General features: G+C 40.5%; 3 protein-coding genes and 1 long non-coding RNA gene across 4 annotated transcripts; 2 read left to right on the top strand and 2 right to left on the bottom strand.

Moving 5' to 3' along the window:
* The first annotated feature begins 8,481 nt into the window (after positions 1–8,481).
* LOC311095142 (uncharacterized protein) lies at positions 8,482–10,573 on the top strand. The gene is made up of 6 exons (XM_084133506.1): positions 8,482–8,680; positions 9,014–9,319; positions 9,417–9,746; positions 9,868–9,909; positions 10,107–10,166; positions 10,250–10,573. Exons 1-6 carry the CDS (start codon positions 8,620–8,622, stop codon positions 10,333–10,335), a joined length of 885 nt encoding a protein of 294 aa, XP_083989632.1. The 5' UTR covers positions 8,482–8,619; the 3' UTR covers positions 10,336–10,573.
* Positions 10,574–25,182: 14,609 nt separating this feature from the next.
* LOC311065910 (uncharacterized protein) lies at positions 25,183–27,679 on the top strand. The gene is made up of 4 exons (XM_084086759.1): positions 25,183–26,478; positions 26,570–26,644; positions 26,786–26,854; positions 26,982–27,679. The coding sequence occupies exons 1-4, from the start codon at positions 26,431–26,433 to the stop codon at positions 27,093–27,095; spliced, it is 306 nt and encodes a 101-aa protein (XP_083942885.1). The 5' UTR covers positions 25,183–26,430; the 3' UTR covers positions 27,096–27,679.
* Positions 27,680–36,321: 8,642 nt separating this feature from the next.
* On the bottom strand, positions 36,322–42,662 carry LOC311098210 (uncharacterized protein). The gene is made up of 3 exons (XM_084138303.1): positions 42,552–42,662; positions 39,253–39,396; positions 36,322–38,238 (listed from the first exon to the last, which is right to left on the bottom strand). Exons 1-3 carry the CDS (start codon positions 42,562–42,564, stop codon positions 37,634–37,636), a joined length of 762 nt encoding a protein of 253 aa, XP_083994429.1. The 5' UTR covers positions 42,565–42,662; the 3' UTR covers positions 36,322–37,633.
* Positions 42,663–46,840: 4,178 nt separating this feature from the next.
* LOC311068006 lies at positions 46,841–48,338 on the bottom strand. Its single transcript, XR_014603326.1, has 2 exons — positions 48,226–48,338; positions 46,841–47,642 (listed from the first exon to the last, which is right to left on the bottom strand). It is a non-coding gene; the product is annotated as an uncharacterized lncRNA (long non-coding RNA).
* Positions 48,339–68,372: the final 20,034 nt, after the last annotated feature.

Here is a 68,372-nt window from a genome sequence, read left to right as displayed (position 1 = left end):
AGCAATGAGTCCTCCAACAGAAATCAATGGGATTTTACTTCCGATCCTACCACAGCTAAAACATTTAATTAATTTTGACTTTGCTGCTTCTACGTTGTCACTCGTTGATCGCAACAACGTTTAGATATTTATCATGCCATGCCAAAGCTTCTCAGAACTTATAACACCTCCCATGATTCAATGAGAACTTCTAATTAGGAGATACGGCCACTTCCGGTTAAGAATTAGAGTGTCAATATCTCATGACCCACATATAACAGAGACATCAGAGTAGACTCGCTGGAAAGGTGAGAACCAAGGAGGTTTCCAAAGAGTCTACTCTGATGTCTCTGTTATGTGTTGGTCATGAGATATTGACACTCTAACTCTATATTCTATAATTCTAATTCGGCCAGATATCAATATCTTCAAACCACCCAAACCACTCAAAGCCAGGACCAGACCCCTCCAAAACCACTAAAACCTAACCTAAACCACCCAAAACCACTCAAAACCAGGACCAGACCCCTCCGAAACCACTAAAACCTAACCCAAACCACTCAAAGCCAGGACCAGACCCCTCCAAAACCACTAAAACCTAACCCAAACCACCCAAAACCACTCAAAACCAGGACCAGACCCCTCCGAAACCACTAAAACATAACCCAAACCACCCAAAACCAGGACCAGACCCCTCAAAACCACTAAAACCTAACCCAAACCACCCAAAACCAGGACCAGACCCCTCCAAAACCAATAAAACCTAACCCAAACCACTCAAAACCAGGACCAGACCCCTCCGAAACCACTAAAACCTAACCCAAACCACTCAAAACCAGGACCAGACCCCTCAAAACCACTAAAACCTAACCCAAACCACCCAAAACCAGGACCAGACCCCTCCAAAACCACTCAAACCTAGAATTTCAGGGTCCTAAAACATTCCGTCTCCTTACGGAATGTTGCATTTGGATGGCTATAACAGGGTCATTTAGAAAATGAACTCAAAAGCCTTTAAATCCTAAATAAAAAAAACTCAGAACTTCACAAAAATTGGTGAGCATATGTGAAATAACATTGTAAACAAGCATGTACAATTTTATGGAGATCAGACCATAGGTGGCGCTATAACTGTTAAAAAGCTTTGAAAACCATATATTTCCTATGTTAAATTGGCTGGAAATGGTCTTTTCCATGTATGATGTCAGTGGTTAAATGGTTGCCAAATAAAACTTAATGTCTTTTTATGCATGTGTGCTTAAAGGCCTTAAATGCTTGAACCCCGATAAATGCTGCTTGCAGCTTTAATTTAAAATTGGAATTTCTCTGAAATTAAAAATCTTTGGGAACTTTTGGGATACTGGAAGTACACAACTGCAGGAAATATCACACTTTGCAAGTGATTTTTGGTTATTTAAAAAAAAAAAAACTTACATATTGTAGCTTTAAACACCTTACATTTTGATTCCCTTACGATGGGTCCTGTCTCGACTCTTTGACTCGTTCAGAATCGCCTTTGACCGCTTCAGAGTGGCTGGCTACGGGCATGCACAAACATGTCCTTAAAACAACCCTTAACGTTTGTTTTCAAAACTGTGCAACTCACCGAGTGGTTAGTGGTGTTCGTTGATGATTAAAAACAAATATATCGGCGAAATGTATGATTTCAATCCGTGTTATTTGCTATAGTGGAACTATTTTTTCAGATACCTCACAACCACGTATAATCTTCCGCTCGATATTTGAGTCTGAAGCGTCTTTTCCATTTCCGGTAGCGCAGTAATATCAACGAGCAATGAGTCCTCCAACAGAAATCAATGGGATTTTACTTCCGATCCTACCACAACTAAAACATTTAATTAATTTTGACTTTGCTGCTTCTACGTTGTCACTCGTTGATCGCAACAACGTTTAGATATTTATCATGCCATGCCAAAGCTTCTCAGAACTTATAACACCTCCCATGATTCAATGAGAACTTCTAATTAGGAGATACGGCCACTTCCGGTTAAGAATTAGAGTGTCAATATCTCATGACCCACATATAACAGAGACATCAGAGTAGACTCGCTGGAAAGGTGAGAACCAAGGAGGTTTACCTCAAGGGCATCCAAGATGTAGGTGTCTTTTTTTCCGCAGTAATTGTAATTTCAATTTTGATATTTTTAGGTCAAACCGTTCTTGTCTGTCAGTCATATAATGCAGGTCTATGGTCACTGTCTCAAAGAGCATGCACAGAGTCCAAATTAAACAATTCCCCATCGTAAGTACACATTGATGGCCTAAGACACGAAACGAGCGGTTTGTGTGAGAAAACGAACATTTATTGCAATTTCTTAGCACGCAACTCAGGGGTAGGATTATTAAGAAGCTGCCTATCAATCTCGATGATGTAATTAACCAGGTCTTGTAACTTTTGTTTTCTTTGTTTGTACTTATAACCAGCGTATGAAATAATATAACCTCGAATTACCACTTTGAATGTTTTCCACAATAATGAAGGAGAAACAGAATCTGATTTATTAGTCTCAATAAACGTATCAATATTAGTACTTATATACTTACAAAATTCTTTATCAGATAATAATCCTGAGTCAAACCTCCACTGATTTGCCCTACCTCTAATATTAGAAAAATTCAGGTTTAGAGAGTGTGGTGTATGATCGAAAATGACTATAGCCGAATATTCGAATAGCTGAATATTCAGAGGAACGGACTAATGGCAAAAGAGCTTTATCTAGGAAAAAATAGTCAATACGCGAGTAAGATTGGTGAACACTAGAAAAAAAAGAAAATTCCTTTTTTGACGGGTTCAGAACACGCCATGGGTCAGCACAACCAGTCTGAGTCATGAATGCTGACACTGCTTTGGCCATAGCTGATTGTTCTAAGGTTTTAGGATTTGACCGATCATACCTTGGGTCCATCACACAATTGAAATCACCTCCCAAAATAAGGTAATGCGAATTTAAGTTTGGAATAGAAGAGAAAAGTGAAGAGAAAAAAGTGGGATTATCCCAGTTTGGGGCATAAATATTTACAAACACAACTGACATATGAAAGAGAATGCCAACGACTATAACATAACGACCCTCACGATCCGCAATAATCTGTGATGGAGAGAAATTAACTCGTTTATGCATAACAATAGCTGTACCTCTGGCTCTGCTGTTAAAATTAGAATGAAACACCTGGCCTATCCAGGGTTTTCTTAATCTAACATGGTCTTTGACTCGCAGGTGTGTTTCCTGGAGAAAAATGATATCAGAATTCAAATTCTTAAGATGAGAAAACACTCGAGAACGTTTAATTGGCCCTCCCAAACCTCGAATATTCCAGCTAACTATGTTAACAGAGATACCTCTACTACTCAGCCCCGTATTTAGTCCAGCCATTTCACTGAAGCATGTGAGACAAAATCAGTGAAAAGGATTGGAGAGAAAAAAAACAAAACAAAAAAACCCCACACAATTAAGTTATAATTTCCCTCCATATGAACGAAAACAACCCCAAAACAGATAAAACAACAAAAACAAAAGAATACATCCTAAACTCGTCATAGAAACCCACACGAGTTGCAGGAACAAACTACTGTAGCACAACCGGAAAACCATGCAGTGATGACCGCTCCGAAACTGAATAATACAAAAAAAAAAAATAATAATAATAGTAATAATAATAATAATAATAATAATAGTAACAGAAATAATAAAAAGATACTACAAACTAACAAAAATGACTTGTCAGGGAGACAAAAAACATCAGTCCTTGGAAATAAGAGAGAGCATGAACTTATGTAGCCTAATCCACGTAGTTCACGCAACTGAAGAAGACATACCGTACTCAGTTTATGAAATAGTCTATTCACTGGCGATTAATAGAAGGGCAGCACAATTGAACATTATCCATCTTGAATGTGTTCCTGGAAGTAGCGCTCAGCAGCCTCCGGAGTGTCAAAGACATGCTCACCGTTATGAGTGATGCGCAGGCGGGCTGGGTAGATCATGCCGAAGCGTATTCCTTTTTTGTACAAACTTGACTTGACTTTGTTGAAGGCTGCGCGCTTCCTGGCGACATCCACGCTGAAGTCTTCGTAGAACTTTATGGTGTGACCTTGATACGAGGTCTCCCTGTGTTCCTTAGCCCATCGCAGCGCAGCATCTTTGTCCAAAAACCTGTGAAATTTAACTATGAACGGCCGCGGTCTATCGCCTTGACGGGGTTTGGGCGCCAGACTCCGATGAGCGCGATCAATTACAGGGGGGGCTGACAGGACGTCTTTCATAGTTTCAAAGAAAAAGTCAGTCATGAATTCTCTTGGATTTCTGCCTTCAATCCCCTCTGGAAAGCCCACCACCCGTAGATTCTGTCGTTTCGATCGGGACACCAAATCCTCCACAGCAGAACCAAACGCTGCATTTAAATCAGCCGCCGCCGTTAGATTGGCCTTCAGCGAAGTGACTTCGCTCTCCAGGTCAGTGATCCTGCCGCTGTGGTCAGTAAGAGCCGTCTCCATCTCGGAAATAGTGGCAGTGTGAGATGCCAAAGTGCTGTGAATGCTTTCCAACGATGTTTGTAATGGAGATAAGGAAGAGTTCAGCAAAGCTGTGAATTCCTCTGTCAAACTTCGCCTCGACTTCTCAAGCTCGGACACGAGCACCGCTGCTGTTAATGGAACAGGCGCCGCCGCCATTTCGGATGCCTCGTGATCTTTGCCAGAGGATTCTTGGTTTTTAGCACTGCCAGTGCAAGGTTTAGTATTTTTGCCCATTTCTGTATTAGCTCCGCTCCCCGATCACCAAAGATACTTTATCACGCGCAAATGATAAGAAAAGGAAGCTGTAATAAACACTACTTAAGAAAAAAATTCGGAGCACAGACACCGTGCGACCTCTCACTACATCGTGAAACCGGAAGTCAACACCATATATTCTAAGTAACTCTTCTGTGTCACAATAACAATTAAACAGATTTAAACAAAATCTTTGGTGTGTTGGTCTCTTGACTATTCTACCACATCTGGTTTTCCCAACACTGTTGCTGTTATCTGAATGTTGTGTGCGTGTGTGTGTCTCTGGTACTGTCTGTGAATGTCCCTCATCTCGATGGATCTTCTGATTAGACTCTCATGTTTTGTGTGTCTGCTCTCTGTGGTTCTCCAGGCACAGTCCTGAGATGTTTCCAATTTCTCCTTACTGTCACAAAACCACACACAGGAAAGGTGAGATCCAATCGCAGTATTTATTAGGGAAATCCGTACTCACAATCCAGTCCAGGCAAGGGTCAAAATCCAATAAGGCAATCCAGAACAAGAAACAAACAAGAACAGGCAAAAACCGACTATCAGAAGTGATGTGACAATAACAAGGACTCCGTGACAAACACTGAAACAACCAGGGTATATATACACACAGATACTAACAAGGTGACAGGAAATGATACAATGAGTGACAGAACAGGATGATGGGAAATGTAGTAAGAGTGAATGACACCGTAGGGAAAGAGGACCTCTAGTGGTGACCCAGGAAAACACAAACCAGACACTGTGACATAACCCCCCCTCTACGGAGCGGCTACCAGACGCACCAAGACACAATTACACAACAAAACAAGAGTCCAGGAGGGAGGTGGAATGGTGGAGGATCAGGGGGAGGGATGGGGGGCCAGGTCCATGAAGGGGAACAGGAACAGAGGTAGACGGCTTAGCCGGTGGCCAGGGGAAAACAGACTCTCCCTCGGTCGGCCAGGGCGGAGACTCTGCGGAGACTCTCCCTCGGGCGGCCAGGGTGGAGACTCTCCCTTGGGCGGCCAGGGTGGAGACTCTCCCTTGGGCGGCCAGGGCGGAGACTCTCCCTCGGGCGGCCAGGGCGGAGACTCTCCCTTGGGCGGCCAGGGCGGAGACTCTCACTCGGGCGGCCAGGGCGGAGACACTCCCTCGGGCGGCCAGGGCGGAGACTCTCCCTCGGGTGGCCAGGGCAGAGACTCTCCCTCGGGCGGCCAGGGCGGAGACACTTCCTCGGGCGGCCAGGGCGGAGACTCTCCCTCGGGCGGCCAGGGCGGAGACTCTTCCTCGGGCGGCCAGGGCGGCCAAAACTCAATCTTGCCTAGGGAAACCAAAGGGCTAGAGCCGGCCCTGCTTGTTTAGTTTTGCATTTTACTCACTCGTGAAGTCTCATCAAGCACCGCTGTCACTTTGAGCAGTGTGAACTCAGCATCAGCATCTGAGGTCGTGCCATCATCACATTAACATCCACCTTATGAATTCGTCTTTCCTCATCTGATCCTTATTATTCATGAATTCACCCTAGACTCAAATGATCTCCAAACTCTCAGTGCTCCGCTAATCTCTTTAACACAGCCACGTATTGGGCGATACTTTCACCCTCAGCTTGATTTCGTCTGTGCGATCGGAGTCTCTGCGATCTCAGTTGGCTTGGGGGTAAAATGTGTTTGCAGTGTGCTCACAATTTTGTGTCGCTAATTTATATTATGTCTGCATCAATATGCTAATATAGTACTGATTATATATATTTTCTCGTAGGATTAAACACAACACACAGTGAGTATAGTATAGGGAAAACAACTTGTTCTTCGTTTTATTACTTTGTCAGCATCAGCCAAACAACATGCGACCTGGAGCGCCCTCCAGTGGCAACAGACTGAATTAACCCAAAAACATCCCAGCTACAGCTAGATAGATGGTATTTGTGTAGTTAGATGATGGAGGGGAGTGTGTAGGAGTGTTTTAAAGAGCTGTGCCGTGTAATAACGTGAAGAAGAGCTTTTCTCTGAGGATAATCCGACTCGGCTGATTCACACTCTTTCATGTGTGTGTGTGTGTGTGTGTGTGTGTGTTGTAGTTCTGAGTTTTAAAGTTTATATGAACATGATAACTCGGTCTACGCTGGACTGGGGAAGAGCTGATTTTTCCACTTTATAAACTGATTTCTATTTGATCACGATTTCTATTGTGGAGATAACCCCTAGAGGGCAGTGCAGTGCCGGAGTTTCACTTGTGTAACACCGTTCGTGCTATTAAGTTGATTAAAAACATTGGAGACATTTTACAGCATTTTGACCACATTACCCTTTTCCGTCTGTGTCTGTATTTCTAATTTCCATGATAAATACAACGCTTCCTATGCATTAATTTCCCCCAAAATGTATATCAGTAAATGTTCTCTCTAATAGAGTTTTTTTTTTATTGTTAAATATATTTTAACAATTATAATTGTCAAATTTTCCAGATGGCATTCAAAATTTGAGGGACGCAAGAGGACGACTCATTGAGCTTTACTGTTTTTATCAAGCGGGAAGGAAGTTGACTGGAAGTTGAAGCCGGCCGCGTGCCACCATCTTGTAGCAGAACTTCACTTGCGTTAGCATCCCATTAAATCCCATTCATTTTGGCGTCACTTTGACAGCGAATAACTTTACATCTGAGGCGTTTGAAGACTCCATTTGTCCATTATTTATTTCTAAAGAAACACGACAATGTATAAAATGCTCCATTACCTTGTAGCTTATGTTATGGCCCCGTAGAAGCAGTTTTTGTAAAAGTAGGCTAACGATTGCGTCATAACCACGCGACTCTCTGTCGCACAGTAGAGAGATTACCGTATAGACAGGAGGAGAAGCTCCCGGGCAATCGGGGAGACATGGAGGCAAAATGACAATATAATTCCTGCTCCAAGCTCATGGACAGCTCCTACTCACACTCTCCGTCTCTGCAAGATTCGGAAGGGAATGATTCAGATTTCTCTTGGCACAGCTACTAGAAGACAGACGGGTTGCTCACGTGGTCCGTGTAACACTTTGCTCGGTTTGAGTCTGCGCGTCAGGAAAGGAAGTGCTAAGAAAACGCTAAAAATGGGCTTCACTTGTCTCAATTGAGTTCCAATGGGGTCGCTGTGTCCATTTCTTTTACTGTCTATGGTTTTTATTTACCTCTGTTTGCAGAGGTGTCGGCAGAAGTGATCAAAACAAATATACATTAATATAAAAAATATTATATAAAACTAACATTTAACATCTCATTCACCATCACCACATTATTAACTATAATCAACTAAATCAAATGCCTTGCGGCAGACTAGACACGACAATGGCGTATTGCTGCCCTCCTCAGTTCATTTGAAGTATTACAGTTTTTCTCAATTGTTTACACACAAATACTGGTACTTGAGACACGTTGAACACATGTAGCTCATCTATCTCTGTTTCCTGTTATGTGTGTTTCTTTTTTTTCTGTTTCATTCAACCAATAACTGATTTGATTGGTCACTTCCAGTTTTAAATGATTGTTGTCCAACTATTTTAGCTTTAATAAAAAAACATTTTTTTGAACGGGAACTCGCGCCTCTTGCCCTTTCTAAGTGGAACTTACTCGTGTGTCTTTATTTAGTTAAAGATAGTGTTTCCTCGTTATTTCGAGCTGGTGTAGTCGCTAAGAATCGAGCCACTTGCTACATGAGCAATAATGAAAATACATTTGCACTGAAATCCACTCAGCAACACTTCTCAGAGTTTCATCTCAGGCTGTCAGATGAGAGGAAGTTAATAACCACAGGAGGAGCTGATGATGTTTAAAGGAGGAGCTGTAACTATATATAATGCTGAGGAAGACTGACGAAACAGAAAATGGCTGATAAGTGTGATCTGTGTCTGCTGGGACTGATCATTCTCTCTTCACTTCTCACAGGTAAAGAAATCTGTATTTTCTCTAAAGACATTTAGTGGAATTAGTCTGGAAAGAGTTCATTTGAACATGCTCAGTTTATTCTTGCACACATTCACGTTGTGATCTCAGAGTTGTGTATTGATACACACAGATCATACTGTATTATTCCTGATACTGGACATAGTGTCACTCAAACATCTGATGATGAAGAATTATCTTCATATTAAGAGTGTGTCAGTGATTTGAACAGCTCTCTGATAAAGACTAATAGTTTATTCTGGAGAGTGTGTGGTTTGCATTAAATGAGAAATAAAAGACTGTAATTGAATCTTCTGCTTTTTAATTGTGTTTCAGGAACCAGTGGAGTGGATCATGTGTTCATCAGTTCTGGTGAAAATGTCTCTCTGTCCTGTAATAAAGCTCTTTCTGACTGCAAATCAACTACATGGACCTACAATAACATACATTCAGCAGTTGAACTTATTACAGGAGGGATAAAGAATAAAGACACAGAGAGACATGAGAGACTGAGTCTGGAGTCTGACTGCTCTCTGAACATCAAGAACGTCACAGGAGAAGATTATGGAGCATACAGATGCAGACAATATGTGAATGGAGAACAAGGACCTGTTGCTGATGTTTATCTGCATGTTCTTTATGGTAAGTTTATGATTATGTGGTCAATTTAAAAAGGGCAGATTCTCCCTTTAAACTCAGATGATGATTGAAGAGTCTGTGATTTGTGTCTTGTGTTCAGTTTCAGTGTCTTCATCATCATCATCATCATCTTCATCATCCTCAAAGACTGAGATCAGTCCAGGCCGCTCTGTGACTCTCTGCTGTCAGTTGTATTCAGTCTCCTGTGATTATTGGGTCAGTTCTGGGGGAGTTGAGCTGTTGTGGGTGAATCAGGCTGGTGTTGATCTGAAGACAGACTCCAGATATCAGATATTATCATCATCAGATCGCTGTATCATCACTCTGACTACAACACTCCTGAATGAAGATGACAACAGAGAGTGGAGATGTCAGCTTACTCGCAGAAATCAACTCGAGACCTCAGTCAGATACACTGTCAAGCATTCAGGTGAGAAAACAAATGAGTCTCATGAATCAGTGTTAAAAGTCATCCTGTGTTTTAACTAGTTAAAATATAATGATGCTTTTGTACAGTATGAATCATCTGAACAAACATTCGTCCTTTACAGCTCCAGCTGATTCAACGACAGCAGTGAGTCCTTCTACACGAGGTACATGATGCTTTTACGCCACTGATGATGTTATTCACAGCTTCGTCTAACATAATTCTATAGAAAATATGAATGTTACCATATAGATATTTTACCTCACTGAAATATGTAAGAGTTGATTGAAATCACATTCCGGTCGTCATCTGTGCCGATGGCTTTTGTCTTTGTCTATAATTGTCCCCAATCATCCTTTTCAGCTCAAGCTAATACAACAACACCAGACACAGACTCTTATCATTCAAATACAAACACAAAAGGTACATAATCACAGTGTTTTGTCTGTCTATAATTGTCCCAATCTGCCCTGTCCGTCTCTGACTCTGCTCGATCTCTTCTTCAGTCACAGTGATGTCTGGCGCTGCAGTCGCTGTTCTCCTTCTTGCTCTTCTCTGGCTGATCTGCAGAAAAAGAGCTGGTGAGTTATGAGGGAAACGCCTTTTCTCAGAATTTTGAAGCCTTTAACTCAAAACCGTATAGTGCCACTGCACACCGATAACAGTGCAGCGATCTGAGGTTTGTCAGTGGGAACTGCATGAATCTATGGCGAAGAGGCGTGTCTGCGGCAGCCAATCGCGGCTCAGAGCCTGCAGAAGGGGGCGGGGCATCTGCCTATTAAAGCAGCTCATATCCGGCATAGGGATCAGTAGGCATGTCGCGATAATTAAATAACCGTCTGATCACGATTATTTGATCTAACCGCGATTGTTTCAGGCAACCGTGATTATTGCACACTTTTATAGGCCTACGGCACAAGGGGGAGTCATGGACCGAAAGAAACAGACAAGCACTAATTAAGTTTTCCTGCAATATATTCAAAGTCATCTGAAGCCATTCCATAGCTTAATGTTTGGGAGAAGTATATTTACATCATTTAATTAAAGTTTGGAAAACTCGTCTTCCCTCCCCTGCATCTGTAGAAAAGGGGCTATGGATTTGCATAAAATGAATTTAAATGTCTGGAGTTTGCTGTTTTTAAATGACTCGCTACCGTGTGACTGTTAGATCACACACATCACAAGGACTATGAATTGGCATCAAACGCACAATAACTGGAATTTAAAACTGAATAACCAAATGATCAATAAATTGTTGGACAGATATACACTGTACAAAGCGCTCTCCTTCAGCGCTTCCTGCCTCTAGTTTGGGCCTATCGACTCCAAGGTCGACCTCAAGCCAAGGCATGGCTATGTGCCAAAGTTATTACGCCGTCCGCTTTTCCCGATTCGGAAGACGGCGTCAACTTCTCTTACTCTGCCCTGTTCGGGCTTTAGGAGTATATATACAGCGCTCTGTCCATTTCAGCGAGTCAGAGCAGCTCTTTGTACGCTTTGGTGGGTTTTTGGTCATGAATCAGAGAGTATCCCCTGGATAGTGGACACTATCACGTTGGCTTATGCTTCGGTGGGCCTTCAATGCCCCATAGCAGTCAGGGCTGGAGAGAGTAAAGCAGAACGTTATAATCCATGTGTAGAAACTCTTCCAGAAGACATTGTCTTTGACACTCCACCAGAGGCGTCTTCATGGCCGTGGTCCAGTGGTGTGTCTATTGGCCACATCTGTGCCGCAGCCGGCTGGTCGTCGACCTCCACCTTCACCAGGTTTTACAAATTGAAGATCACTTCGCCGCAGGCACAGATCCTCCCTGTCTAGCTGGAGTTCACCTCAGAGGGAGCTCAACCCACTATGATCTCTCCGGAGGCGCCGACCTCAGTCCGAGCCCCTAATGCTCTGCATAACTTGTCCTTCCCTAGCCCTAACCCCCCTCAAAACATTCCTACCAGACCAAATACAACACCATGTCTTAGTCCGGTCGGACAACATGGCGGTAGTGTCCTAAATAAACCACCAAAGTGAACTCAAGTCGTGGCCTCAGTACAGACTAGCCCGGCACCTTCTTCAACCTGCGCTCTCTGAGAGACTGAACCAGGGAGAAGACATGCTGTCCCTGGACAACGTGTTCCCAGGGGAATGGTCCCTCCATCCCCATAGCATTAATCTGGAGCATCTTTGGCAGGGCAGAGGTCAAACTCTTCGCCTCTGAAGGCAACTCTCACTGCCCAATATTCTTAACAAAGGACACGGATGCGCAGGTCCACGAATGGCCCAGCGTAACTTGCATAACTTGCCCTTCCCTAGCCCTACCGCCCGGGACCCTTACCCAAGCATCCCAGGCTAGGGCCACAGAACATGTCGTTCTGCTCATATAGCACGGTGTGATTGAATTGGTTCCCCATAGAGTCTAGCAAAGACGCAATACGAGTAAACATTCTGAAAGGGAACGACTCGGTTACTTACGTAACCTCAGTTCCCTGAGATAACGGGAACGAGTATTGCGTAGACAGCCGTGCTATGTCACTACACGACTGGCGTTTGTCTAATTAAATATGATTCCTTTGCCCCGCCCCTGCCCCGATTGGCTCGCACAGACACGCTGCTTCGCCATAGGTTCATGCAGTTCCCACTGGCCAGCCAATAGATGCGCTCAGATCGCTGCACTGAGAAAAGGAGATTCCCCCTTAGCATCTAGCAGAGATGCAATACTCGTTCCCGTTATCTCAGGGAGCTGAGGTTACATAACCGAGACGTTTTTATCTCTCACTTTAATGATTGAACAAAATCTTATTGCTAAGATTCTGTGTTTTGCACATGTGTGTTTGATCATAAATACTCATATTTCATGAGGCACTTGTTTTCAGATAATAAAAGAGGGACTGGCGACTCTGCGGTGAGTTCAGTAATGCAGTGATTTAGATTTGATTAATGTCTTTAAAGCTCAATAAAGTGTCACTCATGCAGTTTAACTGTTTGTTCTGAAGGTCAAAGATGAGGATGAACATACAGGGACGGATGATACGATCAACATGTCCATTCCTCCCGCGGCAAGAGCCGATGTGAGTCCACTAAATCACCAAACATTACGTTCAATAATATGATTTACTAAAGGCTTTTGTGTTATTCTACATATCATAGTGAGAGATATGTCTGATGTGTGTGTTAAACTTGACTCTCTGCTCGTTTGCATTGATGTTTAGGAGCAGACAGATGATGTGACTTATTCTGAGGTCACTTATTTCAATACAAAGCCAGTAAAATCACTCAATGTGAGTAGATACCAGCACATGAGTTTGACTCTCAGATAAATGAAGCTCATGCTCTGATATTAATAATAATAATCGCTGGGGTTCAAACATTGATGGACAGAATCTGTTTCTTCAGGATCATGATGATACAGTGACTTATGCTGCCATCAGAGGAAGAGGAGATCAACCGCAGGAAGAACTTTACGCCTCTGTGAACAAGAACAAGACCTTCACAAATCAACATGAATGATCCAGATCATGAGCTCCTCATATCAGGAGCAGACAGGAAGATTTCATCTCTCTGGGGTTTGGAGGAATTATATGTGTGTGTGTGTGTGTGTGTGTGTGTGTGTGAACGAGCAGATATTTGTTGAATGTCCTGTGAATATGAAAGAGGTTTATTGTGAATCATCATCTGGTCAGAGCACAGAATCTCATCTATATGATCACAGCTACAGTAAAGTTAGAGACTGAAGCCCTGATGTGTTTTCACACAGGCCAGACTCAATCTAGCGTCTCACAAGCCTCTTCCATGAGTCGATAGTCTGTTTATCCGCTGGATTTCTGTCTGAAAACCTTCATCTTCATGCAGAAGCTCATGCTGAAATTATCCTCTTGCTTCAGCTTGTATATCAGCTGTTTCTTCTACAGAGAGACGTCCGTCTGAGAATTACATCAGTGTCTGCTCGCATTATATTGCTATAAAATATTCTAAATCCTAGTTTGGTTTGGTAGAACTGCTGCTTTGAAACGCTATCTATCGCTCAATGAAGGGATTCCCCCGAGGGGAAGTGCTTAGGGAAGTTCGCAAGTGCGTGTCTACTCTAAAAGTGGACTGGAACGCAGCCAATCTATCTATCGCAAGATGACTTGACATGTGCTTTCTTCAGTTGCAGCGCGTTGAGCTCTCTCGGCCACCGTAGACTTGACTAATTAAAGCTGACTCCACACATCTCAGGCGATTTCAGTTTTATATAATGTGTGTGTAACAACAAACATGGATGAGATGCAGGGCCGCGGGAAGTGCTGCAGCACCCCCTGTTTTCACAGAATTGTATGTTTGTTCATTAAAATGTTTAGCATTTAGTCATTTATTTGAAATAAACACTTTAAGTGGGCTATTTAAAAATTGTTATTTATATGTTAAATTGTGTTTTTAAAACATAAGCGCAGAGTGTTACGTATTAGCCTATTGTGTGTGTGTCGAAAGAATAAAATGATACGACCGGCATAATAACTGGGGTAGTTTTTAAATAACAAACGTGAATCCAATGTGTAGCCTAGGCCTACTCGCAACTTTATTAGCAGCGTCCTCGTACATCGCGCCTAAAGACAACTGAGAAAGCCTGAACACAAATAAAATGCCCCCCAAAAGAAAAAAATCTCCATGTTTTCGGTGCTGACGCGTTCATGTAACATGTAAGGGTGGCGCTGCCAATAAAGCATCTAAAAGCTGTCACAAAGAACAGGCAAAATTAATGATTATGAACATGTAAAATATAGCAGGAGACATTTTAATTGTTTACTAATAAACCAGTTATTTTTTATGTCAGTGTCGGCTAGACAGATGAAGTTGACGATGCTGACTCGCGATCTTCACAGCACATTTCATACGAATTTGCAGTCTGTTTTATTTCGTTTTGAATAGTTCTGCTTAAAAGTAGACATTTCAAGCTATCTATATGTCTCAGGTCTGTGAGGCAATAGGCTACCTTATACGCTGAGTTTCGGTTCATTTATGACAGTCGCATCATTTTATCATCTCATCAGGGCGCGGGGAGGGGACGGGGGGGTAGGGGCATCACCACTTTTGAATAAGAAATAATATCAAGACTATAAAACTTGTCAAAACTCCGCGAATCACAACAAGCGTATCAGTGAGAACACTCGTTCAAATAGCGCACACACTCAAACCTGACTGCACATCACATTTTTGACTATATTGATTCTGCTTTTATTCGTAATGTAATGGACCGGTCAACGGGACATAAATTAATCCTTAAAGGATTGGACTTTATGGGACATTTGCACAAAAAGAATAAATAACTTACCGTAGCCTATTTTATAAGTCGCTCCGGAGTCGCATATCAGTCAAAAAATGCGCCACGAGGAAGAAAAAACATATAGCATAAGTCGCACTGGACTAAGTCGCATTTATTTAGAAATTTATTTCACAAAAAAAAAAAAGAAAGTTACAGACGGGACAGTTCTCCGTTACGGACGTGAGCGCTCTGAAAGCGGCACTAAAATAATGCTTTAAAACTTTGCAGAGACCTCAAACAGAAAGCACAAAGCCTGTCTATAAATTTAATTTCGTTTTGTATTAATTGTATCTTAATTTTAATCAATGTTTCATCAACCAATTGTCTGGGTTTAATAAATAAGGAGTAAATATAGGCTATTAGAAAATAGATAATCAGGACACGGAGGCGCTGGCGAACCTGGAGCTCGTCTCATGTTAGCGAGTTGATTCATTTATTATTACACTGCAAAAAAGTGTCTTGTTTTTTTTTATTTAATTTTTTTTACTTCCAGTCAAAATGTCTAAAAATTCTTAAATCAAGATGCATCTATAGCTAAAGTTCAGCTCGCTCATTTCGCCTGGTTCTGGTTCTATACACGCGGAGTGATACAAACGGTGAACAGTCCCAGAGCTGATACTGCTGAAACATTCCAACACACTCGAGGACCATGCAAATATATTTATACTTACAAATTGTGTTAATATATTTTTATACTTATACATTTAGCATATAACATATTTATACTATCCACCTGATTCCTGACGATCTGCGCTTTGAATTATGGTTGTCACTGTCGCTTCTGGTTTGGGGAATTTGTTCTCCCGATTTAATTTACTATAGCCTATATAGGCTACCATTAATAATTCACTGGATTTTTTCTCCTCAAATCCTCACGTCTGTTTCCAGGTTTAAAATACAATTGATCATCTGTCAAAATGAAGGAAACCACTTTGAAATCACGCAATGCTAAAGTTAATGAACATTTTTGATTAAGACAACGTATGCATACCTGTCAACCCTCCCGTTTTTCCCGGGATTCTCCCGTATTTTACCTTGCTATCCCGCTATCATCCTGTTTAAATATTTTCCAGGTTTTCTCACGTATTTTTAATCTTTCTATAAAAAAATGAAAAATAAAATCCCACTGGGTTATTTAAACCCAGTTATATAAACCAGTAAGCAGAAGCCCCGCCCTCAGCTGACTTTATTGGTTAAGGTCACACTGACGGGTTTAGGGATCAGTGCTTGTAGGACCATGAGAGAGATGGCATTTGGAGACTGTGTGTAATGTATTATGTATGTAATACAGAGATTGTGTAGGCTATTTATTAGGGGTGTAACGATACACCAATGCCACGGTTCAGTTCATATCACGGTTTTGGAGGCACGGTTCGGTTCGGTTCTGTTTGCTGTGGGGGCAGGGTTCATGGCAGGGCACCAGCAATAATAACACTAGATTCACTTTTAACTTAATAAAAACAACAACAACAACAATAATCTAACTTATTAACTTTAACTTTATTAACTTAACTTTATACGGTGGCTTCACGTTTTCTTTAGAGCAGTTAGCACACCTGAGTTAACTAAAATGAAATAAATGCCTCCACTGACTAGTCAGAAATAAACTGCACACCTGAGTAGGGTTGCCAACTTCAGAAAAGGAAAATGCGGGACAATCGTGGTTCTTTATAGGAAAACGAGGGACACTCAAAATATTTGTACTGTATCGCACAATGTACATAATTTCAGTGTCTGCAAACTGTAGTTAAGTATATGTTTAAAAGGTTATCAGACAAACACATTTGTATTGCTTAACCTATTTATGTACAATTTAATTCTAAAAATAATTTTAATGTCATACAAACAAAATGTCACATTACAAACAAACCACCATTCAAAATAACAGCATTTATCTGAAATAGAAAGCTTTTTTAACATTATACATAGGCCTACAGTTCAAAAGTTTGAGGTTAGTAAGAGAATTTTTTTTGGGAAAGAAATTAAAGAAAGTAATTGCCTACTTTTATTCAGCAAGGATGCATTAGGCTAATCAAAAGTGACAGTAAATTATAGTGTTACACAAGCTTTCTATTTCAAATAAATCTATTATGATCTTTACATTCCTCAAAGAATCCTGGGGGAAAAAACAAAACAGTTTTAAACATTAATAATAATCAGAAATGTTTTTTGAGCATATTATTCCCTCAGGTAGATTTCATGTTTTCTTGCGTGGCTGGATGTTGGACTCATGAACAATAATCACGTTGTTTGCATTCGCCAAAATTGATTTGCCGAAATCAAAACGTGGACAGTGAGAATTACCGTTAGCGCGAGACGAGTCCGGCTTGAAGCGGAAGCGACCAGACGGCAGAGGATTATGTTCGCAAATCAAACAATGATTTGTCTCAAAACGATGATTAAAAAAAGCGGTGATATGTCATCATATTGGATGATGACGGTGTCGGTGATCATTCTCAAGTGTCGTGATCAGCACTGCTGCTGTTGTATCAGTCAGTGGTTGTGACCGGAGGGTCTTCAATCTCAATATGCCGCGGAGTTGCCATCCTGAAGTGCGTATGTAAACTCCCGAGCGTGATCGATCACCCAAATCACGTGACATGCATTTTATTTAGTAAATAATATTTAGTAAAACTACAGCTCTTATTAGTTGTTAAAAGTGTACTCATTAATAACTATTTAATCAAATGTCAAGGAAGAAAAAAATAGTTTTGTGACAAAGTGATGTGAGAGTTGGGCCGGGGCAGCAGGGGGCGGGGCGCGTTCGGTTCGACATGAGAGTATCGCGGTTCGAACCGTGGCTGTTGTATCGCGGTCACCCCTACTATTTATTTATGTTAATATCTGCGCAATTAATGTGTATTTAGCCTGCCTCTGTCATCCAGCACCCCTATATACATATTGTAATAAACCTAAATCAGGGGCTAATGTTGTGGCTAGAGAAATCTACTCTATAAAGCAAGCAGCACCACGGGATTAGAAACAATAATCTTTATTTAACATAATTCATTCAGTTACCAAACATTTCAGAGACTGGGTCAGGTTCTAAATGTCCCAAATACCTATGTTAAGTAGCCTGGGCGAACAACACCCCAATGGAGCATGCTACACAGAGGAAACCGCAAATAAATAGACAATCTAAAAGCTAGTATACACGCAATAAATATGCAAAAGCTATAAAACACATCACCACCGCAAGACACGGCACACATTCACAAGGCACGTGCACCTAACACCCAAGACGCCATCAGACTGCAACATACGATCTTAGTTCATTCTAACCCTCCCACCCATCATGATATGGTTATACTGCTAGATTTAAAATCACAAACACACACACACATAAAGTTTGGTACTTAACTCTCCCAGGAGACGAGACCCTCCCCCAGGGTCTAGGCTTTGGCGCTGTTTGGTCAAGGGGAAAAAGCAAACACCAATCCAGCGCTCGTGAGGCCTCCGAGCAATAGCGGAAACGGAGCACCTCTTCTGAAAAGCTGCGGCGCCCAACGCACTCCTATACCCGGCCTTATCTACAGTTTAGCCCGCTACACTATCTTCGCCGCCGGCAGCCCTAAACAGCGTGCGAACGGCACCCACCCCCCAACCTTGAGTGCAGCTCGGCGTTAGTAAAAACACACCGCTTCTCAGAACCCCGCATGCTTCGCTGTGCCCCTCTTTTTATCACTCTCTTCCTTCACGCTCATCAATGGTCAGGTGCAACAATCATTTAACTCAACCCACTCTTCCTTCAAATCCCCCCCCCCCCCCCCCCCACACACACACACACAACAGTCATAACAGTACACTTTTCCCACATCACTTCATTACACTATATATGACACACTACAGTGATATAAACCGTTATTGCTGTGGAAAGAATCACGCTTTTGGGGTTATTCATGAATGACTCCTATTTTTTTTAGTCTTTGGTATTATTGCGATCATAGAGCGAGATTTTCAATTATTGTTTAGGCTACATCTTAACGGAAATTACACCCATTATTCACTCATTTAAAACATTAAGACAAGCTCATTATACAAAGCAAAAAATATTAGCCTACAAATCTAAACTGGGTTGCTTTAAAGAATGTCACGCACGATCATTTAGATATATTTTTGGTCCAAAATAATTTCAGTTTTGATGACTTTGAAATATTGATAATTGGCCTAATGAAAAATAGGAGAGGCTTATTTCAATATTGAATTGACGACAGAAATACGAAGTTGCTCGTAGTTTCTTTTGCGCTTGATATTGAAGAGTTTATATTTAGGCTATTTTTTTAATTGCTGTGAGATTGTTCACTGTTGCGGGCAGGGAAGTGCTGGGACTGAAACTCAGCCCGGGACTTTAAGATGGAGAGGCCTTTAAGGATTTTTCAGATTACGCTGAAGAGCTTCAAGAAACTTTAGGATAACACCTCCTCAGGTTAAGCAAGTCACCACTGCACTGAACACAGCATGTACAGTCAGTGGGAGTGATAACATAGTAACAAATACTCACACATACTCAAAAACTACAATGCAGTCCCATAAAATAGAGTGTGTGTGTGTGTGTCCTCACTTTCACCTCTCCCTGGCTCAGCTTACCCTGTGCTGGACCCTGCCTCTGCTCACTGATTGTACAGCTACATATGCATCAGAACAACATCAGTAATAAATATGACTAATAATAATACATTTTCTAATTCAATCTGTGCTTCAGTCAGGTTATTATCTATGTGGAACAATTGGCATTTTATATATGTAATATTGCGCTGTATTTTTCTATTTTTGTGTGTGTCCTTAATAAAGCTTTGATTGATGTGCCCAATATGAACATCGCCCCTGTACCCATCACTGCTTTTACTGGGTCCATTCTCCTCCTCCTCCTCTTCCTCCTCCTCCTCCTCTTCCTCCTCCTCCTCTTCCTCCTCCTCCTCCTCCTCCTCCTCCTCTTCCTCCTCCTCCTCCTCTTCCTCCTCCTCCTCTTCCTCCTCCTCCTCCTCCTCTTCCTCCTCTTCCTCCTCATCCTGCTCTTCCTCCTCCTCTTCCTCCTCCTCCTCCTCCTCTTCCTCCTCCTCTTCCTCCTCCTCCTCTTCCTCTTCCTCCTCCTGCTCTTCCTCCTCCTCTTCCTCCTTCTCTTCCTCCTCCTCCTGCTCTTCCTCCTCCTCTTCCTCCTCCTCCTCCTCCTCCTCTTCCTCCTCCTGCTCTTCCTCTTCCTCCTCCTCCTCCTCTTCCTCCTCCTCCTCTCCCTCCTCCTCCTCCTCTTCCTCCTCCTGCTCTTCCTCCTCCTCTTCCTCCTTCTCTTCCTCCTCATCGATATAACTGCAGGGGTCATCAACCTGTCCCTCTCCATCACTGACCTTAACAGCTAATATACAGAAATATACAGTACCAGTCAAAAGTTTGGAAACATTACTATTTTTAATGTTTTTGAAAGAAGTCTCTTATGCTCATCAAGCCTGCAGTTAAAAAAAAAACAAACAAAAAAAACAGTAATATTATGAAATATTATTACAATTTAAAATAATGGTTCTCTTTTTTAATATATTTTAAAATGTAATTTATTTTTGTGATGCAAAGCTGAATTTTCATCAGCAAGTACTCCAGTCTTTGGTGTCTTATGATCCTTCAGAAATCATTAGCAACTTTTTAACTTTAAACTTTCTGGTCCAAACTTTCTCAGGCCAACTTAAAGTTTGTCTCGATCTAGTTAAGTTAATTTCCTCGCACTCCAGAGACCAGTTCTGTTTATGTCCGTACGCAACATTGCATTTAATGGGTGAGGAATTGTAGCCAGGTTTGGAACAAATCTTGCATAATAATGAAGGCCGAACTTCTCCAGTCGCCTCCAGATTTGTCAGGTGATGACCATTTTCATCACTGATGACACGGAACTTGAGTTTTGCATTTTACTCACTCGTGAAGTCTCATCAAGCACCGCTGTCACTTTGAGCAGTGTCAACTCAGCATCAGCATCTGAGGTCGTGCCATCATCACATTAACATCCACCTTATGAATTCGTCTTTCTTCATCTGATTCACACTCTTTCATGTGTGTGTGTGTGTGTGTGTGTTGTAGTTCTGAGTTTTAAAGTTTTTATGAACATGATTACTCCGTCTACGCTGGACTGGGGAAGAGCTGATTTTCCACTTTATAAACTGATTTCTATTTGATCACGATTTCTATTGTGGAGATAACCCCTAGAGGGCAGTGCAGTGCCGGAGTTTCACTTGTGTAACACCGTTCGTACTATTAAGTTGATTAAAAACATTGGAGACATTTTACAGCATTTTGACCACATTACCCTTTTCCCTCTGTGTCTGTATTTCTAATTTCCATGATAAATACAACGCTTCCTATGCATTAATTTCCCCCCAAAATGTATATCAGTAAATGTTCTCTCTAATAGAGTTTTTTTTTATTGTTAAATATATTTTAACAATTATAATTGTCAAATTTTCCAGATGGCATTCAAAACTTGAGGGACGCAAGAGGACAACTCATTGAGCTTTACTGTTTTTATTTACCTCTGTTTGCAGAGGTGTCGCAGAAGTGATCAAAACAAATATACATTAATATAAAAATATTATATAAAACTAACATTTAACATCTCATTCACCATCACCACATTATTAACTATAATCAACTAAATCAAATGCCTTGACATTCAATTATAAATGTTGAAAGCACACCTTTCAAGCTCAAATAATTGTTCAACACAAATCATGCAAATCTTAGCATCAATTCCATCAAATAAGCTGAAACACAATAATTACATTTTACAACTTCAAAGTTGATATTTTACATCAACATCATTTAAATAGTTAATGTTCACACCAGTTGCGTCTTCAAGCTTGAATTTGATCTGAATGTGTGAAAGTCTTTGTTAGTCAATGAGGAGATCTTCTCCAAACTCTTCTTCTTCTGTTGATATTTGCGGCAGACTAGACACGACAATGGCGTATTGCTGCCCTCCTCAGTTCATTTGAAGTATTACAGTTTTTCTCAATTGTTTACACACAAATACTGGTACTTGAGACACGTTGAACACATGTAGCTCATCTATCTCTGTTTCCGGTTATGTGTGTTTCTTTTTTTTCTGTTTCATTCAACCAATAACTGATTTGATTGTTCACTTCCAGTTTTAAATGATTGTTGTCCAACTATTTTAGCTTTACTAAAAAACATTTTTTTGAACGGGAACTCACGCCTCTTGCCCTCTCTAAGTGGAACTTACTCGTGTGTCTTTATTTAGTTAAAGATAGTGTTTCCTCGTTATTTCGAGCTGGTGAAGTCACTAAGAATCGAGCCACTTGCTACATGAGCAATAATGAAAAAACATTTGCACTGAAATCCACTCAGCAAAACTTCTCAGAGTTTCATCTCAGGCTGTCAGATGACAGGAAGTTAATAACCACAGGAGGAGCTGATGATGTTTAATGGAAGAGCTGTATCTATATATAATGCAGAGGAAGAGCTAAAACTATATATAATGCAGAGCAAGACTGACAGAAACAGAAAATGGCTGATAAGTGTGATCTGTGTCTGCTGGGACTGATCATTCTCTCTTCACTTCTCACAGGTAAAGAAATCTGTATTTTCTCTAAAGACATTTAGTGGAATTAGTCTGGAAAGAGTTCATTTGAACATGCTCAGTTTATTCTTGCACACATTCACGTTGTGATCTCAGAGTTGTGTATTGATACACACAGATCATACTGTATTATTCCTGATACTGGACATAGTGTCACTCAAACATCTGATGATGAAGAATTATCTTCATATTAAGAGTGTGTCAGTGATTTGAACAGCTCTCTGATAAAGACTAATAGTTTATTCTGGAGAGTGTGTGGTTTGCATTAAATGAGAAATAAAAGACTGTATTTGAATCTTCTGTTTTTTAATTGTGTTTCAGGAACCAGTGGAGTTACTGTGTTCATCAGTTCTGGTGAAAATGTCTCTCTGTCCTGTAATAAAGCTCTTTCTGACTGCAAATCAACTACATGGATCTACTATAACAGACATTCAGCAACAGTTGAACTGATTACTGGAGGGATAAAGAATAAAGACACAGAGAGACATGAGAGACTGAGTCTGGAGTCTGACTGCTCTCTGAACATCAAGAACGTCACAGGAGAAGATTATGGATATTACTACTGCCAACAATATGTGAATGGGCCTGGTGCTTATGTTTATCTGCATGTTCTTCATGGTAAGTTTATGCTTATCTGGTCAATTTAAAAACTCAAATGATGATTGAAGAGTCTGTGATTTGTGTCTTGTGTTCAGTTTCAGTGTCTTCATCATCTTCATCATCATCATTTTCATCCTCACAGACTGAGATCAGTCCAGGCCGCTCTGTGACTCTCTCCTGTCAGTTGTATTCATATGCTATGTACTCCTGTGATGATTGGGTCCGTTATTGGGGAGTTGATCTGTTGTGGGTGAATCAGACTGGTGTTGATCTGAAGACAGACTCCAGATATCAGATATTATCATCATCAGCTCCAGATCACTGTATCCTCACTCTGACTACAACACTCCTGAATGAAGATGACAACAGAGAGTGGAGATGTCAGCTTAGTCACAGAAATCAACTCGAGACCTCAGTCAGATACACTGTCAAGTATTCAGGTGAGAAAACGAATGAGTCTCATGAATCAGTGTTAAAAGTCATCCTGTGTTTTAACTAGTTAAAATATAATGATGCTCTTGTACAGTATGAATCATCTGAACAAACATTCGTCCTTTACAGCTCCAGCTGATTCATCGACAGCAGTGAGTCCTTCTACACGAGGTACATGATGCTTTTACGCCACTGATGATGTTATTCACAGCTTCGTCTAACATAATTCTATAGAAAATATGAATGTTACCATATAGATATTTTACCTCACTGAAATATGTAAGAGTTGATTGAAATCACATTCCGGTCGTCATCTGTGCCGATGGCTTTTGTCTTTGTCTATAATTGTCCCCAATCATCCTTTTCAGCTCAAGCGAATACAACAACACCAGACACAGACTCTTATCATTCAAATACAAACACAAAAGGTACATAATCACAGTGTTTTGTCTGTCTATAATTGTCCCAATCTCCCCTGTCCGTCTCGGACTCTGCTCGATCTCTTCTTCAGTCACAGTGATGTCTGGCGCTGCAGTCGCTGTTCTCCTTCTTGCTCTTCTCTGGCTGATCTGCAGAAAAAGAGCCGGTGAGTTATGAGGGAAACGCCTATTCTCAGAATTTTGAAGCCTTTAACTCAAAACCGTATAGTGCCACTGCACACCGATAACAGTGCAGCGATCTGAGGTTTGTCAGTGGGAACTGCATGAATCTATGGCGAAGAGGCGTGTCTGCGGCAGCCAATCGCGGCTCAGAGCCTGCAGAAGGGGGCGGGGCATCTGCCTATTAAAGCAGCTCATATCCGGCATAGGGATCAGTAGGCATGTCGCGATAATTAAATAACCGTCTGATCGCGATTATTTGATCTAACCGCGACTGTTTCAGGCAACCGTGATTATTGCGCGCTTTTATAGGCCTACGGCACAAGGGGGAGTCATGGACCGAAAGAAACAGACAAGCACTAATTAAGTTTTCCTGCAATATATTCAAAGTCATCTGAAGCCATTCCATAGCTTAATGTTTGGGAGAAGTATATTTACATCATTTAATTAAAGTTCGGAAAGCTCGTCTTCCCTCCCCTGCAGCTGTCAATCATTCTCCATTCAAACAGCGCGGGCGCCTCGCCCGGTTACGGCAGGATGCCCGGTAAAACGTTATAATGCTTGATCTGTAGAAAAGGGGCTATGGATTTGCATAAAATGAATTTAAATGTCTGGAGTTTGCTGTTTTTAAATGACTCGCTACCGTGTGACTGTTCGATCACACACATCACAAGGACTATGAATTGGCATCAAACGCACAATAACTTGAATTTAAAACTGAATAACCAAATGATCAATAAATTGTTGGACAGATATACACTGTACAAAGCGCTCTCCTTCAGCGCTTCCTGCCTCTAGTTTGGGCCTATCGACTCCAAGGTCGACCTCAAGCCAAGGCATGGCTATGTGCCAAAGTTATTACGCCATCCGCTTTTCCCGATTCTCTTACTCTGCCTTGTTCGGGCTTTAGGAGTATATATACAGCGCTCTGTCCATTTCAGCGAGTCAGAGCAGCTCTTTGTATGCTTCGGTGGGTTTCCGGTCATGAATCAGAGAGTATCCCCTGGATAGTGGACACTATCACATTGGCTTATGCTTCGGTGGGCCTTCAATGCCCCATAGGAGACAGAGCACACTCCACCAGAGGCGTCTTCATGGCCGTGGTCCAGTGGTGTGTCTATTGGCGGCATCTGTGCCGCAGCCGGCTGGTCGCCGCCTTCACCTTCGCCAGGTTTTACAAATTGAAGATCACTTCGCCGCAGGCACAGATCCTCCCTGTCTAGCTGGAGTTCACCTCAGAGGCATAACTTGTCCTTCCCTAGCCCTAACCCCCCTCAAAACATTCCTACCAGACCAAATACAACACCATGTCTTAGTCCGGTCGGACAACATGGCGGTAGTGTCCTAAATAAACCACCAAAGTGAACTCAAGTCATGGCCTCAGTACAGACTAGCCCGGCACCTTCTTCAACCTGCGCTCTCTGAGAGACTGAACCAGGGAGAAGACATGCTGTCCCTGGACAACGTGTTCCCAGGGGAATGGTCCCTCCATCCCCATAGCATTAATCTGGAGTATCTTTGGCAGGGCAGAGGTCAAACTCTTCGCCTCTGAAGGCAACTCTCACTGCCCAATATTCTTAACAAAGGACACGGATGCGCAGGTCCACGAATGGCCCAGCGTAACTTGCATAACTTGCCCTTCCCTAGCCCTACCGCCCGGGGACCCTTACCCAAGCATCCCAGGCTAGGGCCACAGAACATGTCGTTCTGCTCATATAGCACGGTGTGATTGAATTGGTTCCCCATAGAGTCTAGCAAAGACGCAATACGAGTAAACATTCTGAAAGGGAACGACTCGGTTACTTACGTAACCTCAGTTCCCTGAGATAACGGGAACGAGTATTGCGTAGACAGCCGTGCTATGTCACTATACGACTGGCGTTTGTCTAATTAAATATGATTCCTTTGCCCCGCCCCTGCCCCGATTGGCTCGCACAGACACGCTGCTTCGCCATAGGTTCATGCAGTTCCCACTGGCCAGCCAATAGATGCGCTCAGATCGCTGCACTGAGAAAAGGAGATTCCCCCTTAGCATCTAGCAGAGATGCAATACTCGTTCCCGTTATCTCAGGGAGCTGAGGTTACATAACCGAGACGTTTTTATCTCTCACTTTAATGATTGAACAAAATCTTATTGCTAAGATTCTGTGTTTTGCACATGTGTGTTTGATCATAAATACTCATATTTCATGAGGCACTTGTTTTCAGATAATAAAAGAGGGACTGGCGACTCTGCGGTGAGTTCAGTAATGCAGTGATTTAGATTTGATTAATGTCTTTAAAGCTCAATAAAGTGTCACTCATGCAGTTTAACTGTTTGTTCTGAAGGTCAAAGATGAGGATGAACATACAGGGACGTATGAGACGATCAACATGTCCATTCCTCCCGCGGCAAGAGCCAATGTGAGTCCACTAAATCACCAAACATTACGTTCCCGTAATATGATTTACTAAAGCTTTTGTGTTATTCTACATATCATAGTGAGAGATATGTCTGATGTGTGTGTTAAACTTGACTCTCTGCACGTTTGCATTGATGTTTAGGAGCAGACAGATGAAGTGACTTATTCTGAGGTCACTTCTTTCAATACAAAGCCTGTAAAATCACTCAATGTGAGTAGATACCAGAACATGAGTTTGACTCTCAGATAAATGAAGCTCATGCTCTAATAATAATAATAATAATAATAATAATAATCGCTGGGGTTCAAACATTGATGGACAGAATCTGTTCTTTCAGGATCATGATGATACAGTGACTTATGCTGCCATCAGAGGAAGAGAAGATCAACCGCAGGAAGAACTTTACGCCTCTGTGAACAAGAACAAGACCTTCACAAATCAACATGAATGATCCAGATCATGAGCTCCTCATATCAGGAGCAGACGGGAAGATTTCATCTCTCTGGGGTTTGGAGGAATTATATGTGTGTGTTTGAACGAGCAGATATTTGTTGAATGTCCTGTGAATATGAAAGAGGTTTATTGTGAATCATCATCCGGTCAGAGCACAGAATCTCATCTATATGATCACAGCTACAGTAAAGTTAGAGACTGAAGCCCTCATGTGTTTTCACACAGGCCAGACTCAATCTAGTGTCTCACAAGCCTCTTCCATGAGTCGATAGTCTGTTTATCCGCTGGATTTCTGTCTGAAAATCTTCATGCAGAAGCTCATGCTGAAATGATCCTCTTGCTTCAGCTTGTATATCAGCTGTTTCTTCTACAGAGAGACGTCCGTCTGAGAATTACATCAGTGTCTGCTCGCATTATATTGCTATAAAATATTCTTATGCTATATGCTATAAAATATTATGTCACACAATTAAATGTCAGATATGTCTTTTTTTCCACTTGTGAACACACACACACACACACACACACACACCATTATATCATTAACACACGGAAACTCAAAAGGTCTTCAACACAACCCGTCAAAAAAATTAGAGTTCCGTTTAACTTAATAATATATGACTGTTATACAGTATAATTTAGATATATCAATTTAATAATAATACAAACACTGATAATAAATTATCATATTTATATTTCATATTATATTTTCATATATTTTGCATGAGAAAACATAATAGGCCTGAGCACATGAGAAAAAGGTCAATAAAGATTGAGAATCAATGTTCAGAAATGATTAATTATTGTTATATTTTGAACTACGCTGTATAGCTGTGTTTTGTAGTGTGTTTGTTGACAAACTCAAATTTGTTTATTTTTAATTATAAAAAAATGCCATTATTTTATATGAAAAGTTAATAGTAGTATTTTAGTTTGTCTTGTGTATTGTTTTGATTTAATCTGTCATATGTCCATATTGCAATGAACCCCCACCAATGGGGCATGTTGTCACATTACACTTCCATTCAGGGGTGTTTCTAGGTTTAAATACACTGAACCTTAAGTAAGGTTAGGTTTATACAAACTGAGAAAGTCAAAAGTGTGCGTTTGCGCCCCCTACTGTTCATTTTTGCTGTGTGATTTTGCTTGTGTACACAATGCACAAATCTGTATAAGTCTGTTTCAGATGTATACCACAATATAATTTTATATATATATATATATATATATATATATCAAACTGAAAAGCTTGAACGACTGCGTTTCTTCGTGCCATTGCAATATAACAGTTAACTTACCCAACGTAAACATGCACGGTACCGTTGCCGCAAATATGGTCAAGGCCACACCCACCCTTCACCTTGCACCGCATTTCTCCTCCTCATTATCATTTAAAGCCACAGACACCGAAACGGCCTGTCTGAAGGAAGCTCATTCTGGGACTGGCTTGTAGTGGCTATAATTCTGCACCGAGGCTGAATTTTTGGGAAAAGAATTCAGATACAATTCTAGGGACCACTAAGGCCTATATTAAAACCTACAAAAAGTAGCATGTCATGGGACCTTTAACTTTACACTTTCCTTCTTGTTATATGCTTGGTTCACTCTGTCAATCACTCTATTTTCTAAAAATAAAGAATCTCACAACCACATGCCAACACAGTTCAACCATACATGGTCTGTCACATCCTTCTGACAATATATAACATATTGTAACAACCTTCCCAAAAAGAATATAACACCATATATTCAAAGTAACTCTAACAATTAAACAGATTTAAACAAAATCTTTGGTGTGTTGGTCTCTTGACTATTCTACCACATCTGGTTTTCCCAACACTGTTGCTGTTATCTGAATGTTGTGTGTGTGTGTGTGTGTCTCTGGTACTGTCTGTGAATGTCCCTCATCTCGATGGATCTTCTGATTAGACTCTCATGTTTTGTGTGTCTGCTCTCTGTGGTTCTCCAGGCACAGTCCTGAGATGTTTCCAATTTCTCCTTACTGTCACAAAACCACACACAGGAAAGGTGAGATCCAATCGCAGTATTTATTAGGGAAATCCGTACTCACAATCCAGTCCAGGCAAGGGTCAAAATCCAATAAGGCAATCCAAAACAAGAAACAAACAAGAACAGGCAAAAACAGACTATCAGAAGTGATGTGACAATAACAACTCCGTGACAAACACTGAAACAACCAGGGTATATATACACACAGATACTAACAAGGTGACGGGAAACAGCTGTGTGCAATGATCAATGAGTGACAGAACAGGAGGATGGGAAATGTAGTTAGAGTGAATGACACCGTGGGGGAAGAGGACCTCTAGTGGTGACCCAGGGAAACACAAACCAGACACTGTGACATAACCCCCCCTCTACGGAGCGGCTACCAGACGCACCAAGACACAATTACACAACAAAACAAGAGTCCAGGAGGGAGGTGGAATGGTGGAGGATCAGGGGGAGGGATGGGGTGGCCAGGTCCATGAAGGGGAACAGGAACAGGGGTAGACGGCTTAGCCGGTGGCCAGGGGAAAACAGACAGTTCATCGGGCGGCCAGGGCGAAGCAGACAGTCCATCGGGCGGCCACGGCGGAGACTTACCTTCGGGCGGCCAGGGTAGAGCAGGTCGTGCAGGCGGCCAGGGCGGAGACTTTCCTTCGGGCGGCCACGGCGGAACAGGAACAGACACCGGCTCAGGAACAGGAACAGACACCAGCTCAGGAACAGACACCGGCTCAGGAACAGACACCGGCTCAGGAACAGACACAGACATCGGCTCAGGAATAGACACCGGCTCAGGAATAGACACTGGTTCAGGAATAGACACCGGCTCAGGAACAGACACCAGCTCAGGAACAGACACCGGCTCAGGAACAGACACCGGCTCAGGAACAGGAATAGACACCGGCTCAGGAACAGACACAGACACCGGCTCAGGAATAGACACCGGCTCAGGAATAGACACTGGTTCAGGAATAGACACCGGCTCAGGAACAGACACCGGCTCAGGAACAGACACTGGCTCGGCGGCGGCCATCTTGTCCAAAGACACAGGCTCGGCGGTGGCCATCTTGTCCGGAGACACTGGCTCGGCGGCGGCCATCTTGTCCGGAGACACTGACTCGGCGGTGGCCATCTTGTCCGGAGATCCTGGATCGGCAGACGTGACGTGAACAGTCTCTGGATCGGCAGACGTGACGTGAACAGTCTCTGGATCGGCAGACGTGACGTGAACAGTTTCCGAGCTGGACAGGACCAGCGGCGAAGGGAGCTCTGGTCTGGGCATCACTGGCCCAGGGTTGAAGAAAGACCGAAGTGGAGAGTGGTGCCGGGGCTCATATCTTGCACCTCCTCTTCTGCGGCCTCCACGAGTCCCAGAAAACCTGGCCAGACGGGTTCCCTCAAATGATTGTCCGTACCTGATGGAAGGGGGCTCAGAGGAAATGACCATCATGGTCTCCTCAGTATGACGGGCCCACAACGCCAAGCACTGAAAAATGTTCATACGAGGCGGAACCTCTCCAGCTTGCGAATTCCCCCTCTGCTGCTTCCTCAAAATCCAAAAAGGCAATCCAAAACAAGAAACAAACAAGAACAGGCAAAAACAGACTATCAGAAGTGGTGTGACAATAACAAGGACTCCGTGACAAACACTGAAACAACCAGGGTATATATACACACAAATACTAACAAGGTGACGGGAAAACAGCTGTGTGCAATGATACAATGAGTGACAGAACAGGAGGATGGGAAATGTAGTAAGAGTGAATGACATTGTGGGGATAGAGGACCTCTAGTGGTTACCCAGGGGAACACAAACCAGACACTGTGACACTTACAACAGTTCCATTTTTCCAGCTTGACTGTGTATGATCTGTTATTGGCAATTCTTAACACTTTTGCTGGTGTCCAGTCCGATCTGTGCTTTGTGTCCAGCTGAACTCTTACGTGTTCTCCTTGCTGGAGAGGTCTAAGATCTTTTGCTCCTCTGTTGTATGTTGGTTGTCTTTTACTGCATGTTCTGTGTTTACAACACCTGGCTGCAGGAGGCTGTCATGTGTCAGCAGTAATGGTTTAGTTCCTCTGCTCATGAGTCTTTGTGCAGGACTGGCATGGAACCCCTGAGATGGCATGTTCCTGTGTTCTAGAATAGCTAGATATGGATCAGTCTTTGCACTCTTTGCTTTTTCCATCAGCCGTTTGGCCGTCTTTACCGCAGACTCAGCTTTGCCTTTGCTTTGCGGATATGCTGGAGATGACGTTACATGCTTAAATTCCCAAGCCGTGCTGAACTGTTTAAATTCTTGCGGCTGTACTGTGGTCCGTTCTCAGAGATCACAGTGTACGGGATTCCGTGTCGTGCAAAATGGGCCTGTAACTTGTGTATCACTGTACTTGACCTGATGTCTGTGAGACAGTCTACTTCCCAGAAGTTGGAAAAGTAATCCACTGTGGTGAGATATGCTCTGTTGTTAAAGGAAAACAAATCTGTTCCCACTTTCGACCATGGTCTGATGGGAATGTCATGTGGGCACATTGTCTCTTTCTGCTGCCGTGCATCCACTGCTCTGCAGACTGCACAGTTTCCTATGTATGTTCTTATGGCGGCACTCATCCCAGGCCTATATACACAGTCTCTTGCTCGGCGTAAGCAGCTTTCTATACTAAGTGTGATGCATGAATTCTCTCCATGATTTCTGTTCTTAGCTTTGCTAGTATTACAGCTCTCTCTCCTCAGAAAATCACACCATGTTGCACACTAAGCTCTTCTCTTACTGAAAAAAATTGTCTCACCTCTTCTTTCAGCTGAGTTTTCTCTTCTGGCCATCCTTGGACTATCACTTGCTGTAATATCTGAAATGTCACATCCCTAGCAGTTTCTGTCTGTATCTTTTGTAGACTTCCTTCTGATATGGGCAGGTACTGCAGCATGTCAATCGTCTCAATTTCTGTCTCTACGGATCCTTCTGAAGCACACTTCTGAAGCTGAGGGTGTCTGCTAGGTACATTAGTCGACCTGGAACATAGACAACATTAAGGTTCCTAAGAGCACAGTGGCCTCCATAATCCTTAAATGTAAGACGTTTGGGACAACCAGAACCTTCCTAGAACTGGCCGTCCGGCCAAACTGAGCTATCGGGGGAGAAGAGCCTTGGTGAGAGAGGTAAAGAAGAACCCAAAGATCTCTGTGGCACATGAAAGCCCGCATGGAAGGACTCCAAGATGGTGATAAATAAGATTCTCTGGTCTGATGAGACCAAGATAGAACTTTTTGGCCTTAATTCTAAGCGGTATGTGTGGAGAAAACCAGGCACTGCTCATCACCTGTTCAATACAGTCTCAACAGTGAAGCATGGTGGTGGCAGCATCATGCTGTGTTTTTTTTTTTCAGCTGCAGGGACAGGACGACTGGTTGCAATCGAAGGAAAGATGAATGCGGCCAAGTACAGGGATATCCTGGATGAAAACCTTCTCCAGAGTGCTCTGGACCTCAGACTGGGCCGAAGGTTCACCTTCCAACAAGACAATGACCCTAAGCACACAGCTAAAATAACGAAGGAGTGGCTTCACAACAACTCCGTGACTGTTCTTGAATGGCCCAGCCAGAGCCCTGACTTAAACCCTATTGAGCATCTCTGGAGAGACCTGAAAATGGCTGTCCACCAACTTTACCATCCAACCTGACAGAACTGGAGAGGATCTGCAAGGAGGAATGGCAGAGGATACCCAAATCCAGGTGTGAAACACTTGTTGCATCTTTCCCAAAAAGACTCATGGCTGTATTAGATCAAAAGGGTGCTTCTACTAAATACTGAGCAAAGGGTCTGAATACTTAGGACCATGTGATATTTAAGTTTTTCTTTTTTAACAAATGTGCAAAAATGTCAACAATTCTGTGTTTTTCTGTCAATATGGGGTGCTGTGTGTACAATAATGAGGAAAAAAAATGAACTTTTAGCAAATGGCTGCAATATAATACTTTCCGTACCCACTGTATATTTGTTCAAGCTTGACAACCTTATTGCCTTTTTGATAACTTTCTATGGCTGCGTTTACACTTGGCGTTAACATGCGACCTGTATCCGGAAGTTATCCACTTACACATTTAAAAGGCAAGTGTAAACGCGCTTCTTTATTTGCAATCAATTTCTAATCAATACACACTTCCATAATTGGCTGGTCAGTTTTATTCAAACTTTTCAAAGATCATTTACAAAATCTTATTATAGATTAAAGATGATAGATTTATTATATTGATAGAATGATGATAGATGATACTCTATTATTAATAGAGTTAAAGATGTTTAATGTGTATCGTCTTTACTCTTAATCTGGTGTCCTGCTTCAGACCTAATTTAAATTTATGCAGGAAACAGAAATCCGATGAGTTATCCAGATACAGATGCTGTATCTTAATGTGAACAAATGTAAACGCACCATGCCTGACTGATATATAAATATGTACATGTATGTAAATCTCTCTCTTTTTTTAAATATTAATATTTGTTGTTTTTCAGACCAGCTGCTGTAGAAGAAAAACTGAAATCTGAGTGCAGTGACAAGCAAAGAGTAGAGTAGTAAGTATGGTTTAATCTCATATCACCTGTCATAGAGATTTTTGGGTTTTGGGGTTTCGAGTTCACCAAGCTTCTGCGATCTCATTCCACATCACTGAATCCATTGAATTTTCTTCATCCTTGGTGTCGCTTCTGAACAACTCCGCCATAGAGCGCCCTCTCGCGGCTGTAGACGGTAATGTTTTCATCTCAGTCTAAATTAATTTTAATATATAAGTCGCACCTGACTATAAGTCGCAGGACCAGCCAAACTATGAAAAAAAGTGCGACTTATAGTCCGGAAAATACGGTAATTGATTTTTGGGACAGCTGCAAGTCACTTGTCCTGGCTTACAATATTTTGCACAACTTCTAATTTCCTTAAATCTTTTTAACAGAGGTGAAATGTATGTGTTTCTGTACATCACCTTTTTTTTTGCTCTCAAAGTCAAAGGGGGCTGACTAAAACATTAATGCTAAAAATAAAGATTAGCATTTGTTGTACATTATAATTATTATTCTTGTTGGCTGGGTATACTTTTTCAGTTAAACAGTTAAATTGCCCTTTTTTGCTGTGATACAGTGACATACCATGTAGACTTCACAGTTGTTCAAGAGATATTTTATTAACTCCTTTTCTGAATTACATTAACATTTTATATTGAATGTCTACTGTTAAAATATGAACTAAGCATTACATGCCATGTTAAAGAATTCCATTTTTACCAGGCGAAAAAGACTTACAATTAAATGTATTAAATATGTACTTAAGTATGTTTTTAGTACAAAACAAATGTACTTTAATGCATTTATAATACATTTAACAGTACGTCTTTTTCACCTTGTACAACATAGGGAAATGTCAAAACATCATACTGTGTTGTAATAAAAATCGTCTAGGTTACGACCTCTGTTCCCTGAGAACAGGGAATGAGACACTGCATCGATGACGCAATGGGGAACACCCTCCATGTGAACCGGTGTATGAAAAGCTGTACAATCACTGCAGTAGAATTTGACTGGCGACAGCCTATGACACTACTAGTGCGACTCAGAAGTATTAAAGAGGCGCCTAGAGAGCATCAGTTCCCAACAGGGCGGTCGCGGGCCACAAGGGAGCCTCAGCGAGCTCTGTGGGGGGTCGCGGCATATTTTGAAAGGTTTTGAGCAATGAGCATTAAATAAAAGTCCTTAACTTTTTTCTGTTCAAAATTTACAAAATGTATATAATAAGCGAGTTCATCATGAATCCATTTTCCAATCCGTGTTTTTGTCTTATCCTGAACCACTATGGTACACCTATAATAAGTGTTTACATTGGGACTATTTCACACTGGTCCGGATCGCTGCCGCTGCGGAGTAGCCCAGTACCTGCGTGACTTGTTCATAGACGTACACAGAGAGAAGTAGTTCCGGCTACAATGTTCTTCTGAAAGACACATTATTCTGTTCATAAACGCAAGTTTATTATCGCTCGCTATAGCGCCAAAAGCGTAAAAAATAAAGCCTCACATTGATAAAACCTCACAAATAACATGCAAGTATTGAGGTCCCAGACAGCAGCCATTTAGTAATAGCCTATATTCTTTTCTTTTTTTTTACTTATACACCAGTGTGAATATTTTTGTTATTGCATTTCAAATAGGGCCAATTTATAGGCTACTCCTAGGCTTACGTTTTTAAATTACGTTTTTAAGGCCTACCTTTTTGTTATTGTATTTTCAATATTGTATTTTCAATATTATTTTCAAGCTTACAAGAGCGATAATATCCTTAAATGTGAAGGGGGGCCCTAAAATATTTTCTTGGGGAAAAGGGGGTCTCAGACAAAAAAAGGTTGGGAACCACTGGCCTAGAGAACATTGTTCCCCAATAGCATCATCGAAGCAGTGCAAGCTCCCTTTTGAAAGGGAACAGTTACTTTTTTAACAGAGGTTAATTTTGCTTTAATATAAAAATAAACTCCTCTTTTTCCCCCTTCACAGACACTGTGATCAAACCATTTCCAACACGTCTGAGGTGCGAGCACTGATTCGAAGGAAATGCAATGAGGCAAACTCAAAGACCAATCACTCCAATTCACTTGAAGGATGAAGATGGTTTGAGTTGTGACAGTACTGTAACTGTTTGCAGCTATTAATGACTGCACTTTATTGACTGTAGTTAGGTTTATTGACTCAAGTTAGTTTTTTTGTTGTTGTTTATAATACCTCTGCAGATCACTGTAATTTATGTTAATGTATTTTTCTTTTTTTACAGTTTACATATGCTGCTGTACTGATGTACACTGGGTGTAGTACGTTAAAGTTTACTAGCTTTCAAAGTGTGTGTGTGTGTGTGTGTGTGTGTGTGTGTTTTATACAAATATTTTTTACTGTGTTTTACGGAATGATAATTTTTCACTGTATTTGTAATACATTAAAATATATTATTTTTATTGTGTACCATTAAAGTGTAATACGTCTCTGACCGGACGACTTATGTCTGCTCAATATCCACCAGCACCACACCAGTCTACCCAACAATTGAATCGAATTGAATTGTGAAATTTGTGTCGATACCCAGCCCTACTGTATACATTAAAGATAAATACTTATTAAAAAATAGAAAAGCTATTCATTAAGCAGCGAGTGATTTCCTTGTCTTTTGTTGTTTTTTATTAACATTAAAAACATACTTGAATACATAATGCACAGATCCTGTACACTTAAGAAATAACCTACTATGTTTGCTAGGATGCCCACCTGTTTACTGACATAATTTTGGTGTTAATTTGTCCGTTCAAGCGCAAGACTTAAAAGATAACTCAATATTTGCTGTTTGAGACGCGCTTCGGATGGGCTAGTGAAGAAACTATTAAAGATTCTTGTAATACTAATATGTTGCGGAGCAATCGACATATCATATACACAATCATTTTTCTTCAAAGTACCAATTTATAGAGACCAAACATGGTATAGGTGAGGTTACGTTGACCGTTGGTTCGATCATAAAATACACAGTATCAAAGAAATAATAGTTTCAAAAGAAACTACACAAGACAGTAAATCATCATGGGATGCATTTTCATTTATAGATCAGTTCGTCTATAAAGGAATGCAGGAGAGTCTGTTTTAAGGTCTGTTTCTGTCTTTCCTATGGCCGAGGTCTTCTTGACCACACGACCACATTTTCCACCGCAATAAAGACATCTTGTTTGATCGTCTCACTGACGACTGAAGCCTTTCCTGCTCTCTTGGCTCTTTTGGGGGTGTTTTTAATTACTAAGAGTGGGCTTTAAAGCTCAATCAGCACTCATATGTATTTATGTATACTTGTGGACATATCAGTTTAAACCTCATGACATTTTCCTTTATTTAAGGAAGACGGCCTGTTTATCAGTGGTCTGAATGTCTGTATTTTTAAGGAAATTTAGTTTTATATAAAAATAATAATCATTGTTAAATTTAATTTTTTTTTGTAAATATGCCTTTATTTTATAACTTTGAGAAGTAAAAATTACAGATGTGTTTTTTATGGGCATCTCACATTAACATGATATATTTGCACATTAAAATTTTAAGGAAAAAATACAAATTCTTTTCAGTAGCAAACATAATCAGTAAATAAATGTAGATTTGTTGTGCATTTTTATGGGATTACACATTTCTAAAGAAAATGTGAAATTATTGTAAAATTATTCTGCATTTTCTCTGTAAAAGTACGTATTTTTTACAGTGATGTATCATCATTAGAGGCAAATGAACATGAGAAGTGCTCATAACACAGAGTTTCAGACATCATAGAATAGCACAAGCTAGAACAGGGAGGGGTTAAAGAAAAGTGAAAGCATTGTGGAAGAAATACTTTTGCTGTTGTTGTTTTTCAGCAGGATATATATTGAGTATTGTCAGGGATTCAGCATTTATGTTTTTCTCTTCATGATTTCATAGCAAGATGTTACACATAAATATTAAAGGTAACACCTATATGACTACATGACTGAACATGACACTTCTGAACCCAGAATAGATATACTGGTTTTTGGACCAGCTGTGAATCCAATTCCCAGGAATTTGACCTCCAACCCATGCACACCAACAGATATACCCGTGTCAACTCCAAGTCCCACTTTCACACCAAGTGGACCGGCTGAAGCTGATGCGCTGGCGACTTCGGCTCGAGCTATTGCTCCGGCTGAAACCACATTGGCTTCAGCAACAGCTGAGGCGTTGGGCCCTTTGGCTTCTGCCTCTAACATACTGAGTTCAGCTCGAACTCGTCCAACTCCTGCTTCTGCATAAGCTCCAGCCTTGGGGACTCTCTTTCCAGGTTTGTTCTCAGGACTTATTGCATATGCTCCAGTTCCAGCATAGATGCCCTCTACACTGGTAGCTGCTGGTCTGTCAGCTGTGTCAATCATGTTGATGATGTTAGCTAGACTAACATCAGCTGATGCAAGGCTTATTCCAGGCCTTTTTAAAGTTTCTCTTTCACATTTCCATGTGTTCAGTTTCAACAATTTCTTATTTATGTCACTTGAAGCCTTGAAATCTACGCTGGGTGGTCCTTTCCGCAGCTGTCTGGTATATTCACCGTCTGAAAATAAAACAAATTAGCATTAATGCAGTGCATATAGACAGCTTTATATGAATTTGCCTCATCATAGCTAATTTTATTTATTTCAATGTTAGAACATCATGAAGATGCAAATATTTTTTTACTCAACCTTGCAAGCTATCAGTTTCATTTAAAATGTTAACTTTTATCCTTTTATTTTTTTGGGGAAGTAAAAAAAATATATTCCTTCAATAATGTTTAAATAGCTTGTATTATTATTATTATTGTTGTTGTTGATATTATTATTTTGAGAAGTACATTCTATTGTAGGCCTCTTTCTGTCATAATTTCTCCTAGTTAAACAGAACTTTTATTTTGACGGGTTGTAGTGAAGACGAGTTTCAGAGTGTATTTGTCTATGCTTTTTCTCAAATAAAATGATGAAAATGCTCATTAGGCGTTCTCTCAGAGCAGCTCATGTATTCATGTCCTCATATTGTTTGTGAGACACTGAAAACACCATGAGCGCCACGCATACTTGAGTATGTATTCCCAGCATTCATTAATAACACTATTTGTAGGATTTCAATTACCACATCCATTTTAAGTGACTTTTTAGTCGCTTGTTTTCTAATGTTCAGAGTTTATCTGAAAATGCTGTTTGACACTATTGCTGAGATTCATACGCTGATTATTGATGTCTGTGTGTGCCTGAAAGAAAGATGATTTAAGAAGTTTTTTTTTTTTATCAGAACAACTTTTAAGAAATCCTTTGGATTATTTTGAAAAAGCTTGATCTTATACTGTAGAATCACAGTGATGCTGTAATCAACAATACAAATCTAACTCAGAGATTAGGCTATACAGTATATGAGATTTGTGATTCAGGTCAAATGATGATTATGTGAAAACAACACCATCAGATCACCTTTTCTCTTTGTTCATCTGCCTGTTATAACAGACATTTAAATATAGACATACATTTAAAAAACTTTTTTCTTTTTTGGCATTCATTTGGCATTTCATCTCATGTTAGAACATCACTTCTCAAACCTTTCCAGAAAGTGGTGTTGTGGTCTCTGGCTTCTGCCTCATGTATACTGTGTTCAGCACGAGCTTGTCCAAGTCCTGCTTCAGAGGCAAAGGTGCCATCTTCATTGAAATATCTTGGTGTGTAAAAGTCGAGTTCATCATCAGCTGAAAATAAAACAAATTAGCATAAATGCAGTGCATATAGACAGACATTTAAAAAACATTTTTTACATTAATTTACCTCATTTATGTTAGAACATCATTAAAGGTCCTGTTTTTCCTGTGTTTTTGAAGCTTTGATTGTGTTTACAGTGTGCAATATAACATGTGTTCATGTTTCACGTGTAAAAAAACACAGTATTTTTCACACAATTTACTTATTATTTACACAGCTGTTTATTTAGTAGTTGTTATACTTTTACGTTTGGCTGTTACCTTGAATTGGTTAAATTGTAATGTTAAATGTTACAAACTGTTATGAAAGCTTGTGGTATATGGTTTTGTCCGTCTGTCGAATTAACAATGGTGTTGTTGAATTTTTAAAATAAGTGCATTGTTTTTTCCTACCTTAGTTACACGTGAGCATGAGTTTTGATTAGTAATATATGTTTTATAGGTGTGAATGTGGTAACTATGACAAAATGCCAACAGAAGTTGAAAACATCTGCTGCAAAGAAATACAAAAAGTACTGTAACACCTCCTAATTAAATCATTTTGTGTTGTGTATAGTTCTTTTGAAATTGTTTTCATCCAAACAACTTTATATACACTTTATTTTCACCATGAATATAGCCTTAAAAGCTGCCATGTTGTGTAAAAGAAATCGTTGCCATGCATTACAATAATTTATTTATTAAAAGGTGAATGTTACGTGACTGCACATTATTATGTGTGAAAATAACAGTGTCTTGACGACATGGCGACTAACACACTCTACAAACGCAACTGTTCCTCTTCTCCGTGGGAGCGCAACACGACCACGCCCCCTTTTTTGTGTATTCCTGTGGGCGGAGGTTAGTCAAAAAACTGTTTTAATGACGTCATTAAAGAAGGAAGTAGAGGGATGTAGTCCAAACAAAACTCAAAACTCTAAACAGAGCGGCTCTAATTGTTCAAAAGGCTTTTAAAAATAAAAGCAAATGTGGTATTGTGCATCTTCGTAATCTGTTGAATCTGTTTGTGTTTGCTGTGCATGGAGATGTCAAGAAGTTGTGAAAAGTGGAGCTTTTCGGGTGTGGAGATATTCTCTGTCCAGCGGTGGGAGTGTGTGGTGGATCACCTTATAATATAAATGTTTTTCCACAATGCACGTTGGCCACAATTATTGGCACCCCTTAAAAAATTCTTACAGGTAATTTTTTTTTAAAAAGTATATTCCCATATTTACGATTTGTCTTTAGCACACCAGGGTGACTAGAACATGAAATTATCCAGCTATGACTTCATGTTTCACAGAAGTATAAATATGAGGAAACATATTAGGGTTGTTATATGTTATAACCCTAACCCCTAACAAAGGCAAAATCCCCTTAATCATCACAATGAATAAAACCAGTGAATAGAGTTCTGATGGGCAGCAAAAGATTGTTGAGCTTCATAAGATAAAAAGTAAAATAAAAAGAGTCTAAGAGAACAAAATCTTCACTTCCTGATAAACTGCCACTAAATATCACTAAGAAAAGAAATGTTGTATATAAATGCCTGCTGTTTGGGAACACAGTCGTGTAAGACAGTTCTGGGAAGTAAGCCTAACTATACTAAAATCCTGGTGGGATTGTCTGTTAATTTAAGGTGTCATATTTATTTTTCTGAAATGACAACAATCACCTATTCTATAGTCAAGCCAAGTCAAGTCATCTTCATTTATACAGCGCTTTAACAATGTAATTTGTTTCAGAGCAGCTTTACAGAGAGAACAGGAGATTACAGTAACAGAGATTGTTTAGGCTTTATAGCAGCTCTAGAATAAAGTTATTGTCCTGGGGTGCGTTCTCCGAAACTACCTTAACGCTACATCGTTCTTAAGTTGTACCTTAAGAAGTACCTTATCGTTAATACGTGGTTTCCGAAACCTTCTTAGTTAAGTATATCTTCTGTAAGTCACACTTTCGTAAGGTTGGTCTGGACCACTCTTAGCTTTAGGCTACCTTATCACTGTTGCAGGTCTACATGAATATAATTCTGAAGTTTTAATACACCCAGACAGTGTTCAGTTAGGCTAATTCAAGTGTTTTCATGCAAAGAATAAAATTGTCATTACACTGATTGTTGTTAGAATTTTAATTATATTATTATAATACAATTTTATAAATTTATTTTAATTAAAGAGATGCTTTTAAAGGCCAGTGAAAGCATAGGCTACTGTCAGTTAAGTCCTATTCACGCGCGAATATTGTTTCTCATGGGCTCGTCCGGTATTTTAAACATTTACAGGGGTAAGTCGGTGATTTTAGTGCCGTCCGAATCCATATCAGTGTTTTTTCTCACCCAACCCGCGTAAAAATCCCTGGCCAAATTAGTACCTACTGTTTTTTGACAAACAGGTCGTGTGGTAGCCTAATTTAATTGCCGTCTGAATCCACATCTCTGAGTTTACAAAAAGAGATTCAAAATCCACTGTTTAATACTTTTTGATCACTGCCGAGCACCATACGCGATGTACACTTTTATTTACTGAAATGCTGGAAAGTATTTACAAGAACAATATTTCATCGCAGCTCCACCTCAGCGAACAAAAATGGGAAAGAGAAGAAAGCACATAAAAAATTCAAATGGTTATTATGGCAGCAAAATATGATAGCCTATAATTTTAAAATATGTAGGCAAGGCTATTATATAGTTTGGATTATTTTTTTAAATATCCCATGAGTCCTAATAAATGCAATTTAAACTATTTCTGAAGTGATTCTTTTATAAAGAACACCGCTTTCTAGCATAACGCAGTGAAACAGCCCCTGCACGAGAGAATAATTGATTCTCGAGCCGTCGATTTCAAGCAATTCATCAGCATCGCCACGGACAGCGCCGGGTAACGTCGCACGTAAGAAGGTATATCTTAAGCAGCTTCCTAAGGTATAGTTCTGTGAACACGCCTAGTAATGGTATACCTTCAGTTAAGTTATACCTTAAGAGTCTTCGTAGCGCGCTAAGAGACAACGTTATTGGAGAACGCACCCCAGATAAAGTTAGTTTTGATTGATTAACTTCCGTCGCTTCTATACAGAGATCGCACTGTCAGAGAGTGCTTGGGAATACACAAAATACATATATTAACAAATAACACAAAAATGTAGAGTATTAACTATTAAAATAAACGTACCTAAATCAGACATCCTGATGTCGCAGGTCTAGAAAGCTCAATGGGTCTTTGGTGGCGTCGCTGGAGCAGTGCTTCAGTCCTTCAGGCGTGCAGCTTCTGTCAAACTGCTTCAAGGTTGCCAGGTCCCAGACACATTTATAGCCCAAAACCTGACTCAAAACACGCCCGAAAGGAATGTTTTTCCTTGTTTTCTTTTTTTCTAGGGTTAAAGTACAGTGTGAGTGAGTTGGTAACAGATACAGCCATGCATGGCTTTTCACACCATGGTTAAATGTGACTATACAACTATATTTGTCATATTCACTCATTTACACACACACACACACACACACACACACACACACACACACACACACAGTAAACTGCCATAGTTTTATACAAAAAAAAGTAAATTATATTTCCCTTGCTCATTTACAGTTTTTCTGAATTTCTAAAACACATCAAAAGCATCACCCACTTTCTCTTACACACAAAACCAAATCTTCAAACCTCATTCAGAGAAACTCTGACTCTTCTGGCAAAGATCCTTCATGAAACACTACAGAGAGCATGCAGTTACAGAAAAACTATATTGTATCACAATTTACAGTAGTGAGGTGAATAAACTGTATATTGTGTGCACTCCAAGTGTAGTATTGTACTGAATATTGTACAGTACTGAATGTCTGTGTACTCAGCACTAACACATACTGTTATAATACAGTAGTCAAACCATTATGTGAGACCTGAACTGAGATGGGCGATGACACCACGGTTTTCTCCAGAGTGGCTATATACAGGTGCTGGTCATATAATTAGAATATCATCAAAAAGTTTATTTATTTCAGTAATTCTGTTAAAAAAAGTGAAACTTGTATATTATATAGACTCATTACATGCAAAGTGAGATATCTCAAGCCTTTATTTGTTATAATTTTGATGATTATGGCTTACAGCTTGTGAAAACCACAAAATCAAAATCTCAGAAAATTAGAATATTACATGAAATCACACAGTAATTACACAGTAATACCATGGTCATTGAACCAGGTTTTGGTTCTTCTGGCAGTGTGGGCAGGTGCAAATCCTGCTGGAGAATGAAGGAAGCATGAAGTGCTCTGGAAATGTCCTGGTGGACGGCTGCGTCGACTCTGGATTTAATAAAGCACAGTGGACCAAAGTCCTCTTTTCTGATGAGAGCAAATTTTGCATCTCATTTGGAAACCAAGGTCCCAGAGTCTGGAGGAAGAATGGAGAGGCACACAATCCAAGATGCTTGAAGTCCAGTGTGAAGTTTCCACAGTCTGTGTTGGTTTGGGGAGCCATGTCATCGGCTGGTGTTGGTCCACTCAACGCAGCCGTCTACCAGGACATTTCCAGAGCACTTCATGCTTCCTTCAGCAGACAAGCTTTATGGAGATGCTTCCTTCATTCTCCAGCAGGATTTGCACCTGCCCACACTGCCAAAATAACCAAAACCTGGTTCAATGACCATGGGATTACTGTGTAATTACTGTGTGATTTCATGTAATATTCTAATTTTCTGAGATTTTGATTTTGTGGGTTTCATAAGCTGTAAGCCATAATCATCAAAATAATAACAAATAAAGGCTTGAGATATCTCACTTTGCATGTAATGAGTCTATATAATATACAAGTTTCACTTTTTCAATGGAATTACTGAAATAAATCAACTTTTTGATGATATTCTAATTATATGACCAGCACCTGTATATATATATATATATATATGAACTAAATTAATAACCTTTTAAGAAAAAAAAATCATCACTGAGGTTAAGAATGGCCTGTGACGCTAATTTTCTCTGGAACTGTTTTGCATTATTTTCCTGTTCTCTCGGTAAAGCTGCTCTGAAACACTCTGTGTTGTAATAAGCGCTATATAAATAAAGCTGACTTGACTTGACTCAACATCACAGACGGTGTCGTCTCTTGCCAGTCAAGGGGAAAACCCTCTAGTGTGTCGAATCCTGCCCTGACAACATTCCCCACGCCTTGCTTCCGCATACTCACCCTCTTCCCATTCTCTTCATTCTCTTCCTCTTCCTCCTCTCCCTCAGATTGTTTCCATCTAATAAATCATCATTCAGTGCACATGTGTTCACTCTGAGCTGGCTTATTTCATACAGTTGGTTTAATCACATCATTAGAAACAAGTGTGAACAGCTTTGAGTTGCTGTATGTAAAGGATGACCACAGTGTTCTTGGCTAATGAAAGCTGCTATGGAGTTTTATTTATTAGTTTTATTAGTATTTCTTCTCTCTCTTTCTTTAGTTATCAGTAATGCAGTAAAGTAAAACATACAGTCCTCAACTCTGAGAATGAAATAGTTCATTCATTCCATACATTATTGGAGGACAATTTTATGAATGCTAGCCTACAAGTGAAAAAATGTGGAACAAATTGTTAAGGTTGATGATTGGTTAACATTCTTAAAATTGTATAAATAGTTGTGTCAAGTAACACTTCTGAATGTGCTTTCCTCATTATTTCCTCATTTCTTTCCTCATTCCTCATGCTTGTCTGATCTTCTTTAAAAACATTTGCCGCAGAAAAGTTCAAGATACAGTTTCCGTGAGAATGAAGCACAATGTGAATAAATGGCAAAGAAAACAGCAGCTGACCATAAACATTTTCACATATCATACATAAACATAATCTTTCTTCTCAACTATTGCATAAGGAACTACTTACTTCGCTCTTGGAAAATGTAAGGTGTTTTTATTTTTTATTTATATGTTTATTTAACTAAAACTATAATAATTGTTTTGCTTTTATTTTAATATTATGTTTATTTTATATTTTCCGTCTTATATATAATTATATATTTTATTAATTACCATCTTCTTTAAAATAGAGATAAGTATCTTTTATAGAACCAACCATGTGTGTGTGTGTGTGTACTCGTCTATCTATCTAAGTGGGGACCTTGGTGCCGTTACACACTCACCAACAGGGGACCGCCGAGCCAAGTTGGGACATTTTTGTCCCTCAAAAATTTACAAAATTCACCAGAGCTTTTTTTAGCTGCACATGTTTTAAAGCATGACCAACAGGGGACTTGAAAAATGTCCCCACTTGGCTTGGCGGTCCCCTGTTGGTGAGTGCAGGGCTCCAGACTAACTTTTTGCCTTGGTTGCACTGGTGAGCCTAACTTTTTTATTTAGGTGCACCAGCACAAAATTTGGGTGCACCCAAATTTTTCCTCGGCTGTATCACCTTTAACGCCACAATTTTAAGGTCACCTTTTTATCACGCTCTATACACATTCATATATATTATATAAATGAATTTAAACAAGAAGGTGTAGGTAAAAACTTTTATTTATTTTTTGAAGCACAATTATTAACGGTATTCCTACTCTTACCGATACTGCTTATCGATACAGTACTTTAACTGTATTCTTATGGTTCTTTTTGTTTTATATATAATAAACAAAGATAAACAATAGATAAAAGATAAACAATTAAACAAAGATACACTTTATATAGGCCTACACAGTGCTTTAATTTCAGGAAGGCCTACTACTGTTCAGGCATGGTCTAAAAAGAAATCTAATAAAGTAAAATAACACTGTAAAATTTATCATAAATAGATTAATGCTTATTAAAGCTGAAGTTATTCTTTCAAGAGCTGTGAGTGATTTTTCTCTTGTTGTTTGATTCGCAGTAATGGCGCAATCGTCAGCATGTTTATTAGACTGCGGCCCCTTTAAGACCAGGTGCACATCTAAATAGGCTACTGATGCACCATATTCTCCCAACTATTTCCATAACTACGTCCATTTAAGACATAAACTGTTTTTAGTGAATCTCAAAGCCGGTAATTTTGACACGCTTTTGTGTACAATCCCAGCAAACATTTGGACGTTTAATGACCGTTGAAAAGACGTCCGTCCGAGACGTCCCGTCATGGTTGAAAAATAGTTCCAAAATGGAAGTTGAACCGACGTCATTTCTGGCCGTGAATTCCACGTCTTTTCTGGCCGTGAATTCCACGTCTCTTCTGCGCGTCCCTGGACGTCTAAATGCGTCGTCATATGTGTTTAAATGTGTTGCTGCATAATTTAAGTGTATATATAAGCCTGCATATAAAATAATCACACACCTATTGTGTAACATCGTGAAAGACAATCAAGTCTTGAGGTTTAGCCTACACATCTTGACAAAGGTTCTAAAAAGGTCCAAAATTGGTCCAGTCAGACCTGAACGTCAATAAAACGTTTTAATCACGTGTACATCAAAAACAATAACACATTATTTGTGGACATAAGCAAAAAAGAAGCATGTTCTGATTAAGCACAACATTTTATTGATATTGAACAGCCAAAATTTCTCTTTATTTTTTTCAATGTTTAACATTTCGTGACCTTAGAATTTTAAGGTTCTATCTCCACTTTTGGTTGAAATTGAGTTTTTGACAATCTGATCCATTAGGTGTTTATTAATGCCTGTGTGGTGTTATTTTTGTAAAAAAAAATAAATAAATTGTTAGTAGTTATTAATAAAATAAAAGGTTCCATCTCACAAAACATAAACCGAGTTTAAAAACTTTGATGCTCAATAAACTACAATAAACGGAGATAGAACCTTATAATTCTAAGCTCTCGATTTGTTAACCAAACTAAAATACCAATTGCAAAATACTGAATTATTATATAAAGATAGTTCACCCAAAAATGAAAATTATGTAATTTACTCACCAAATTCCAAACCTGTATGAGTTTCTTTCTTCTGCTGAACACAAAAGAAGATATTTTGAAGAATGTATGTAACCAAGCAAATAGAGCATCCACTGACTACCATTGTTGGAGAAAAAATTATTATTTATGGGAAGCGACATCTGCTTGGTTACAAACATTCTTCCAAACATCTTTGTGTTTAGCATAGAAAGGTATACAGGTTTGAAACATGAGGTTGAGTAAATGATGACAATTTTCATTTTTGGGTGAACTATCCCTTAAACACATTGTTTGGCTCATTTTTTGTATCCACCACCCCCAGCTCTTCCTGGAGTGTGTTTCAGGTGTTCTGCCATTGCTGCATCAGTTTCAGTGTCTGTAGCATGTGGGCTCCACCTCTTCACAGCATCTAAGGGAAGAGAATATATTTCTTTTTAAAATAAATGAAAATTAAAAATTTGAGGTAAATGACATGCACTTTTTTATGGTCTTCAGCTAAATTCAAAACAGCATTTGTCCCCTGCCTCTTCAATACCACTGTGGTGCCCTTGAGAAAGACCCTTAACTAGGTGTGTAACAGTGAGAAAGTGAACAGGACATTTCTGATAAAGACAGGTGGGCTGTGATGTCCCCTGAATAGACATGTTTAGCAATTCTAAAATTACAAAAATTTTAAAGCAGTTACTGAAAACATACATGTTCAAATCCAGCTAAACATTTCATTCTACTTCAGATAATTTACTTTCTGAAAGAAACTCTCAAAAGGCTACATTAATAATTTACAGTAATAACTTTGACTGTATCATTAAACATACTTTATACTATGGTATACCGTTGTATAAGTTCAAAGCAACTTTTAGCCTACTAGCTAATTTTAGCCAAACTCAGTTAACGTTAGCCAATTGACAATGTGGGCATCATTTCTTTCGGTTCATTCATGTCAAACAAGTAAAACTCTAGCACGTGAATCTAATAATACAAAATGTACGTACCCAACAGTAGATTTTTAATAATATGGGCCTCAATTCCTCCTCTCTTCGTGGTTGTTCAAACTTCAGTGTTCCCGTTCCGGAGTGAGTCTATGGGGAAAACGCGTTAACATCTCGTGAGATAATCTAACCTATCGCGGGATTTGGTAATGTCGGGAGATCTTTTGTTACATCTTGGCAGCACAGTTTTGGCAATTACATCCAACTCAGACATAAATGGTGACCAGATATATTTCTGTTTTACATGCATACATTCCATAAAAAAAAAAAAAAAAAACACAACGTATCAGGTTGAAATAATGACTAAAATGCAGAGGCTTTGCATTCACTTAACCACACTGGGAACTGTGTGATTATAATTTATTTAAACAAGATAAAGTAAATATATTTACTTTGTATACAATTCGTGTATTTCATAAAGATAATTCCTGTGGGGGGGGGGGGGGGGGGGGGGGGGGGGGGGGGGGGGTTCTGTCTTGCTTGACTAGATGTGTAAAGGACGTCAGTGGACGTGTATTCACAGCCTTGCCCTTGACGTGTAAAGGACGTCAGTGGACGTCTTCACAACCTCTTAAAAACTACTTGGGCAATTAAATTATTTTTTGCAGTATTAACCATGCAAGGATTAAGCACAGCTTTTGCATATTTCACAAGGATTCCATGATGGAGGGTCATGATGGACTATAAATGCACGTGTAAAAGACGTCGCCAGGTGACGTCCTCTCACCCGATACTATAGACGTGTAAAGGACGTCAGTGGACGTATTCACACAACTTATTAAAACTTTAATTTAATAAAAAAAATAATTAATTATTGCAGTATTAACCACGCAAGGATTAAGCACAGCTTTATCACAATTGATTTCATAGAGGGTCATGATGGACTATAAATGCACGTGTAAAAGACGTCGCCATGGTGACGTCCTCTCTCACCCGAAACACAACATGGTATATATTGAACTACACGTAGCTAAAAGTCAAAATAACAATTATACATGCAACCTCAGATAACTGCAGACATGCACACATGTATCTGAATGCATTTTTAGGAAATGTTCTGTGTTACATATTTTTACCGATTTATGCCGTCATACCGCGACTATTTTTGGCCAGGGACACGACGTTGCCGTCGGACCAATGTTTGCTGGGATTGATCGTTCCCAGCAAACATTTGGACGTTTAATGTCCGTTGAAAAGACGTCCGCCCGAGACGTCCCGTCATGGTTGAAAAATAGTTCCAAAATGAAAGTTGAACCGACGTCTTTGACGTCGTCTGGCCGTGAATTCCACGTCTTTTCTGGCCGTGAATTCCACGTCTTTTCTGCGCGTCCCTGGACGTCGACAGCTTTTGCATATTTCACAAGGATTTCATAGAGGGTCATGAATGCACGTGTAAAAGACGTCACCAGGTGACGTCCTCTCACCCGATACACTATATATTGAACTACACGTAGCTAAAAGTCAAAATAACAATTATACATGCAACCCCAGAGAACTGTAGACATGTACAAATGTATCTGAATGCATTTTTAGGATATGTTCTGTGTTACATATTTTTACCGATTTATGCCGTCCTACCGCTACTATTTTTGGCCAGGGACACGACGTTGCCGTCGGACCAATGTTTGCTGGGTTTAGACGCGCACAATCTGCACATGAAACCGAAAGTATAATTTGCTTGTCTCGGTCTGTTTCGGAGCGCGCGCCGCCATGCGAACAACATCTCTTGCGCAGATTTTTGATCCTGTTTCTGCCTCATTGTACCCAGCAAACATTGGTCCGACGGCAACGTCGTGTCCCTGGCCAAAAATAGTCGCGGTAGGACGGCATAAATCGGTAAAAATATGTAACACAGAACATTTCCTAAAAATGCATTCAGATACATTTGTACATGTCTACAGTTCTCTGGGGTTGCATGTATAATTGTTATTTTGACTTTTAGCTACGTGTAGTTCAATATATAGTGTATCGGGTGAGAGGACGTCACCTGGCGACGTCTTTTACACGTGCATTCATGACCCTCTATGAAATCCTTGTGAAATATGCAAAAGCTGTGCTTAATCCTTGCATGGTTAATACTGCAATAATTAATTTAATTGCCCAAGTAGTTTTTAAGAGGTTGTGAAGACGTCCACTGATGTCTTTTACACGTCTTGTCAAGCAAGACAGAAAAAGAAAAAAAAACAGGAATTATCTTTATGAAATACACGATTTGTATACAAAGTAAATATATTTACTTTATCTTGTTTAAAATAAATTATAATCACAAAGTGCCCAGTGTGGTTAATTGATTGCAAAGCCACTGACTGCATTTAAAGTCGTTTTAAGTGGACGTCCAGTAGGTGACGTCCTTTACACGTGCATTTATAGTCCATCATGACCCTCTATGAAATCCTTATGAAATATGCAAAAGTATTATGCTTACACCTTGGTTGATACTGCAATAATTAATTTAAGTGCCCCAAGTAGTTTTAAGAGGTTTTGAAAAGACGTACACTGCTTTACACGTCAAAACTGTGCCACCGGGATGTTGTAGCAAATCTCGCGATATTGCAAAATCCCGCGATATGATATATTATCTCGCGATAAAGTAGCCATTTTCCCGTTTTTCTACAACCACGAGGCGAGCAGGATTTGAGCAGGGGGGCAGCGTTTCATATTATTTTGAAGGTACCCCCGGGAGCCGCCATTGGCTAACAAGCCTTCACCTGCTGTTAGCATCCCATTGACTTGTCAAAATCCAAATGAATCAAATGAGATCGACTCAGAAAAGACGTCAATGAATGCACGCGTGTCACCTGATCCACACATGCACATCTTCTGTGTTGCATGTGCAAACTATGATACACTAATACAAAGGAAAACATTTGTATTCACAAAAATGTCTCTATTTGTACAAATTGCTTCACATTCATTCAATTTTGAATTTTGCACACGCAAGTTGAAAGACATGGATAAAACATTTCTGCAACATGTATCAAGTTCATTAATAAATGTGCTTACACGTGTTAGTCTTTTTGAGACTATAATCATCCCATAGATTAGTTGTGTGGGGTGCGTGTGTATTACACGCAATAAAGTGCGTATCAAATGCATGCAAAAACTGCGTGTCGTAAAAACTCATTTTCGCGTATAAATTGCACGATAAAAACGCATAAAAGCGCATCTTCTGCACTAAACAATGATATTCTGATATCATATACTCTTATGTGTATCTAGTGTCTCGCACTTCAAATTATTGTAAATTTTGTTTGTAATTTTATATTTTTAAAATACAAATTCCTTGTATTTTATTTAAATTCTTTTTTTTCACAGCAGTATTTTTGTATTGTATTTAAATACATTTGATGAGTAAGTATTTGTAATTTGTAATTAAATACTATGTTTCTAACATCTAACCTTATTTAACATCTTACATTTGAACACGATGTACTGTATGAAACCAATGGAAAACTTGTTACTGAGTGTGTGTGTGTGTGTGTATAAATAACATAGTTTGGGAAATGAAACTATCAGTCTGTTAGAATCTCGTGATTAGCAAATGAAGTCATCATTAAGACAAAGTTTGCTTTACCTATAACAGAGCGGTTTGCATATGAAGAACCAATCAAATAGTGGGGAAATGATGTAATGCAGCCTGACATTCATGCCATACCTCTATAGTCTATACTATAAACACTGTTGTATTGTCTGAGATCCTCAGGCCCTGCTTCTTCTTGGGAGAGTTTCTCTGAGAACTGCTCGAAGACTCTCCCAGCCTTTATTAAAACATTTAGAGGACATTTGCTGAAGTCTGTCTGTTAATTACTGCTGCGCAGCAGGACAGTTTAGGGAAGCAAGCAAGTTAGAGGAAGAGACTCGGTTATTTTTATTAAGTGTCGATTTGCAGACGCTAGATAGTCGGGTTTAGGGAAAAAATCCACTACAGTGTGTATAAAGTTAAGAGTGCAGACAGATAGGCTACTGAGGGGCCAGGCCATGCAGTGCCTTATATCAGCATAAGGGTTTTAAAAGCATCTATATTTTAGGGGCTCTGTATTCTAGTCCTTATTTCAGATCAATTATTCCCTCGGCGACGCGTCACACACACACATGCAGCCTCGCGTTTATTTCGCTTTCCCCTTTTATTCAAAATATTCACAAACTTGCTAACTATAATGAATTGTATGATATATTTTAATTGTCAAATATGTGAAAGTGAAGGTGTTCTGTCGTTTAAACACATTTAATTATCTATTATCATTGATATAACGCGTAATTCAGAGGATCTGTCGGATTTACATCGCGTAAGTTCATCAATTTTTCCCGAAATCCATAAAAGTAAGCCCTATGAACTGGGAGAAAAATAGAGTAAATTGTATGGTTTCATACACAATAAGCATCTGATATGAATAAAAAACTTTGTCAAATTATAATTGAAAGGATTATTATTGCAGCTTGCAGGCAGTGTGGACAATCTGAATAATAAAAAAACTATATGTTTTCTTTTTTTTTTTTTTTTACAGTAGGCTTCTTTATATTAATGTCTGAGACCTAACATAATTGTGGTTTAAAACACTGAATTGTTGTGATATGGGCTATAAAAAGCATCGAGTGCCTCTGTTTCAGGCTCAGCTCAAACCCAGTATATTATTAGATGTGGTCAGCATCACTGTAAGGAGAGCGCGTGCGGAAAGCCCTTATAAGGAGATGCATGGGCGTGTTTTATGCAAATGACTAACCTCGTGCACGCGCTCATTTAGAAACACTCTAAATTCACCAACGATGATTAGAACAAATTCATGTGTACGAACGTGATGTGAATTAGGCGGATACTGAAATAATCCACGCAGTATTAGTGAAAGAAACCCATTGTGGCCATTTAACAGTTCCGAAATAACATTAAACAACAAATATTTACTTAATTCGTATCATATATTTCCCCTAAACCCCAGAGACCTGTTTCAGGCCAAACTTTCGGTGCTCGATTTAAATCATTCGGAACAATGATTAGTGATGCACCGAAATGAAAATTCTGGGCCGAAACCGAAACCGAAAATTTAGGATGCTCTTGGCCGAAAACCGAAACTGAAGTCGAAAATGGCTTCTTTTAAAAACGTATATATACTGCTTGAATTTAATGGATCTGAAATGAATAATCACAATATAATAATCAATTTTTATTAACAGTTACATAACAAAACATAAAATATTTTTAACAATAAATATAAATAATAATACCAAATAATATTATTCTTCAAGTTTTATGTTCCATCAAATAAAATAGTTTTTTAAAAGTTGTGCAAAAAAAAAAAAAAAATCCACAATTTTGGAGATTTTTGCAGAACAAATGTTACATAGCCTATTGCAACTTTGGTGTCCTCTCGTATAGGGCTGTCACTTTTGTGAAAAATAAATCCTGTTCGATTTTTGAGACATAGGCAAAGTGTTCATTGAATCGTCAGTAAATCCGTTTTCAACGCCAAATATAGGCACATCCACGGACAACTAAACAGGCATTAGGACAAACGTAAAGAGGGCGCTTGAGACGCGCACAAGTCAGCAATGTGGACTGCCATAACATCAATGAAAGGCATTACTGAAGGCTACATATTATGCACTATATTATGCAGAAATAGGCTGTCTGTGTCTGTGTGTGTCTGTGTGTGTGTGTGTGTGTGTGTGTGTGTGTGTGTGTGTGTGTGTGTGTGTGTGTGTGTGTGTGTGTGTGTGTGTGTGTGAGTGAACCTGCAGTTGCTGTGTGACGAGCGTATCGTGACGAGCTGGACGCGCTCCGAAAGAAGGACGTTAAAATCGATTCCCTATTTTCGTTTTCGAAACTTGTGTTGGTTTGTCCGATCGATTGTGCAATAAGTGACAGCCCTCTGACATGCTTAATCTCTGATAGGCAGACACGTGATAACAGCTTGACCGTGAGTGAAACCTAAGCGCTTGCGCACGGATGGGAGGGGCGGGTGACATTCATTTTAGGTTAAACGTTTTCGGCTGTTTTCGGAGAAATTCCGGTGCACCCCTAGACGTTACAAAATATACCGCTTTCATATGTCTACTGTAGGCCTTCACTCAAAGCGCTTTACATTCATATAATCAGGGAATGTCTCCTCAAACACCACCAGATCTGAGGAAATCACGGGATCCGGCCAAATGATTGGATACAGAATGATGCACTTAAAATGTGTCCAGAGCAGATTTACGGTGAAGAGGGAGACAGTGCGGTTACTGTTAAGTGTTCTCGACCCAGATGTTGTTGCCTAATATAGACGAGCACGAAAACACGTCAGAAACACCGTGCCACCGGATTCTGAACCTAAGATAGTGTGTGCTCGTCTATAGGCAACGCATGTTGGCAGATTAGCACCTGTGTAGGCTATATGTTTCCTTTTGTTGAAAGCCCAGATAAAAGTACAAAGCTACTAATATTTTGTGTAGATCCATGTCCGAGGCAGGTCGACTTCACAAGCGCATTACATACACGCACGCACGCCGCGCGCCCGCGGAAACACGCGCTCTGCGCCAGTGGACGCGCACCCACGCAACTTCTACGGAAGACTGTATTCTCGTAATGTTTCGACTTTAATCTCGAAATGCTAGAAATGTTTTTTTTTTTTTTTACAGAATTGTTTTTTTTTACGTTGCGCTTCAGGGCTTCCGTAGTAGTGAAACTGATGATGAGGTAAAAATAAATACCATTAAACAAACCAAATGTGGGACGATTACTAAGTTTGTGTGGGACATGTTACCAACACTAAAACCATTACATCACAATACATGTCTTTATTTTATATGTAATTTAAACTCAACATCACTGAGCCCAAAGGCAGCGGCATGTCGATAACTATTTTTGAAACAGCTCTGACCAAGTCCAACTAAAATCCAACAAAATAAATAATGAACCAATAGAATTTAAAACAACATGAAAGTAGATCATTGACAGTCAGTCTTATATTAAGAATATATTAAACCAAAAACTTTCATATTTTTAGAAGGGCTGTGAATTAAAACAACCACAGTAGGAACAAGTTGATCAATGAGGGAACGAATCAGCGCTCCACATTTTGATTGACAGCTGTCACAACCAACTAGTGACCGTGTTTAACGTTACTCCTTTCCTCTCAGCCACTGGACAGGGTTTAAAGTAACAACATGTAACTTTTCAACCTTCATAATATATTTCCAAGACCCTTGTGATAGTACATCGACTTACAATAGGTTGAATGAGACGTCTGCCAGAGCCTGACGGGGTCTGTATCGCTTTTACTGGCACTATGTAACTTCGGGGAGCGGGTAGTAACCAGCGCTCAAAAAGAACTACAAAATTCGACTGCTTTACGGCATACGTCACTTTGCCCACCACTTCCTCAAATGTGGCCAACCAGCGCGTTTGTTTTCGTACGTCTGTTTTCGTCATGGCTGAAGCAGCAGCGAAACGTAAGAAGTCCAAGGTTTTGTCGGAGTAGAGTCGGAAGAGGAAAAGGGAGAGTGATAAACTGAAAGGCAGGACGAGGATCAATATTGGTCGAGCGTTTGCTCGCTGGCGTTAGCTTATGGAGGAGGAGAGTTACCAGACCGATGCTGACTTGGCCGTCATGCTGTTGAACTAGTAAGTAACTGTAAATTGCTTGCATACTATCTTTAGTTTTTCTAATCTGTTGTCTGCCTGGCTACGTTACGGAAACTATCTGGTCCTCCATTTATTTATCTTCATGAATCAGCTAGTAGATGAGCGAATTATCAATCTGGTAGCTAGTAAACACTAACATGGTAGTTTTAGATGGTTAGGATGCTATCGCTATCATTCTCGTTCAGATTTGAGCATTGCAATCGACATGCAAATCGCAAATGTTTGAGTTAAAATGTTTAGTCTACTAAACATGTATAAATTATGAAAGGGGGAAGATTAATAATATTATCATTGCCCATATGAAAAAAACCTGCATGCTTCATATACAGTAACCGTAAATCATTTTACGACAGCGGTAATGGACAATTCCGCTTCCAACCTGTAGGGCGACCGCAGAGGAAAAGTTCCATGTTGTTGCTTTAAAAAACGGCTGTTGTGTTTGTACTTCTGACGAAGCGCTGTTAAATATAGCTGAACAACTACACCGCAACAATAATGAATAAAAGGCTTTCTTAAAAAAAGGCAAAAGAACGCATGCACGTTTCCTTAATGTTCATTTTAGTTAACAACACTTTCCAAGCGGCAAACAACAACAAAACAACTTACAATCATCAAGAGAGTCTCTGCTGTCATTCCTCTCATGATCCACGACACATTTCCACTGTTTCCTTCAGTCTTCTGCACTTCCTGAACACACACACACACACACACACACACACACACACACACACACACACACACACACACACACACACTGACCTGCTTCTCCTCCATCTGTTTCACCCTCACACACTCCAGCTTCATGTTCCTCAACTTTACACTTTCCTTCTCCCATTAAAGTGCTTCCAGATGAGCTCTTTCTCTAGAACAGTGCAATAATTCCGTGTGAAGTTGAGTGTAGAATTCAAGTTCTTCGTGGAAAACGTAAATCTTGAGTCACTCGTGAACGCGCGCCTGTCATTTCAAACGAAAGGAACGAGAAGTCGCGTAGTCATATGAGGAAGCACTCGAGACCCAATGAGCAGCGACATCAGCCAACACCAGCCAATCAGCTGTCGCGGCGCTGCTTCCGGCAACAATTTTTGAATGAACGAGTGCAAATGCGGAAGCCCGAGGAAACGAAGTCGCTGATCTTGCAAAACTCACTGTAAGTTGATGTTCATGTTGCCCTGTAACACCACTGAGCAAGACAGAGTTTAAAGAGGAATCACAGAACTGATTAATACAGTATATGAAAGAAACAAAGGGAAGTGTCCAAAAAGTGAGCATAGTACACACACAGTGAGTATAGTATAGGGAAAACAACTTGTTCTCCGTTTTATTACTTTGTCAGCATCAGCCAAACAACATGTGACCTGGAGCGCCCTCCAGTGGCAACAGGCCAGACTGAATTACCCAAAAACATCTCAGTTTCTCCCCTCTTAAAGGGATAGTTCGCCCAAAAATGATATTTAAGCCATGATTTACTCACCCTAAAGCCGTTCGAGATGCATACGTCAATCTTTTTTCAGACGAACACATTTTCAGTTATTTTAGAAAATGTCTTAGATCTTTCAGTGGTTATAATGTGAAGCAATGGGGTCCAGCTGATTCAGGTCGGAAAATGTACATGCATCCTTCTCAAAAATAATCCATCCGTCTCCAGGGGGATAAACGAAGGCCTTCTGAGGGTAATCCGTGCGGTTTTGTCGTAAAAATATACATATTTAAAACTTTGTAGAGATGGAACTCTGGATTGTTCAGATAGTCCTTGAAGACTGGTGACTCCGGTAAGAGAGTAAGGGCTCGGAGAGTTACATTCAAAACTTTAATTTGCTGGGCACATAAATAACATGTATGTGTGGGTGGGTGTGTGTGTGTGTGTGGTTTTTCTGCACGAACGCACACAGCTCTGAAGTTTACATGCTCATCGTGACCCAGCGCGTGCGGTGTATAAAAGCGCATGATCTTAAAGGGGAAGTTGTATGGTTATCAGTAAAGTGAAAGACATGTGCCCTCTAGTGTTGAAACATGAAAGTGCAGTTAAAGGGATAGACTTTTCTACATTGCCGCCCCCAAATTTAGTATCTAAATTTGTAATTAGTTAGGAAAGTCTCAATGTCCGTTACTATTTTCTTCCTCATCTTCCCATGATGGCAGCCTAACTAAACGGGCAACAGGTCGGAGATAAGTTCGCCCTTTCACTTGCACTTCTGCTGTGCGTATGCGATTATCTGCTCCTGCATAAGTTTTAGTCACTCTGCCTATAGGCCACAAGGCTCGGGGCAATTGCGGATCAACTATCATGATGATCTGTCCTTTACTTAGATTGGCATTGTCCTTCTGCCATTTTTGACGGGGCTGTAGGCTTGGTAAATAATGCCTAATGAAGTTAACCCAAAAGTGATCAGCTAGAATTTGGCTGTGTCGCCATCGTCGTCTCCCTAACAGATCACTAGAAGAGTAGACTGCTTGAGGGAGTGATGCATCACGACGGCCCATTAGCAATAAATTTGGTGTGACTGGGTCTGGATCGGCAACATCTGATGAAACGTATCCGAGTGGCTTAGAGTTGATAATTCCCTCAACTTCCACTAGAACTGTACGCAAGACTGCTTCAGTTACTGTACGATTGCCCAAGACTACCTGGAGAGCAGTTTTAACTGATCGTATCTCTCGCTCCCAGGTCCCTCCAAAGTGTGGCGCATTCGGAGGGTTAAACTGGAAAGCAATTTCCTGGCATGCTAGATGTTCTTTAAGTGGAACCTCTAACGAAGCAAAGACCTCCTGGAGTTCAGTGGCTCCTCCTCGGAAGTTAGTACCTCTATCTGCCAGTATCTCAAATGGCTTACCACGTCGTGACACAAATCGTCTTAATGCCATCAGAAAAGCATCCGTGTCCATGCTCTCTAAGAGATCAAGATGTATGCAACTCGTTGTCATACATTTGAATATAATTCCCCAGCGTTTCTCAGTGCGTCTACCCAGTTTAATTGTGAACGGTCCGAAGCAGTCTACCCCAGTGGACCAGAAAGGTGGTTTGTATAGCCGAAGTCGAGATGGGGGCAAGTCTGCCATCTTCGGAATTACAGGACTTGCTCTCCATTTTTGACACTTCTCACAGTTGTACTGGTGCTTCTTGATTGATTCTCTGCCCCGTAGGATCCAGTACTTGCGTCTGATCTCGCCCAAGACCCTCTCTGGACCTGGATGCAGAAGCTGGTTGTCATATTCTTTGATTAGGAGCATTGTAATCTGATGTTTAGGGTCTAGTATTATCGGATGCATAGTGTCTGGATCTAAGCTGTCAGCTCGACGGAGTCGTCCCCCAACTCGGATTAAACCAAGTGTTTGATCATACTCAGGGGAAAGTGAAGCAAGACGACTCTGGGCGGATATGGCTTTTCCTTTGATCAGCGCGTCCACTTCTCCTGGGAAGCTGTCACTCTGAGCTTGTCTTAACAGGTGTAGTTCAGCTGATATGGCATCTGCGGCAGTCATAATAGCAGCCGCCCCGTGAAGGGACTGGTGAGTTGCTTTCAACAGATCATTCCAACTCCTACTACTGGAGATGTCAGGATGAGGCTTGGCAAGACATGAATTGCCACAGAATGATTGCTTCTTCAACTCATCACTGTCATCAGGAGCTGTTAATTTAGGCAGAGATGGCCAGGTGCTGGGATTTTGGCGAAGGAACCTTGGTCCTTGACTCCAGCGCTGAGGTTTGCTCAATTCTAGCAAAGTCTTGCCCCTAGTCAGGTCATCCGCTGGGTTATCCGCGGTATTGACATATCTCCAATTTGACATCAAAGTCACATCCTGAATTTCAGCAATGCGTGTCCCGACAAAGACTTTGTAGCGGCAAGAGTCTGATCTTAGCCAATTTAGGACTGTTGTTGAATCGGTCCACAGAATTATATCATCCAAAGGAACAGAAAGCTCTTTACTAAGCAATTTCGCCAGCTGTGCTCCTGTGAGAGCTGCACAAAGCTCTAAGCGGGGAATTGAGGTCTGCTTGCGAGGAGCCACTCTGGACCTTGCCATCACAAAGGATACATGGATATGTTTCTGTTGATCTTGAGTGTTGAGGTAAGCGACCGATCCGTAAGCCCGTTCGGAGGCATCACAAAAAATATGGATGGTTCTCTGGGTGCCTTCTGAGTCAGCATATAATGGGATGTATGCTCTGGGTATTTCCACAGTGTGCAAATTAGCCAGTTCAGCCTCCCAGGCTTGCCATTGTACTAACAGACTTTCAGGGTGGATGATGTCATCCCAACCAATCTTGAGTTTCCAGAGATCTTGAATTAGCATTTTTGCTTTGGTGGTGAAGGGTATAAGATATCCAAGTGGGTCATATTGTGTGGCCAGTACCTTGTACACGTTTCGTAGTGTGGGTTCGGAGTAGTCAACTTGGCGATGTTTATATCCAAGTTGGTCAGTGAGACAATTCCAACGCAGACCTAAAGCTGGCTCTTGTGGGTCTGAACTATGCTCAGAAAGCCACAGTTCAGTGCTGGCTGCTCTGGCTTCAACTGGGAGGTGTTCTATTACAGCAGGTACATTGCTGGCCCACTGGCGGATTTCAAAGCCACCAGAAGATAAAAGTCTGCGCATCCTGTCGATGAGGTTACGGGCCTTCTCTGGGGAGTCAAGACTCTGCAAACAGTTATCAACATAGAATGCTTGCTCTATAGACCTTTGAACATCTTCGTAGCCTTCACTATTGTCCTTCACATGCCTTTGGAGTGCATATGTAGCACAACAAGGACTGCAGGTGGTCCCAAATGGAAGAACCTGCCATTCAAAGACACTTGGTTCTTCGTCCCTCTTCATGTCTCTCCAGATAAAGCGTAACAATGAGCGGTCTTCTGGCAGAAGTCGGATCTGGTGGAACATTGCTTTAATGTCTCCACTGATAGCCACCGTGTGCTCACGGAACCGAAGGAGGACACCAAGCAAGGACGGACCCAAGACGGGACCCGGAAGAAGGTGATCATTTAGCGCTTGGCCCATGTATTGATATGAGCAATTGAAAACAAGCCTTGCTTTGTTGTTGTGATGGACTAAGTGATGAGGGATGTACCATGACTCAGTAGAGGAATCTACAACCTCAGGTGTCAATCTCTTCACATAGCCAGCAATTTCAAGCTTTTGGACCTCTTGACAATAGGTCATGGTTTGATTGATGTCGTTGGCGATCCGTCGTTCTGTACTTCGAAGTAGTGAAAGACAAGCAGATTTGGGCGCTTTTAGACACGGACTATCCTTCCGTCTGAGAAGTGGTGTAGCATATCTCATTATACCATCTACATTCATCCTTACAGTGCGCTGCTCAAGCATCTCAAGTGCTTGCTGGTCAAGCTTGGATCTGGTGGCTGCTTTCTCACTGATATAGGGCAAAGTATCAATTTGCCACAGTTTCTCCACATGCGTTTGAAGATCAAAGTGGTTTGACCTCATTGAAGTAAAGAAACAGTGCTGCTCTTCAAAAGGAAGATTGACCAAGCTGGCAGGACCTTGAAGTGTCCAACCCAGGGAAGTACATATTGCTACAGGTCCACCAGAAGGGCCAACCCGAACAGGCTGGGTAGGGATGAGCAAATGTGGAAAGTCGGAACCAATTAGCAGTACAGGCTTCACTTTATCAATTGCTGGGATTGGCAGCCCCTGTAGGTGCCTGTACTTCTTCATCAGTACTCTAACTGGGTAACTATGCTCGGAAAGACCCAGTTCATCAGCAGTGAATGCATGATTTATATTGTATCTCCGTCTAGAGTTGTCAGCTGGGGAAATTTCGAAAGAAACAGATGCCCCTTTCAGGTGAACAACCTCATGCCGTACAGTTCTCAGTGAGAGTGTTTCTGGTTCTTTCTGTAGCTTGAGACATAGTGCAGCGGAAGAAAGGAGAATAGTCCGCTCAGAACCATCATCCAACAAAGCATATGCCTCTAGTGAGTGTTCAGCATTATGCAAAAGTACTTTGACTACCTTTAACATGACCTGTTGAGGTCGGTTGGGACGGTCAAGATAAATGGTGTCTGGAGGAGTACTAACCATGAGGACCTGGTTGGGCTCCTGTATGGTTACATCATGTAGAACAGTGAGATGCTGCTTTTGACATATTTTACAGGGCTTCTTGAGGGTACAAGCCTCAGGTTTGTGATTGCGTCCGCAGCGCCAACAGCTTTTGTCTTTAAGCCACTCTGCAATTTGGGTAGTTGTTAGTGACTTGAATTTTGAACACAGGCTGAGATAGTGCTCACGTGTGTCACAATATGGGCAATAAGGTTTAGGCTTGTCTTTAGGCTTTATCGGGAATGTATGGCGTAACTGAGAGGTAAGTGGTAATTTATCTGGACTACTACTGATATTGTAGTATACAGAAGATGATGGCTGACTCTGACTTCTCATCCCTTTCTTCTGAGGCTTCATCTGCTCTTGAAACATGTCCACAGCTCGGCTAGAGATACGCTTCGCCTGTGATTTTATCTGAAGCCATGCTGATAGGTCCAGCAGAGTGTATGTTTTGTCTGTCCCTGAGATTAGTATACCACGATTTAAACAATGCTCTACAAACCCATCACGATAGCTGGCAGGCAGTTTGGCTAAAATTCTGTCTACATGTGAGCCACATTTCAATTCGTAGCCATTCTCACCCTCTAAGGAACTAAGCATGCCCACAAGAGAATGTATTGACAGTGCAAAGTTATCAAATGCTTCAGCATCCCCTACTCTGACAGGTGGAGAGTTCAATATAGCACCAAGTTCACTCTGTACAAGTTGACGGGCTTGCCCATATTTGTCTTGGAGGGCTTGTAACGCAGTCGTGTATGGAGTAGGGTCATGCATGTACGCTTGTGCTAATTTGTAGGCACTTGGCAGTTTTAATCTGTCTAGAAGCACTTGGTATTTAAACTGCTCTGTTAAATGAGCATGGCCACCTAAGAGACTGTCTAGAGCCATTTTGAGTAAGGCAAAGTCAGACTCTTTACCACTATCAAATTTAGGCAGGGGTGGTTTGGGTATACCATATGAGCTGGCAATCAACATGTCCATCATATTGACTGGGGCTTGAGGCTGTACACACGGAATACTAGGCACTGAAAATGGCTGTGGGTTAAACTGCAGTTGCCTAACAGGTTGATGTAACTGACCTGTTGAAGGATGAGGTTGAGGCTGGATTGGGCCTGCAAAAGTAACTGGCTGAGCATAGCTGGTCCCTGTGGAATCCTGCGACATATATGGTCTAGGCAGAAAGGTTGGGTTCGCAACTGGCTGTCTAAGACTATAGGTTTGTCTATCAAAAGACGAGGAGTGCTGCACTGTTGTAGGAGGGTAAACATCTGAAGTAGACAATTTTACTTGTTGGGGGGGCTCGCTTGGCGATGCTACAGCACAGATAGGAGAAGGGACAACAATTACAGGTTCTGCATGTAATGGTTTGGATATAGAGATAGGTGTAATGTGCTCAGGAACAGAGTGTAAAGTTAAGGGCTGAGGGTTAACAGAACTACTCTGATGTATGTAAGGTGTTGAGTGCTGTGGATTATCAGATAACTGATTTTGTGTGTGAGGAGCAACCTCTACCTTCTGTGAACAGAGTATATCAGTCTGTACCTGCCCTGGGTCAAGTTCACTTCTGGTTTGTGGAACAGCTGTTGCATTTTCAGTCTCTGATTCTCGAAGAAGTGATGTGATGAGACGCGCTTTCTCCAGCTCCATCTCCTTCTGCTTAATACGGCGCTGTCTTTCAAGCTGTTTGGTGATCAGTTCCTTGGTCTTGTGCGCTGCACGAGCCTCTTCATCCAACTGCCGACTTCTTCTTTGCTGCTCTCTGAGTAAATCTTCTCTCTCATATAACGCATGCCGTGCTTGTTGATCCAGGAACTCACACTGTTCTTCGGCTTTGCTCTCCTCCACCATCTGTCTCTGCATCTCTGCAAGCTCCATGCTCTTCAATTTCTCCTCTACAATAGCTGTCTGTAGCTCAGTCAGTTGTGAAACTGTTGTTCGGCTGGATCCAGAGCTTCTGCTGGTCTTTGTTCTTGATTGGCTGTGACGTGAACAAGCAGATGAACGTGCTGAAGATGGTCTACTAGACGCAGTCACATGGTCTGATTGGGCAGCTGGAATGGTAGCCACTGGCATTATACTACTGGCATCCGCACTGGAATCTGTAATTTGGCTTGGTTGATACCCAACGTCATAATCATCTAAGTAGGCTGGTGGATGTCTCTCCCGCTGAGTACGAGGACGCACAATCGGTTCTGTGACCTCCTGCTCTGACTGCATGTTGTCTTCAAGGTTGCTATCATCCGGCTCGAAGGACCATTTGTAGAGATGGAACTCTGGATTGTTCAGATAGTCCTTGAAGACTGGTGACTCCGGTAAGAGAGTAAGGGCTCGGAGAGTTACATTCAAAACTTTAATTTGCTGGGCACATAAATAACATGTATGTGTGGGTGGGGGTGTGTGTGTGTGTGGTTTTTCTGCACGAACGCACACAGCTCTGAAGTTTACATGCTCATCGTGACCCAGCGCGTGCGGTGTATAAAAGCGCATGATCTTAAAGGGGAAGTTGTATGGTTATCAGTAAAGTGAAAGACATGTGCCCTCTAGTGTTGAAACATGAAAGTGCAGTTAAAGGGATAGACTTTTCTACAAACTTTATAAACTAAAATAACTGGCTTCCGGTGGCGGTCGGTGCGCGTTCACAGAGATGAATGCGTCGTGACGTAGAACGAACGTGACAGCGGAGCCAGAGAGCAGAGCAAAACAAAACTCAACGTTCGTTCTACGTCACGACGCTTCCTACGCTACGTCATACGCCAGCATTCATTTCTTTATCTCCTATATACTTTAAATACAGTATTTTATTTAATTTTACATCATATTTAATTTAAGTGTAGCCAGGCCTAGCTTGTGTTGTAGGTTTGCACAATTAAAAAAAAAAGAAGAAAGAAGAAAGTCGTTAGTGAGCTTTACTGTTTTTATTGACCTCTGTTTGCAGAGGTGTCGCAGAAGTGATCAAAACAAATATACATTAATATAAAAAAATATTATATAAAACTAACATTTAACATCTCATTCACCATCACCACATTATTAACTATAATCAACTAAATCAAATGCCTTGACATTCAATTATAAATGTTGAAAGCACACCTTTCAAGCTCAAATAATTGTTCAACACAAATCATGCAAATCTTAGCATCAATTCCATCAAATAAGCTGAAACACAATAATTACATTTTACAACTTCAAAGTTGATATTTTACATCAACATCATTTAAATAGTTAATGTTCACACCAGTTGCGTCTTCAAGCTTGAATTTGATCTGAATGTGTGAAAGTCTTTGTTAGTCAATGAGGAGATCTTCTCCAAACTCTTCTTCTTCTGTTGATATTTGCGGCAGACTAGACACGACAATGGCGTATTGCTGCCCTCCTCAGTTCATTTGAAGTATTACAGTTTTTCTCAATTGTTTACACACAAATACTGGTACTTGAGACACGTTGAACACAACAAGAAATAACATTGTTTTGAATGTAAAGTTTTCTTTTGCAGGAGAATTGAGGGGTTTTGCTCATTGTGTGTGTGTGTGTGTGTGTGTGTGTGTTCTGAAAAGTAGAAAGCTAGCTAGGTAATGCTTGTCAGTACCATATACAGTTCTCGATAGGCACTCAAGATGGCGGCAGTCAACTGGAAAAAGAGCGGATGACGTAAGAGGTCACGTGACTGATATTCATGTAAAGGCAACGTCAGCACATTGAAATTAGCAAGGCTCATTTTTTGAATGTGAAATGTGTCAAGAAGCTCAGGGCAAGTAATGAACTGGTGTTTGAGTTGATAAAGGAGTCTGGATCTGATATATTCTCAGGGCTGGAGAGAGTAAAGCAGAACGTTATAATCCATGTGTAGAAACTCTTCCAGAAGACATTGTCATTGTCATGGATGGTGGAGAACGTTTCAGTAGTAAACCAATTTTATTACTAATAATTTAATGATTTTATTTATAGAATTGAACTGCATGCAGGAAACTCTAAAATGAGGAAGTGAAACTAACAGTAATGCAAAAGTAGAGCCTGTGCATTGAGTTCAGTCTGAAGCGTTGAGCGTAAGTGTGTTTGAGCCAGTGTGTGTCACATTATGTGCTGTTTAGTGTTGTTTTCATGGACTTTCAGGTTCTTGTCATTTGTCACATGTCTTTGTTCAGATTCCCACCACTCATCTATCTCTGTTTCCGGTTATGTGTGTTTCTTTTTTTCTGTTTCATTCAACCAATAACTGATTTGATTGGTCACTTCCAGTTTTAAATGATTGTTGTCCAACTATTTTAGCTTTAATAAAAAAAGATTTTTTTGAACGGGAACTCACGCCTCTTGCCCTCTCTAAGTGGAACTTACTCGTGTGTCTTTATTTAGTTAAAGATAGTGTTTCCTCGTTATTTCAAGCTGGTGTAGTCGCTAAGAATCGAGCCACTTGCTACATGAGCAATAATGAAAAATACATTTGCACTGAAATCCACTCAGCAACACTTCTCAGAGTTTCATCTCAGGCTGTCAGATGAGAGGAAGTTAATAACCACAGGAGGAGCTGATGATGTCTAAAGGACGAGCTGTATCTATATATAATGAAGAGCAAGAGCTATAACTATATATAATGAAGAGCAAGACTGACAGAAACAGAAAATGGCTGATAAGTGTGATCTGTGTCTGCTGGGACTGATCATTCTCTCTTCACTTCTCACAGGTAAAGAAATCTGTATTTTCTCTAAAGACATTTAGTGGAATTAGTCTGGAAAGAGTTCATTTGAACATGCTCAGTTTATTCTTGCACACATTCACGTTGTGATCTCAGAGTTGTGTATTGATACACACAGATCATACTGTATTATTCCTGATACTGGACATAGTGTCACTCAAACATCTGATGATGAAGAATTATCTTCATATTAAGAGTGTGTCAGTGATTTGAACAGCTCTCTGATAAAGACTAATAGTTTATTCTGGAGAGTGTGTTGTTTGCTTTAAATGAGAAATAAAAGACTGTATTTGAATCTTCTGTTTTTTAATTGTGTTTCAGGAACCAGTGGAGTGGATGTGTTCATCAGTTCTGGTGAAAATGTCTCTCTGTCCTGTAATAAAGCTCTTTCTGACTGCAAATCAACTACATGGACCTACTATAAGAGTCATCCAGCAGTTGAACTGATTACTGGAGGGATAAAGAATAAAGACACAGAGAGACATGAGAGACTGAGTCTGGAGTCTGACTGCTCTCTGAACATCAAGAACGTCACAGGAGAAGATTATGGATATTACAGATGCAGACAATATGTGAATGGAGAACAACAAGGACCTGATGCTGATGTTTCTCTGCATGTTCTTCATGGTAAGTTTATGATTATCTGGTCAATTTAAAAACTCAGATGATGATTGAAGAGTCTGTGATTTGTGTCTTGTGTTCAGTTTCAGTGTCTCCATCATCATCATCATCATCATCTTCATCTTCATCATCATCATCATCATCATCATCTTCATCCACACAGACTGAGATCAGTCCAGGCCGCTCTGTGACTCTCTCCTGTCGGTTGTATTCATATAGATTCTCCTGTGATTATTGGGTCCGTTCTGAGAGAGTTGAGCTGTTGTGGGTGAATCAGGCTGGTGTTGATCTGAAGACAGACTCCAGATATCAGATATTATCATCATCATCAGATCAATATCACTGTATCCTCACTCTGACTACAACACTCCTGAATGAAGATGACAACAGAGAGTGGAGATGTCAGCTTACTCACAGAGATCAGCTCGAGACCTCAGTCAGATACACTGTCAAGTATTCAGGTGAGAAAACACTCTTTTCTGACAGATTTGTGAAAACTTCCACAGATTGGCTCTACTCTTTCTGATGGCTTCATACGTTTTGGAGTTGTAAAATATTAGTGGTCAAAGTCATAAACTGCATAACAATCCTTATAATCCCCAATATTGGCCTCCTACATGGGTCATACATGATATATTGCATAAATCAGACGAGTGTATTAAAGCCTAGTATGACCCATGTAGGAGGTCGGGTTTAGGAATTATAAGGCTTATGTCCTTCATTCAAGCTGAAGGTTTATTTGCAGAAGCTCAACTGTGTTTCACTCTCATATAAACCAGGAATAAATTATACAGTAACACAGTAATACAGTTATACAGTAATACAGTACAGTCTCTTCTCAACTACTGCCATTCTCCTCCTGACAGCTTAAGAGTGAAGTAAGAAGATAATAGATGACAGACTCGTGCACATATTCATCATTTCTGTGATGTGAAGCTCCAGTATTATGTGATGATGATGTTGTGTATATGTGGCATTATGTGTTGAACTGAACTAACAGACGTGATCCACAGATCCAGCTGATACAGCATCAGAAACTGGAGTCAGTGTGACTGCTGGATCATTATACAGAGGTACGACACGTTCATTTATACTGACAGCTTTATAACATTAAACTATCAGTCAGTCTGTAAATGCTTCATCAATAACTGTTGATAGTTG

The sequence above is a fragment of the Abramis brama genome (genome assembly GCF_963993115.1).
Source record: "Abramis brama genome assembly, chromosome: 1".
Lineage (NCBI taxonomy): Eukaryota > Metazoa > Chordata > Actinopteri > Cypriniformes > Leuciscidae > Abramis > Abramis brama.
The sequence above is the reverse complement of the archived record's forward strand: the minus strand, read 5'-3'. Positions and strand labels throughout refer to the sequence as shown.

Coding starts and splice junctions, on each gene's coding strand:
- LOC311095142 (XM_084133506.1), top strand. CDS start 8,620: ATGGCTGATAAGTGTGATCTGTGTCTGCTGGGACTGATCATTCTCTCT. Junction 9,747..9,867: donor ATACACTGTCAAGCATTCAG/GTGAGAAAACAA, acceptor CGTCCTTTACAG/CTCCAGCTGATTCAACGACA. Junction 10,167..10,249: donor TTCAAATACAAACACAAAAG/GTACATAATCAC, acceptor TCTCTTCTTCAG/TCACAGTGATGTCTGGCGCT.
- LOC311065910 (XM_084086759.1), top strand. CDS start 26,431: ATGAGGCACTTGTTTTCAGATAATAAAAGAGGGACTGGCGACTCTGCG. Junction 26,479..26,569: donor GAGGGACTGGCGACTCTGCG/GTGAGTTCAGTA, acceptor TTTGTTCTGAAG/GTCAAAGATGAGGATGAACA. Junction 26,645..26,785: donor CTCCCGCGGCAAGAGCCAAT/GTGAGTCCACTA, acceptor ATTGATGTTTAG/GAGCAGACAGATGAAGTGAC.
- LOC311098210 (XM_084138303.1), bottom strand. Junction 38,239..39,252: donor CAACACCACTTTCTGGAAAG/GTTTGAGAAGTG, acceptor TTTTATTTTCAG/ACGGTGAATATACCAGACAG.